At 32.8% G+C, this 72,089-nt stretch overlaps 5 protein-coding genes and 3 long non-coding RNA genes across 12 annotated transcripts; 3 read left to right on the top strand and 5 right to left on the bottom strand.

The window, feature by feature from the left end:
- The first annotated feature begins 19,980 nt into the window (after positions 1–19,980).
- Positions 19,981–22,326, top strand: LOC122586137. The gene is made up of 3 exons (XR_006321878.1): positions 19,981–20,150; positions 21,261–21,335; positions 22,107–22,326. It is a non-coding gene; the product is annotated as an uncharacterized LOC122586137 (long non-coding RNA).
- Positions 22,327–22,784: 458 nt separating this feature from the next.
- LOC122580085 lies at positions 22,785–24,815 on the bottom strand. The gene is made up of 4 exons (XR_006320742.1): positions 24,730–24,815; positions 24,121–24,189; positions 23,894–23,971; positions 22,785–23,566 (listed from the first exon to the last, which is right to left on the bottom strand). It is a non-coding gene; the product is annotated as an uncharacterized LOC122580085 (long non-coding RNA).
- A 79-nt stretch (positions 24,816–24,894) lies between these two features.
- On the bottom strand, positions 24,895–25,986 carry LOC122580152. Its single transcript, XR_006320755.1, has 4 exons — positions 25,927–25,986; positions 25,487–25,782; positions 25,055–25,241; positions 24,895–24,969 (listed from the first exon to the last, which is right to left on the bottom strand). It is a non-coding gene; the product is annotated as an uncharacterized LOC122580152 (long non-coding RNA).
- Positions 25,987–26,773: 787 nt separating this feature from the next.
- On the bottom strand, positions 26,774–37,034 carry LOC122593760 (kinesin-like protein KIN-12F). Its single transcript, XM_043766209.1, is given in 23 exon segments — positions 26,774–27,300; positions 28,057–28,206; positions 28,307–28,372; positions 31,775–31,814; positions 31,816–31,836; positions 31,945–32,003; positions 32,100–32,187; positions 32,507–32,581; positions 32,669–32,829; positions 32,917–33,000; positions 33,088–33,201; positions 33,311–33,430; positions 33,557–33,640; positions 33,722–33,877; positions 33,977–34,369; positions 34,566–34,730; positions 35,271–35,330; positions 35,405–35,468; positions 35,572–35,630; positions 35,701–35,784; positions 35,874–36,026; positions 36,111–36,306; positions 36,946–37,034. Coding segments are annotated over 23 exon segments (2,832 nt in total). The 3' UTR covers positions 26,774–26,949.
- Positions 37,035–43,365: 6,331 nt separating this feature from the next.
- On the top strand, positions 43,366–45,177 carry LOC122593770. Its single transcript, XM_043766220.1, has 3 exons — positions 43,366–43,792; positions 44,130–44,404; positions 44,605–45,177. The coding sequence occupies exons 1-3, from the start codon at positions 43,366–43,368 to the stop codon at positions 45,175–45,177; spliced, it is 1,275 nt and encodes a 424-aa protein (XP_043622155.1).
- A 4,816-nt stretch (positions 45,178–49,993) lies between these two features.
- LOC122579336 (putative E3 ubiquitin-protein ligase RF298) lies at positions 49,994–54,268 on the bottom strand. 4 transcript variants are annotated; one of them, XM_043751511.1, is made up of 5 exons: positions 54,169–54,268; positions 53,902–53,939; positions 52,372–53,733; positions 51,668–52,299; positions 49,994–50,599 (listed from the first exon to the last, which is right to left on the bottom strand). In XM_043751511.1, the coding sequence occupies exons 3-5, from the start codon at positions 53,708–53,710 to the stop codon at positions 50,063–50,065; spliced, it is 2,508 nt and encodes an 835-aa protein (XP_043607446.1). In that variant the 5' UTR covers positions 53,711–53,733; positions 53,902–53,939; positions 54,169–54,268; the 3' UTR covers positions 49,994–50,062. The 4 variants fall into 4 exon arrangements, with proteins under 4 accessions (XP_043607446.1, XP_043607454.1, XP_043607433.1 ...); XM_043751519.1 differs by having other exon boundaries at positions 51,668–52,518; positions 52,723–53,733; positions 54,169–54,267; XM_043751498.1 differs by having other exon boundaries at positions 51,668–53,733.
- A 5,914-nt stretch (positions 54,269–60,182) lies between these two features.
- On the top strand, positions 60,183–64,939 carry LOC122584124 (protein THYLAKOID ASSEMBLY 8-like, chloroplastic). 2 transcript variants are annotated; one of them, XM_043756408.1, is made up of 4 exons: positions 60,183–60,280; positions 60,584–61,021; positions 63,616–64,006; positions 64,699–64,939. In XM_043756408.1, exons 2-3 carry the CDS (start codon positions 60,605–60,607, stop codon positions 64,003–64,005), a joined length of 807 nt encoding a protein of 268 aa, XP_043612343.1. In that variant the 5' UTR covers positions 60,183–60,280; positions 60,584–60,604; the 3' UTR covers position 64,006; positions 64,699–64,939. The 2 variants fall into 2 exon arrangements, with proteins under 2 accessions (XP_043612343.1, XP_043612342.1); XM_043756407.1 differs by lacking the exon at positions 64,699–64,939 and having other exon boundaries at positions 63,616–64,251.
- Positions 64,940–67,653: 2,714 nt separating this feature from the next.
- On the bottom strand, positions 67,654–68,207 carry LOC122609814 (monothiol glutaredoxin-S4-like). The gene has a single exon (XM_043782758.1). The coding sequence runs from the start codon at positions 68,075–68,077 to the stop codon at positions 67,772–67,774; it is 306 nt and encodes a 101-aa protein (XP_043638693.1). The 5' UTR covers positions 68,078–68,207; the 3' UTR covers positions 67,654–67,771.
- Positions 68,208–72,089: the final 3,882 nt, after the last annotated feature.

Below are 72,089 nucleotides of genomic sequence, written 5' to 3' on the forward strand. Positions count from 1 at the left end.
TATGTCTGTTCGTGTTTCGAGACCTTGTGTCCTGGTGCTTCTATTGCCTCAACCTGTTGCTCACATTGTCGCCTTTTCTCCCGTAGGTAACCCAGAACCCCAGAGAGTTCAGTTTGAAGGAGGGTGTCCTTTTTGATATCGATCATGATTCGTGTTTTCATCTCATCTTCGGTCAGACGAGGTCGATGAACATTCTTTTTTGATGATGAGGACGCCATTTGGTTAGAAAGAGAGTGAGTTTGTAGAAGAATGAAATTTGGAATTGTGATGAATCTGAATTGTACTCTAGGTTGCTATTTATAGAGTGACAATCCAGGCAGCCGTTCAAGGACTTTAAGTGTAAATGTTTTTGTATTTTTGGTCGTTTGAGTGACTGAAAGTGTAAATATTTTGAATTTAAACGTTAGAGGGACTAGCTGTGTATATATTTTGAATTTTGAACGTTGGAGGAGCGTCTTTGTAGTCTACCTATAAATACTGGGATCTTAAAAAAGATTTCAGATCAAAACTCAAACTTATATATATCTGAAATGGCTTCTTCATCAAATGCCCCTAACCGGAAACCACCAATGACTGTCGATCAAGTGAATGACAGTATCATTGCTGATATCCTCGATCACCGAAGGTTCAAAGAGGAACTTGTTGCGGTTGGTCGAAAACTAAAGGCGAAGAAGCAATGGTGTTTCAAACAGATCGATTATATACAAATCGGACATTGTACTAATCTTGAGTGTCAATACTTTACATATTTGCAGGGGAAGATTGACAAAATTGAAATTGCTATGAAAGAACTTGCTTATGCGGTCATCACCTTGAACCATTTGATCATAACTGCCGAAACAGTTTATGAGATGAAGAAATGAGTGTTTTTATGTTTTTAAATTAAGTTGTAATGTTAAGTACTTTTAATTAGTTTATGATGGTTTAAGTAGTTTTAATTATGTTGTAATGTACTTTTTTAAAAAATAAAATGGCATTTTAGGAATTAATATGGAGTGTGTGTTGTGTTTTTGGAAGTTTAAATGGGTATATATATATATAAGAAAATAATAAAAAAAATAAGTTTCAGCATAATTGCAACTTTGGTCCCTTGCGCTTCCTTTCTTCCACCTTCGGTCCTCTAACAGTCAATAGATACTTTCCAAACTTGCCACTTCCGGTCCATGTCTTCTACCTCTCTCCTTCATCTCCCTACGAGCTATAAGCTCGCACCCCCCATCGCCCTCCGAGCTCGCGAGGCCAGCAACCGAATCCCTCTCATCCCCCCTTCTACTGCCTCCCCCTAACGAAATCCCAAAACATAGAGTCGTTAATGCTTCCTTCCTCACCCAATTAAAAAAAGAAATAAACAATGTGATACATCGTATAACGTCTACTTCACAGTTTGACATGTATTCACGACCATTTCTTTTAGAGAAAATTAAAAAGGTACTCGCATAATACGGTGACAACGGGTGACAGTGATGGTGATTAGTGAAATTATTTTAAAGGTTGAAAGATATATATTATAGGCGGTGGCTGGTGGTAATTATAGGCGGTGGTGGCCGGAGGTGGCAGTCTCGTGGTGGTTATAGACGGCGGTGGCTAGTGTTGGTTACAGACGGCGGTGGTTGGTAGCGGCGGCTGTTGTTGGTGGTTAGTAGGTGGTGGTGATTGGAGAGGCTTGGGGGTAAAGGGGAAATAAATGTTTAGTCAGAAAATTCCATCAGAAAAGATGATCAGAAAGATGATCAGAAAAGAAAGAATGGAAGAATAAATTTATTTGTATGATTTTCATTTTTCGTCCCTCAAGTAGCTATTTTTTCATTTGTCGTCCCTCAGGTAGCTATTTTTTCACTTTTCGTCCCTCGGTGTAAGGTGAAATGACTTTAATGTCCTCACGTGTCTAGCATGTGCATACGTTAATGGCCATTTTTTAACGCCGTAAGGCCAAAGGACAATTATTGAAAAAATTGGCCAACTTTATGGTCAAAATTATAATTTTTAAAGTTTAAGGATCAAAAGTGAAAAGCGTGTCAACTTCAGGGACAAAAAATGTAATTTACTCTTTACAATTTCATCTTTTTATTTTGATATTTATTTTTTTGAAAGTACCTTACCACTCATCCCATGTGTCCTTCGCTCCTTATTATACGTATAGAATGATTTATAAACACATTTTTAAGATGAAAAATTGTTTTTTCTAAAGAAGGAAAATAGGTTTAAACAGGTCTAAGTGTGTGTAGTGTGTAACTCAAATTGTACGACTATCATTGTATAATATATATGACCCTCCGATTATTCTTTCCATCCCACGTCACAACTAAAAAATTGCCTAACTGGCTAACTCGAATATTCTAGGAAGGGGCCTATGGTAATTGGCACCCTCTAATGACACGTGTCGATGAAATTCTATTTATTTATTTTGTCTTCCGGGACCAATCTACTACTCGTAAACAATAACTAGAGTGGTAGTGCATAAATCTTACAATAAGTATATAATTCTTTTTCTAAGATCCTATTGTTGATTTAAGAATAACTCTTAACGTTTCATCGAATCAAGAGAAAAAGAATCACTAACCATTAATCTATTTAATGAAAATATCATACTTTCTAGTTTTTCATAAAAAAAAATTTCACTGGATATTTAGTTTAAAGAAATTTCACTGGATATTTAGTTTAAGCTAGTATATTTTTCTAGACATTTATCATAACTAGATGGGTTCCCGTATAATAAAACGGCCATAGTATGCCGTGGTCTCATTGAATTAACCGGCTGTCACGTAAGAAAAATTCCACTCTTTTTGTTAAAATAATCCCTTTTAATTTGGAAATACATTTGTATTAAATAAGCAAACTATGGTCTAGTTGTAAAGTGTGTGCATTTAGAATTAAGGAGGTTTCAAGTTTATCTTTCCTTTAATAAATTTATTTTGTTTACAACGAGAAAAAGATACTCGTATGTTGCGGTGGTGATAATGATGTCATGGCGGCAGCGACAGTGGTGGCGATGAAGAGTGGTGGTAGCGGTGGTTGTGGCGGTGGCGCCAGTGAGTAGTGAAAGTTATTGATGTAATGTGGCTATGACGTATGGTACATCATGCATTAGAATGTGAACATTGTTGAAACTTAAAATCGATATTGAAATTTTAAGATCAATGTTGAAAATGAAAGATAAATATGCTTTATAATTAACGAGAGTAAGTACCCGCGCGTTGTGAAATAATTTATCGATATACGGTTTGTGAGATAAAGATTTTAAATGAATCGGAAGAATAAATTATTTATGGAGGAGATAGAAAAAAGATAATTGGTTGAGATTTGAGGAGAGAGAAAGGGTGTTTGATTATATATAATTGATAGAAAGAACATTTTGATAAAATAAATGTTGAAACTTAAAATATTAGACATGGGGAATCTGATTTATAATATAGTATAAATATAATATAAATTATAAATATTTAGAAAGTATTTTTGAGTTAATATCACTTTTTGAGAGGGAATATTAAGTCATATCAAAATTCTGAAACTATTTAGCCGTATTAATTATCAAATTTACACTAGCCGTTCTAAATAAAAAAAGAAAAAATTACACTATTTGTATATTGTTGGATGTTGTTAATTACAGCCCTAATGATTTTTAATATACAAAGTACTAGTTATAATATAAGGTCTTAAGTTGTAGTTATTTAACATGTTATAAAACATTTAATTCATACATGAATTTCATGACTATATAATAATACTAGATTAAACCCATGTGTTGCATGGTAATAGTTGTCGTAAAAATATATATGTTGAAAATAATTAATGCATCTTTGAAATTTAAAATATAAGATTACGATATTATAACAACGATGTATTTAAATATAAACTTACTTATTACATGCAGTGCATCCTAAAAAATAACAAATACTTTTAAAAAAATTACTAAACAAATATCCTATTTTATCAGGTAAATTAATATGTCACATATAATTTTTATATTTTCTCTTAATTATATATAAAAATATATTAAAAAAACCCAAATAATGTATTAAAGGTGCTACTTAAGTTGGCTCATTTTGGCTATCGATTGAAACTTCAAACACCCTCACAAATACATTCATATAATAAAAAAATAAAAATTCACATTCCTTTAAGTTTGTTGCTTTCTTGAATGTTAAGTTGATCGATATAATTTTTTATCCATATATAAAATAATATATATATAATATAAATAGATTTAATAAAGTAAAAGGTTTACAAAGAGATAAGTAGTAAATATTTTTTAGTTTTAATATAATTTTTAATCTATATGGCATAAAAAAATTACCAAATATTTTTAAAAAAATAACAACTAATCAAAAATCCTAGTTGTAATCTAAACAAATGTAACACATAGGATTTTTTCTATCCTCCCTATAGAATGCTTATACATGTGATGCTTTGTGTTTGTTCATACGTATATATTGGTTTAACAAGAATGAAAAGACTATATATAGATAAATCTAAAAATTTGTGTGAAAAATCAATTACTAATACTTATATATCAATAATTCATAATTATTCAATTACTTATACTTATATATCAATACATTGTGAAATGCTGATACGACTCATGTTTATTGTTCATCTAGTTGAGGCTGAGATAGTGCACATCTCGCTGATATCTAATGGTTGGTAATTGTTTCATATCGTTCTTCATAATTTTACGCTATAAACTCTTAACGTGAAGTTATGCCATTGACCGTTTGAAAGGATGATTTAAGTTACATGGAAAAATGTATGAGAGAAACCCTTTACCTTCATTCTAGCTAGCTAGTTTGACAGTGTTATTTTAAGCTTAAAAATGATAGATTGATAGGAACCGTTTGATCCCATGTACTGAATTGGTACCTATATAATCCCCAGTAAGAATAGTGTCAAGATAATTCAACCACTTAAATTCAATTCTGCCTCTGGTAAGATTCGAACCCAGGTTACTCCTAGAAAGTAACAGCCGGGGGCCAACTTTTTTTACGAAGAGTTGGTTTGTTTTTTTAAGCTTTTCACTCAATATAATAGTTTTTACGTAAGTAATTGATTGCACTGGGTGACCTTTTAACAACACTTTTATTGAATTCCGAAACCATATACAACGTACATATGAGTCATCGTCCAATTGATACTTGCAAGTAAAATCAACTAAAGAAAAGGGGCCCGCCATGACAAATCAAAAGAGAGAAACATATATAGATTTTGAGTTAATTGATGTTAGGTTATTTTCCACTACTGGTGTTTACTCTTTACTCACTTGTAATAGTCTAGTCTAGAAATAAGCAACAAAGTTAAAACACATATAGAAAGGGTTAACATAATAACAGGGGCGGTACCACATTGGGGTAAAAGGAGCAAATGCCCCCTCAAAATTTAGATTTTGTCATGCATTTTTAAATTTTTCATCGATTTAAAAATTTTTTTTATAGGTTTTTAACATTTTGACCCCTTTTATATTTATATTTTACAAATTTTTTAATTTTGCCCCTCGGTGATTTTTTTCTAGTACCGCTTCTGCATAATAACATCCACCTGTATACTAAATTACAAGAACCGCAAATTCCATCAAGTAAACAAACAGCTGAATCACAAACGTACATACTCATATATCCATCCAGTCATGAACTTTAGGGGGAGAGGTGGTCAGGTTGGGTCACTCGGTGATGCATGCTGTAGGCAAACACCGTCACTGCCTATTCAAGCTCAACACAACTTGCTTGGTAACGGTTTCAGAAATTATGTGAAAGAATAGAGATAGTAAACGTTGTGTTATTTATGTATCTAAAAATGAACAAAAACTACACTATAGCAACTAAATTAGTTTGCAAGGAAATTTAAATTTATTACCGCTTTCAAATAAAAATTGAATAAAGATTTGGCTCCTCTGATGAAACACTGCATGTTTTGGCCAAACTTGTTATGCATTTATAAATTTATTCAAGTTGATGGTTTGTAATAACGGAGTGTACGTAACTGGGACGATACTGCCACTAGAATAATTCGGAAGAATGAATTTGTCCTTACAACTTCAAATATCAACATGGATACAAGATACAAATGTTGTGCTACATACATATATTTCTTGTGATATGATAAGGTTATAGAATGCTTTAGTGCTTTACATACATGTAAAAATGTTTCAGCCTCGACACTGGTAACACCTAGAAATATTATACAGCATAACTACATATATAGCTATCGAGAGAAAATATGTTCCAAGGAGTTTTCATCGATCTAAAGTTGAAATAATGATCTACTGTTGGTTTGTTGGTTTTCATCAGAGACAACCGTCCTCGTTCATTTTTTGATTCTAATATGTTGAATTATTAAAATGTTGTTGAACAATCATTAGTCCAAACCAAAAAACTTGATTTTATGCATACGTTATACAACAGATCTTATAATTCTCTTTCGAAGCTAGGCACACAATTCTGGAACTATTGCAATGCTTCTTCAATTCATCCATGGATACACCGATGGCTCACTACAAGAAAAACTTATATTAGCGACAGATTTGCGACGGAAAAAAATATGTCCCAAATTATTGACGGATTTCCGACGACCAGCCAATTAAAATCATACAAAAACATATACGACGGATTAGGGACAGATTACCGACAGATATATAAACCGTCGGAAATCCGTCGGTATTAGAGACGGAATTACGACAGACTTCAACTGTCGTCCCTAATCCGTCGGTATTAGGGACGGACAAAATCTATTTTTTTTACGACGGATTTACGGCTGACTTAAATCTATCCGTCCCTAATCCGTCGCTATTATGGACAGAATTACGACGGACTTCAATTTTGTCGTCCCAAATCCGTCGATATTAGGGATGGATTTGGGACGGACCAAATCTAATTTATTTACGATGGATTTAGGATGGACTTACATCTTGCCGTCTCTAATCCGTCGCTATTAGGGACGGATTTGGGACGACCGAATGTAATTTTTTTTATTTTTTCGAGTATACGAGCAATGATTTGCATCAACAAGTAATGATAAAGTGTAATTATACAATTAGAGTTCTAATGATATGATCTACGCACCAATAAACGATTTGTTTGTGGCGTTTACACGTTCAACCGAGTCTGTGTATATGTAGTTTTATACTCGAATGTTACTGTTTGTACATAAAGTCGCAGAGTTGTATGAGTTTTTACATTTTTTAAATTTTAAATATGTTCATTTAGTTATATAATTGTATTTAGGAATGAATGTTCATTCGTTTTTGCAAAAATTGGATTTTTAAAAAATAAAAAACAATTGGTCGTCCCTAATCCGTCGCTATTAGGGACGGATTTGGGACGGAGCGGATGTAAATTTTTTTTTAATTTTTTCGAGTATATGAGCAATGATTTGCATATACAAGTAATGATAAAGTATATTTATACAATTAGAGTTCTAATGGTATGATTTACGCACCAATAGACGATTTGGTTGTGACGTTCACACGTTGAACCGAGTCGGTGTATATGTAGTTTTTTGATTTTTTATTCCTTCATTAAATATTTTTACTTTTAAATATTTTAATTTGCTACATGTGAATAGGTTACAGGCTTTCTTTTAAGTTTTATATATATACATTTTTTTACAAAAATTTTTCGGTAAATTAAAGTAAAAATTTTTTTATCTGCCCGCGTAATACGCGGGTTACTAAGCTAGTTTATGTTATTTTTGTTTTGTTGATAGATACGAGCACTAATAGACACGTTGGAGTTCTAATAAGTATTTAATTTGTAAACCATTTTGTTACTTGATATAAATAAATATTATTATTTTTATATGGATTTGGCCATCATCTACCCATATATATAATAAGATCCTAAATTCATTACTAAACAAATGAAAACCCTTGAATGAGTATCTTTGATTTAGAAACATTAGATCAAATTTAATTATTTTATCTTTTATAAATGACAGTATTAATAATTATACTTTATATGATTTGTCAAAATATACCCTTTTAATTATTTTAGTATAACATATACCATAAACAATATAATATAACATATATTGGTAGATTCAAACTCCTTGAAGATATATGTTGTTTTACGAAATCTACTAGAAGTAATTAAATAAAATTGTGATGGTATCACAAGATTGTCAAAATTATATTATATATTTAATTTTTATAATTAACCATTTAGTAATTCAATGAGGGTTTTTCGTCTTTTTTACTTTGGATTTTTTTTTAGTTTGGTTTAATTATCTTTTATCTTTTTTGTATCACTTGAAAAAAGGTTTTTATCGTAAATTGTGTTTATAAATCAAATCGGATTGTGTCTGTGTAGTGCACAGATAGATGGTCTTAAACATATGATTATTATCACTTGATAAATTAAATCTAAATAGGTATTAAATTAAAAGTTATGAAATTATGTAAAAGTCGATACTAAGTTTTGTTTATAGTATTAACATTTTAAACAAATATATTTTAATTAGTTAATAATTAGATAGGAAAATTATATTTTTTATTATATATAAAACTAAAAATATATTTACTTGGTGGTAGTAATCGTAGAAACATCGCAACAATGTATAGTTTCAGAATAACAATGCAACAAACAATGACCTGTTTTATATTGTATCTGTTTCGTTTATTTGGATTAGCAAACATTGTGACTACTTTTTTTCTTGGACTGTGTAGCAAATTAGCCTGATTCATTTGATGTAATTTTCTTTTCTTAGTGCCTTACCAGAATATTTAGTAAAAAATCAAGTCGTTTCAACAGAACTTATTTAAAATTGATACCCTTGTCATTTAAACATCTCTTATTTATATTTGTAAAAAATATTAATTTATCACATGTTAATACTTTAGTAGATTTATAAGTATTACTCGCGTATTACACGGGAAAATACTTGGATGGATTCCATCTTTGATTTAGAACCATTAGATCAAATTTAATTATTTTATCTCTATTAAATGACAATATTAATACTTATAGCTTATATGATATAAGTCCCAACTACGAATAGATGAGTGCTGAAGACACCTCTATGTCAATGGTAAGTGTACTTTGCAACACTTTCACTTAATCTGGACGTGACCAGTTTAGAGTGAACAATGTACTAGGTTAACTGGAGTTAGACTTATTAAGGTGACAAGTCGAATAAGTAAATACAATGCAATAATGTAAAGTATAATTAAAGTAAATTGGTGAGACAATATGTAATTTTTCAAGTGTATTTTATTTATTGATTGTTAAATAAAATACAAGGTTGTTGCGGAACCAAGATAATACATGAATGTAAATATCCTAACAACCTATGAAATACAATGATCTATACATGGAAATTCTCTTAACAATCAAAACACTTAGAGTTGTGAAATGTTCCTTTTTGCGATTAAAAGAATATTGCACAAGTTCACCAACAATATTGCAGAATGTATGTGTTTGCAAAGTTGTTGAAATGCTTGGGCAATGACCTCTATTTATAGTCGAAGGTTGAGCATTGGGATCTCAACTTCGACGTACAAATATGTTTGACAACACACAAAAGTATTAGTAAATAATTCTTTGTGTGTGTGTTAAATAAAGTAAGACAAAAGGTTACTTTATTCAACCACTCTACATCTTTGCACTTTTATCCACAGACAAGATTATTATTCGGGTAAAAGGATGTAGTGTAAAAAGGTCCTCCTCGTAATCAGTGTAAAGCTTTGTAAAGGCATTTACACTGAAGGATCTCCAGTTGATTAATCTGGTAGAAAGTCAACTGGGCTTCGTTGTCATTGCCTTTCTCTTTCTTCCACTTGTTGTCTTTGACTTCAACTGGAATGTCTTCAGATTGTTGTTCTTCAGATCTCAACTGGAGGAAATCGTCAGTTGCATAAACTGTACATTGCAATTGGACTTCAAATATTTCGGACAATTCTTCATGCTCTCCAGATGCAACCGGAGAGATCCAGTTTTCAGCAAAACTGAACCTAACATATGATTAGACAAAAAATACCCTTTAGATCATCGTAAATAATAATAATAATAATAATAATAATAATAATAATAATAACAAGAGTTAATTACTGAAATGGTACCTAACGTTTGCGTCATATTACTAGTTTCATACCTTTCCTTTTGAAATTACGCTGATCATACCCAACGTATGTAAATTTCCACTCGGACCATACTGGAGGCTAACGCCGTCACGTGGCCGTTAAAAACCCTCCCACGTGACTTGCACGTGAAGGGTAATGATGTAATATCGCGTTTATTAATTACTAAAATGGTACCTAACGTTTGCACGATATTGCTGATTTCATACCTAATGTTTTTCTTATTTATTTAAATGATACCTAATGTTTAGTTATTAATTTTTTTATTTTTTTTCCTTTTAAAAGGTGAATTCCGTTTTAAGCCAATGTCTTAAAAACTAGTATTTTAGTTATCCTAGTGTGGAAAATTTTTTGGTATTATCGGTATTACCGAAAATACTGGTTGGTTCGACTATGTTTAATTTGTTTTATATTTTTTTTATGAAAATTTTCCAAAACTTGTAACAATTTAACGAAAATAGCTAAAATGCACTTATAATCCAATAAAAAATAACACAAAATAGATTTTTCATAGCAAAATATAAGTTTAAAGCTCACAAATAACCAAAAATAACAATAAAGTATCATAAAAACAATTTTAAAAAAATTTCAAATTTTCTTTTTTGAAAATACTGGAAATACCGCAATGGTAATACCAGAATATTCCAGGAATACCAGAAATACCGGTCAGTATTTACTGCGACACGAAGCTTAAAGCAATGTTTTAAATACCGGTAAATATTGGCTGATATTTTTGGTATTCTTGGACATTTCTGGTATTACCATTGCGGTATTCCCAATATTTTCGAAAAACAAAATTTGATTTTTTTATAAAATTACTTTTATGATACTTTAATGCTATTTTTGGTTATTTGTGAACTTTAAACTTATATTTTGTTATAAAAAACTTATTTGGTATTAGTTTTGATTGGATTATAAGTGCATTTTGACTATTTTCGTTAAATTGTAACAAGTTTTGGAAAGTTTTCATAAAAGAAAAATAAAACAAATTAAAAATAGTTATACCGGCCAGTATTTTCAGTAATACCGATAATACCAAAAAATTTTCCACACCAGTATGACTAAAATACCGGTTTTTAAGACATTGACTTAAAACGGAATTCACCTTTCAAAAAAAAATATAAAAAATAAAAAAACTTAATAATTAAATATTAGGTACCATTTAAGTAATTAAGAAAAACATTAGGTATGAAATCAGAAATATCGTGCAAACGTTTGGTACTATTTAAGTAATTAAGAGACGTGAAATTACATTTTTACCCCTCACGTGTAAGTCACGTCGGGGAGTTTTTAACGGCCACGTGACGGCGTTAGCCTTCAGTATGGTCCGAGTAGAAATTTGCATACGTCGAGTATGATTAGCGTAATTTCGAAAGGAAAGATATGAAACCAGTAATGTGACGCAAATATTAGGTACCATTTCAGTAATTAACTCTAATAATAATAATAATAATAATAATAATAATAATCATTTATGTATACCTAAATAAAATTATTGTTATTTATTATTTTGAATACAATTAATAATATTGTTTCATGCGTAAGTTTTTATAAAGGTAATATGTGATTATTTACCTTAAAATACTCAAACTATTATTATCATTAGTCTATACACATTTATAATATCTTTTTTTTAATCTTTATATATACTAACAGACAGTTGCTCTGATAACTTATCGATCAATCATAACTCTCATTTTCCTCAAATTGACTTTTGTTTTCACTTTTAACTTTAATTTACACTTTTTGATCTTCCAACACAAATTTACATTTTTTTAACTAATAAATCCAATATAAGAAATAAAGAATAATAGGTAATATATATCCAATAGAATAATATTTATTATGATATATCCAATAGATATATAGCTAATATACTTTTACTTTTATTAGTTATTTTTAATTAAATTTCATAACAAAATAGAATGAAACCAAAAAATAAAAAATAGAAAAACTTAAAAAATAACATATACATAACATAATATTTTATCCACATATAGATCAAAATTTTATATAAGTTTTTATAATATTTGACACAATATTTTATTTTAGATCTTCAACCTAATTGGTGCAAACCTAAACTCTTTTATATATGTTAGAGTTTTCGGCATGATAGAAATTGGCACCCATAGTTCTACATATTTTAATTACCTCAGCTGGGGGATTTAATGGGGTATCAGATGGTATATGGATTAGGGAGTTTCCATACAATTACTTTTTTTTTCTCCCAATATATTACCATTTACGGGAAATCACCATAGAAGGCCATAACATGAGAAGTATAATATGAGGTGGTTTGACAAATTATGAATATTTCAACCAATTGGTTTCTTAGTATTTAATCTTTTTAAATTAAATGTTTAGATTTATTTAACAGTCGTTGTTTTTTCAATTGGTCTTAATATATAAACTAAAATACTAATATAGTACAATTTATAATTATTAAAAAATGCCAATTATATAAAATGGAAGGACCGATGTTGTGTTTCTTTAATAATAAATTTAAAATATCTTATAAACATAAATTCGTGAGGAGATAAATGTAAAAGTCGTTTATTACTTATACTTATCAGAGTCATATATATTTTTTTAATGAGTCCTGACTCGAAAAATATAAAAAATGGGCCTTAACGTCGGATTTAGTAAAATTATTATGGGTGTTGAGAAGGTTGAGTTTACCTTAGGTGAGTGTTGACTTTGAGAACGCCAACATTTAACATCGATCTATAATTTTGGAACATGTGGTGACGGATATGTTACGCTCTATTAAACAAAATAAATAATTTAGCTTGTACATATCTTAACTACATGATTATTGTGATTATTATTATAAAAAAAATATGAAAAAGTATAACGTTTTCACGTATAACTATATTATCAATGTACTGTATATCTACCCAAATAAAGAAAAACTCGTTCTTCAACCTTTTTTTCTATTCTATTAATATCAAAATAACTCACGATTTTTACACCAATGATGTACTTCCATAAAAGAGACCTATGACAACGAAAATGATATTTTTATGTATTATTTATTTATTAATATTTTTAGACACAAAATTATCCTTAAAAACATTTACATAGTACTAAAATTGGAGTGGGGGCTCCATTCATAAGTTTTGCACAATTATTATAGAAAGTTATCTAAACTCAATACTGATGAGTTGCTTATGGTGGATTAAGAAAAAATGTTCTAGATTAATGTTCGCTCTAAAATAAATAAATTCAATCCAATAAAACAAATGATAAATATAGGAATAGTTTTCTAATTTAATTTCATAACAATTAGAAAATTAGGATATATTATTTTTCTCTGTTTCGATTGATCAATATCACAATTTTATTTTATTTTTTTGGTGGAATGAGGGGGGTTCGAACTCGGAAATGGAATTGTAACAGATCAATTGGAAGATAATTGGCAGGTAAAAAAGTGAGTGGTTTAGGTTTTGGTTGTCTGGATGCTCTTAATTTAGCATTGATGTACAAATGAATATAACGTGTGGTTAAAAATCTAGATGTCATTATGGTTAAAATCATCAATGTGATCCATGATTCCGAGTTTGTGTTCTCTTGTAAATTAAATGGTAATAGTATTTGGAGAAATATATGTTCCTCATTCTCTAAGGCACTCCACTGCTAACCCCTTAAGTTGTTATTAAGAAACAGTTGGGAATGAAAATAAGACATGATTATGGAATGATCATTGGTTAGATGGTGACAATCTTACAACTTGGTTTAAAATGTTGTATGTCTTGGGACGGTCTAAAGAATGTGTCATGTGTGATATTTTTGATGATATGACATGGAAATCCGAATGACATCGAGATATTTGTGGTGGCATTTATAAGCAATAACTTTTGGCATTAGATAAATTGTCCAAAATAAATGGAAACGCTTAGATAGATTCTATATTTGATTTAGAACAATTAGATCAAATTTAAATATTTCATCTTTATTAAATGACAATATTAATAATTATACTTTATATGATTAGACACTTTGGCATCTAAAAATAGAGGGCATGGGTTCGATCCTCATCCCATGCAAATGTTGGAAAGCAACATGGTTCGGATCATTAGAAAATGGACACAATATCTCTAATTATGTAGAAGTAAGATCTGCCTACATCTTAACCTCCCTCGTACACCTTTGAGGTATTGAGGCTCCAAACCCGCATAAGGCACTGAGCAATATTTTCTTTCTTTCTCAAAAAATCTGCCCTTTAAATCATGAACGGTAAATAATAATGATAATATGAATTTCTAATATAGTGATGCTTTATAAATAATATTGATATTAATAATAGATAAAATTACATTTGCTCGCGTATTACGCGGGACAATAATTAACAAACACAAACCAAACCCCCTCTTTGCCTAAATCAATAAACAACTCATACCCACTGTCATCTACAACTACAGAGGTTTTTGCTTTTCTACTTCATCTCCATTCAAAACAAAAATATAACAATACCTATCAACATCGTAAAAATTACAAGCTTTATCCATCGATAATATAAGGAAAAGAAGAGGAAGGTAAAGGAAGGAGCAAAAACATATCGTAAGGTTCTCCGTTACAACATCTTGAAACGCCATTCGTGATGTTATTAACCATAAGGAGCCCGCTAAAAGGAAGATGGTAACAGCAATGCATATGGTTTAGAGCCTTGAAACACCCTAGCAGTTTTCTCTTTCGCCGGGAAATAGACAAGCATCTCTCGATCGGGAAGAACTCCTTCAGCTTTGGCCACAAATCATCTCCGGCCACCAGAAAAAAACCCAACAACCGCTTTTCTTCAAGCCGCCGAAATCATCTCCGGCCGCCGGAAAATCCCATCCACCATATGTAATGTTTATGGAATTATTTGTTAGATTTTTATATATGTGTTATTATATATTATTTATATTACATAATTATTGTTGGTTTATGAAAATTTCAGATTTTATTTTTATGGATATTGATTTTTGTAATATATGATTCTTGATGTTTGTTGTTAATTTATTTTAATTTTTTTCGAAAAAGTTGATATATACACATGAATACATTATACATACACTGTTATTGAAGTTATAGTGTATACACAAGAATGCAGGATACATAAATACATACATATATACTATATAGTATAAATACAGTATATATATACCTGCTGAATACATATACTGTATTTATTTTTTATTTTTTGGGAAAAATGTAACACCCACCAATTAAAAATATGGATTTCCAAAAATTTTCACCTAACGGTATCAAAGAAAGCGGAAAAACGTTTAAAAGTCCAAACTAGAAAAATTCAGTTTGGTTTATTCTTTCAAAAGATGTTACTCATCACATCATTGAATAAGTCTAATGGAAACCCATTGATTGCCCAACATAAAGCAACCAATCATCAAACATTCCAAATCTGAAAATTGCAAAAACATAAATCAAAGTCTAGATGGAGTAGCAACTATGGGTAAACTAATGTCATCATCACTTGCTATCTACCCATGCCTCTCCTTATTTCATCAACGACCTTTAGCTTGCTAAACCTGAGGGGACAACACATTTCAAGAAACAAGTGTTAGCTAACGAATTAGGTAAGTAAGAATACACAATGTTTAGAAAGCATTTGTCCAATTAAAACGTTATAAAGATCGTTTTGCGACATTAGAATACATATCATTACATATCATCACATATCATCTCATTCATCATCTTTCATACAAAATAGGTCACCTTAATTGTGCCTAAACATCTTTAACATCATCACATAACACATCATAACATCATTTAAGTGTAACTGAAGTCACACCCGACTAGATGAACTCACCTTACGGTTGTCCATCAATGTCGTTAAGGAATGACAAGCCAATTCTAGGAGTAATCCGTATGTTCAATGACAATGGGGCTGGTAAGACCTCCCGTATTACTCTTCACGTTATACCTCGTTGCAAGGAGCCACCCGAGCAACCACATCAACACACTTAACCGGGCTAGGGCAAGTACGGGTTAAGCTTAACACTTTCACGTTAAATTTACGAGCTCGATTTTACATCACATATAGTTTAGGTGTTTACACAACCTAAACAATCATCACATTTATACATCTTTACGTTTGGGCCCTTAAACGTGCACGTGACATGGCAACTTAAAGAGTCTAGTGAACTAGATGAACAAGCCATACAAACATGCACATTTCAATACTCATCAACAAGTGTCATAAATCAATTCATCATAAGACATTGCATTTCATTTCATAAGACAACATCACATATCGTTGGGACTGCATTTCAGGCCTCATTGGTCATTTGCATAGCCCATATAACCTCCCGTGTACTCCCGAATACTTATAAGTAACAAAATACCGTTAAAGAAGTTATAATACAAAAACCATGCTTTTGTTGAACCCTCAACGTGTTAAAATAGTGTATCTTACCTCGTAGAAGCGTACAACAAATGATAACGTAAGTTACCGAACTTTGCAAGTATTCTCGACTACCTATAATCAACATAGGACCGATTTATGAGTATAATGAAACTAAACTGACCTACAGTCTAAATACGTGTCACATACTCTATAATTATCATCACTCCAGATAATAGTCCCTTTTTGACTATTACCCCTGGTAAGTTGTCTCTTTTTGTCTACTTCGAGACTATTATCCTAGGTAGTTAGTCTCTTTTTGTCTATTCTCAATTTTTGTCTATTTCTAGACTATTACCCAAGGTAGTTAGTCTCTTTTTGTCATTTTTTTCACAAAAAAACAGGTTTTACACCAAAGAGAAGACTCTTTTAAGACCTAATTGATAATTTAGCCCCATCAATTACTCCATGAATGAGTTGTTAACAAAAATGGATCATTAGGTCACATTAAACAACCATTCTTACTATTGAAACTCGATTAATTAATCACAAATGATAATCAACAACCCCCATCCATACTCCAAACACTAAGAACTGAATTAAATCCATAAAGTTGAATCATATTATCACAAATCAAGAGAAATCATCTATATTACCTACACTTGATGTAGGGGACTCAAGATCTAAACAATCCTTGATCGAAACGGCACGAAATGAATGGATCTTTGCTTGGAAAGGGAAGGGGATTGGCTAGGGCTTTTCTCACACACACGTTACAGCAGATTTGTGGAAATTAGGGCTTCCTAATTTCCCTCTAATCCCTGGCCACCCATTACAAATCTTACATTTAGGACCCCTCAAGTTCTAAACTTAACTTTCTTAGCTTATCTTTCTACTGGGAGTCTTAACACACTAACAAGCACCTAATTACTTAACGTCTCTTTGATTACTTTCATTAAACATCACATTCACATTATTGCACATTAAACATATAAGCATTAAATCATTTAATCACATATAGGACATATAACCTAACGAACCTAACGTTAACTAACGGAAGGTCAAATAGTCAAACACGGAAAGTTTGAGATGTTACAAAAAACTTTTAGAAACGGATTAGGGACGACATTTTTCGTCGCAAATGTATCCGTCGGTAATCAACTCGTCCCAAATCCGTCGTTAAATTAGTCCGTCGCTAATCAACTCGTCCCAAATCCGTCGTTAATTTTGTCTGTCGTAAATCCGTCGGTAAAATTTATGTTCGTCCCAAAATCCGTCGTTAAATATTTTCGAGGCCGATTTTAGGATCGCCCTTAATCCATCGAAAATCCGTCGCTAAAGTCGTTTTAGGAAGGATTTGGGACGGATTGTGGCCGTCGGTAATTCCAGTTTTTCTTGTAGTGGTTGTGCTGATACTCCAGCTTCCTGTTGACGATAGAAAGATAGATTTTGAAGATGGATTTCATTTGTAGACAAAAAAGACATGGTACATTGCATTTTTTATGTCCAAACGACAAACTTTTGCACTATGTAGTGACTTTTCTTTTGGTTTTATACAAAACAATGGTTTTGTTGCCACGTATAATCAAATATGAGAGTAATGAAGGTCGGTCATTAGCTCTACAATAAGCAGTTTCAGGTCAAGTCTTTATTGAGAAAGAAACAAGATTTGTATGTCAGATTTTTAAGAATTATGTAACGTCGCCCAAAGTGTATCTTTAAAAAGCATAAAACCTCTGAAAATCATATACCTTGTACTCACATATGATCCGCTAAGAATTATATATTAAAAACTTAACCAAACAAATCTGTTCATGAGCAAAACCATTAACTGCGTTAATCCAGCCCAGATTGACCGGTTACCCAAGTCACATGACCTGGTATTTTTCCACCTCTTCAATACATATATACGAAAATTCAACACTAACCTTTAAAAATGCTGGTGCATAAGGCGGCCTACTTTTGTGCTAATTGATCCCTCTTGTCTTCGGTTACCTGTTACATTCAGCAGAAAATAAGTCAGTGTTTCCTAGATAGGTCTAAACTTGGAGAAACAATACGTTCATGATTTGAAATACGAACCCTATGTTTTTCGTCCAATTTTAGCCAGTCTCCACATTATAGAAGTTCTTCACACGGGCTACACGTATATATTCCTTATCACAACAAAGGATAGTACCAACTATTCCCAGTTTGTGACTCAGTTCTTCATTCTCATTTTCAACCGATTGTTCTCCTGTGTAAAAAATTCTATCTTTAGTAATAAACTTTCCAACCAAACTGAGAATCCATCTTACTATCTTACTTTTATTTTGGTATGATGATAAATTCTTTGTTGAAGATTTTTGTGGCCCGAAAATTTGGCTACTCGAGTCACAAGCTCGAAGACCCACATCTGTGATTAAAAATTTAAGTCTATGAAATGAAACTGTTAGCAATAGGGAAAATAAAACAAATAATGTATACATAGAGTATCTAGAGCTTCAAACCTCGAACATTTCATTTTCTGTTAAAAGTAAATGATCTCTTTGACAGAGTTGTTCTAATGCAACTTGCGCTGCAATCATCTCAGCCTATTTTCTTTCAATTTCCTCCAGCCATCTAGTATATTTAATAATAAAAAGTCTTCAAATACCGTTCATACCACCGTTACATGGGTCTCATCTACTTTATGGAGTTGTAGAGTATATGTTGGTTGTTGAGTTCTAGAGAGATTTCCAAGGGTCAACTTGTATAAAAAAAACTTATTCTTAATATTAGTTTTCAAAAGAACTACTTGCTCTATTGTACAAATATAGCAATGGACCATGACCAATCAATCTGTAGTTTCAGATCTTTTGCACCTTGTTCAGTTGACCTTTCGACATTCTGATGGTTTTCATCCTCCCCAAAAATTGCGAGTATTGTACTAAATCTTCATAGCAGATTGGTTGCAAGTAAGTAAGCAAAGTCCTTGCAGACGTTGGAGGTGATCGAACATGCATTTTAAAAGTGATTTCAATAAAGGATTGTTTGGTTGATCGAACATGCATTTTAAAAGTGATTTCAATAAAGGATTGTTTGGTTGGGACTCCATTAAGTCATATAGGGATGTTTGATTATAACTTAATAAGCAAACATCAACTTTTTATTGTTAGTCGATACACGAAGTTAACCTTTATTTATCAACCGTCCCTCAAGGCACACCGCACACCAACTTTTGTACTATTATTGTCAGCACTTGTCTCTGAGTATATTGGTGTAATTCTCTTGACTGGCTCTACTCTTGTAACATCCGTCATTTTGACCCGCTTGACTAATTATGTAATTTGACTAATAATTTTAATACATGAGGTGATTATGTGCATTTTATGATTAATGACTAGAGATATACTTGTCGGGTCGATTAATTGACGTATTATGTGAAATGATACAAGACAACTTGTGAATTTACTAGTTAAGTGTATGGGTCAACCCATGGATATGATCCATGACCCACAACCTACTAACTTGACGCAACCCTATCCACCCAAATTCTTCCACCCAATCCCTCTTCTCTCTTCTCTCTTCAATGCTTGCAAGAACACACACACACAAACTCTCTCCCTCTCATTAAATTCATCATCAATTTGGGTTGTTCAAGCTAATTTAATACAAGATTGAGCTTCATCATCATCTCATCTTAATTATATCATAAATTTGAAGTCACATTACAAGAAATAATCAATTCGGGTCAATTTTCGGATTCAAGAACTTTTGATGATTTTGGTAAGTTAAACTAGCCTTACCATCTCTCAGTTAATGTATATAATCATGGTTCTATGTAAAACTCTCGGGGTTATGGGTCAAAAACGGGTCAAAGTCAAAACTAGGGTTTTGCTTGGTTAATAAAGTCAAAATGGATTTAAATTGCAAAAATTAGTTTGGGACTAGATTTTGAGGTGGGTTTGGGGTAAAGTAAGTTTGTTTATGCTTAATATAGCCTAACAAGTTTCTGGGTCGGGTCAAATCCAAATGGGTCGGGTTTTAGGGTTTAGGAGCAATATTAGGGTTCTTGAGTTAATTTGAACCAAAACTGAATTTTTGATGATAACTTAAACATCCTGTAATGGAATTTCGAATTGGGGCTTGTGTAACTATGTTTGTAAACGTCTAAACTTACTTCCAAATCTGGTTCATCAACCTCTTGGGTCGATATAGGGTTTCTGGGTTAGAAGATAAATGTTTTTGGGCCATTTTCTGCACATAATCTGCAGCTGCTGTGTTCTTCCCCTGTTCGCCGTCCAACACGTTCCTGCCACCGTCTGGGACGGTGGCCTGCATCTTCAAAATAAGCTGGACGGTGCCTAGACGGCCAAACCTTCTGTTTTACGCTAAAAATTGTGCACCAAAACCCTTGAACGAGACCACCGTATGGGACGGCCTTCATGGCGTCTGGGACGCTCTGCCAAACCCAACCACCGTCTGGGACGGCGGTTACAACCGTCTGAGACGGTCACCCATTACTTATGGTCCAGGCCTTGGTCTAGACTATCTTGGGCCCTTTTTTTTTTTGATGTTCACGGGTCACCATGGGCTCCAAGATCGTGGGCTGCTTCTTTTCTTTTTTCTACAATAACATAGGACTCTAGTTAAATTATATACATATATGAATGCCCATATATACGTACAAAAGTTGCTAAGGACACATGACGGTTTCCGAAAGACCTTAACTCGAAATGAGATTATGTTTCGACATCCCGAGTGACCAAGTTATGTCACGAGGGTCGCCTTATGCCATAATAAAACACTTAAAACCTAATTAGAGTTCCCACTCAAACAAGTAACGTACATAACATATAAATACATGTATTAATAAATATGTATATTAAATTATAGGTGGTGGACGTGAAGTGAACGTAAGATGACATTGACTCGACTTTATATCATCTTAACTTTTTATTGCCAATCAAGGTGAGTTCCGTAGCTCCCTGCTCAATTGAGATTCGGGTTGAAAAGTGTACACTTATGTGTTTGATTGTTTGACTGCTTGATTGTGATATTGAATGTGCGACTTGAGCTTGGTTTACGCATATGGATGTGATTGGATGATTATTTAGGATAGTTGTACATACATAAAGGTTGGTTATGCCTTCAAAGGGTTTAAGATGTGGTGGGAAGGCTGCGGGTGACCCTAAATATAAGCATCGAGAACTCGTTGAAAGCAGAATCCTCCTAAGTATATGTACGTATCGGGTTGGGTTGGTTTGATGATTATGGACTCGTGTTTGAGACACACACGCATAAATAATGATATGATTGTTGATGAGACAAATGAGTACATCCGAGTGTATAGACGTATTCACTTGTGTTGATTGGATAAACGTACATGACTCCGGGTATATAGACGTATATACGCCGATGATTTTGAGATGCCACATTGTTCATTGTGATGACATGTGAGTATCGTTGCATTGGTGACTTGATGGTCACACGTATGATACACGTTATGACATTGACTTGCATACGACACATATCTTGATTTTGACACCACTTGTGTTATTCATTGCACGTTCTTACTTTTATCGTGTAATCTTATAGTATTGATTGTGTGACACGCAAAGACTACTTGTAAGCGTTGATTTGCCTTTACTTATACATCTTGTGATTATTGACAATGGTTCCTCGTGAACCATCACTACGAGCTCACCAACCTCGTGTTGACTTGTTTAGTACATTTTTCAGGTAATCAGGTGAACCCATGACGAGATGTTTGATTGATGACTAGATATGGACCGGGGTATGGACTTATAGGATCCCCGATTCATTGCCCATTTTTACATTATGCTTAGGATCATTTGCCATCTCTTAATGATTGTTTTGTAAACTGTGATATTCACTTGCTCCTTATGCATTTTGTACTTGAATTCATGTTATTTATGGATTCACCGAATTCACTTACTTTCATTTAGTTGCCTACGATAATTTCACCATGTGCTATGTAATTTCCGTAATATTTCGAGCCCTAGCTCAGGATGTTACAACTCTGCTTTTGGATAACAGTACTGATCAAAATAGCCACAATACAACTGATTGGCTTGCACGTTAAGGCTGATGTACTCCCTATTCAGACATGAGTTTCAAGACTATACTAGTATACTCCTCCAAAAGAAATGCTTTAAAGCCCATTAACTCAGCACCTCAAATAATCACTGAACAACCTTATGCGCTGAATGTTTGATGCTATCGCATCAGATTATTCAAAAGGGAATACTTGACCAGAAGTAATGAGATATATGTATAAACTGCATATTCAAGCAGTAATGAATTGATTATTACAGCTTTAGAGTCACTGTAATTAGTATTACATTAAGAAATTATATTGTCAGAACACTTTCTTCTAACTCGTGATCCGGCAAAAAATAAAACTAAAAGTCAGAACCAAAAATCATTTAATTGCTGCTCTAATAGTTTAATGGACTACCAAAGCACTGCATAGTGTATAGCCATGGATACTACAACAATAAGTTAAGTAGCACTCTACAAGTGCTACATTTCATAGAACTTCAAACTGCAAACTTCATTGTACAAATTTGTGTCCTTATCGTCGGAAACCAACACCAGCTTTTCTGTCCCTGATCCCATTAGGGTCAATATTCGAATTTTCTCTACTAAAGAATCCATAGGTGGTAAATGAGGGCTCGGTCCTTTCTTGTACCTATTTACTTGCTGGGGGCCACCTCTTTGAGAATCATTATTCAGTTTTGGTGCACCAAACATCCCGTAACTTACCACAGGTTTGACTTTGACTTTCAGGTTCAGATCTTCTCACAAGATGAGCAAAAGTTGGCCCCATGGCTGCATGCCTGTTTTCTGGTCCAGGAACCGTAACATTTGATTGTTTAGCAGCATACCTATTTGTTGTTTTTGGTGCAAACCTCACCATTCTTCATGGTCAATATCATCAGCCAAATCTGATTCAACTGTACCTACAGGACCAGTATTCTCCTAAGTTGCAGAATCAGATTCATCCAAGCTTTGATCTGGTCAGGGCTTTGTGCTGAGATATTACTATTTGACGGTTCTAGAAGCATCTTTTTGCCCGGTCCCTTCTTCAATGGCCAAAATTTCACATGCCGGACAACAATGTATGCTTGTTTTGCCTCTAATTTAGGCCCACTTTACACAATAGAAAATTCTTCAATCTGCAATACACGAGTTCTTTTTAAAGATCGAAGAAAACCAGAGGTAGCTATTGAGCTATTCAAACCTATTTACTAATCAAGAAGTCAGCTCAGACAGGTCAAATGGATAACACGAGTCGGAAGTTGCCAAAAGAGTATTCTTGTGGTGCATAAAACCTCCTAAACTATTTTATTCAAATTACTACTATAAATCTGATTAAAAAACTTCATAATCATTTACTAACTTTTGGGCAAAAAGCATCTCTGGTCAAACACAACCCAACCCTTTTTGACTTTTATCTCAAATGCAAAGAACCACATGAAATAATGAAATGCACATTATTGTACCAGTGCAAAGAGACGTGATAGCAGTTCTCCCAAGTCCTGATCTTCAACTTTAACACCCACTACCATCACTGACATGCACTGTTTAGCAGAAGAATGTTTCAAATCCAATTTTAGTAATATTTGTGATTGTGAATACTGGTGGATTAACATTAAACATACCACTCGTTAAGTTTTATTGGAAACAACCCCTATCAACAATGACAAAAGTAAATTAGCTATAAACATACCTTGACCCGGTAACCACGATCAGCTAAATGCTTAATGGTATCTGCTTTTGTTTGTAAATCATGCTTATCCTAGAAAAATAAGCATTTTGTGAATACGCATCAGCAGACAGCACAGATAAAGGAAGCCAACTACTTACTAAAAACCAAAGATAATTAAACTAAGTTAACAGCCTAAACTTGAAAAATGATGGTAATTTAATGCATGAATTTCTTATAAGTCTGTATTATGATTTACTTGGTAGATACGGGTATATCATGTTCTATTATCTCTTGTTCTCTACATTAGCTTCGCCATTCTTAATTAATGTTAAGTTGATGACATAACGTGACATAATTGCTTAGTCTCCATGTTTACACATTCTTGTTATAATTGAAAGCTAACTAGAATACTGAATGTTATCAGAGTTCTCTTTAGACTGAAGACTAATGGTATGTAAAAGCTCGGTTAGTGTTTGGATACTAATGTTTCAAAAGTTCCCCGATCTGGTGGCCAATGGCCATCCACTAAGGGCTGCCATTAAACACAATCAAACCATAATGAATAAAATCTCAAAACCTACAATCTTCAGAAAAGTATATGCCCAATAAAGAAAAAGTTTTTAGCTTTACCAAATGAGTCATCTCCAACTTAATGCCCAATAGATCACTCAACACATCATGCTCCCCGACAAAGCCAACTTTGCGTTCAGCACAAATATCTGAATACACAAATCCATATAAGACATAACAGCATAAATAAGCAGCAAAAACTTAGAGAAAAGATTTGGAAATTATGCCTCTTTTTGCCGACTTGCAGCCAAGGCTTCAAGCGTTCAGTTTAGGCTCGGTGATAGCTTTATGTTGAAATATCTGTGGAAAATATGTAAATAGAAAAGCAGTTATAAATCGCCAATGCAGTTGAAGAAAAAAGGAGGAAAAATGAAAGAAGTTGCACCTCTGCATCCCTGGATGATCTCTTTCTCAAGAACTTGAACACGTATGAGGACCTCTTGAAGACACTTCTCTTTCTTTGTATCGCTACTTATTCCGGTATTGATTTTCTGTTTAAAAGCTTCAAACTTTAGTTCTAGCTCTTCGCGTTGCAATCTTTGCTTTTCCGCCTCTGCTTTGACCATGTCAACCTTAAACACATCCAAAATAACAAATTGCTCACGTTATATTACAAATGCATGTCCGGATAAAAATTTATGATGTATAACATATTTATCAAATATCTAAAATACACATGGCAATGACAGGATAAAGCATTGATAAAACAAAAACAGTACCATTAAAATCACAAGCAAAAAGGTCATGCGAGATGAAAACATTCCCCATGGGGAAATGTTGAAAAAAACCCTCTTGTTTATGGGTTAAATAAGTTTACCTGGCTCTCGAGGAGATTTGTAATAAACTCCAGCTCTTCTATGGATTTCTCATAGTTTAACCTCTTCTTCCTTCTCTAGGCTCGTGTGAGAGGAAGTCAAGGATAATTAGGCATAGGAGGCGGCCGAATTTCAACAAGCAGTCAAGAAATGATTATAGTTTTGATGGAATGCACAATTCAAAGCTAAATGGGAAAAGAATTGATTATGCAGAGATTGCAGTTTTGAGACCAAATTTAGGGAGTGCTAAACGTGGGTCCTTACCTTCTTTTTTACTTGATTCTTGTACTGTTTTTGGCTGTGTAGTAAACGTGTGTTAAAAACATGCCCAAGGATCCGAGAGAAGTTTATAGTAATATTAGTTTTATGCGGAATGGAAGTAATATATCAAGTGTAATCAAACACCAAATAGAAATAAAGTAATAGAGACACGAGGATTTACTTGGAAAACCCAAAACGGGAAAAAACCACGGGTGGCGAAAGCCGAGAAACAATCCACTATAATTTTGCAGTGTTTACAGAGTTTGGAAAAATAGAAAATACATGCAGAGCTTTTGTATCTCTAGTACATGTGTTTTGTGATGTGTTGTGTTTTTCATGTTCTACGTTGCATGGTAATGCATCCTTTTATAGAGCAATAAGATCATATATTGTCAAAGTCTTCAACCTATAGTATAGGCCATAGCTTGATGTCTTTGAAAACACATTTCCATGTTCTTCTCCTCATGTTCCCTCTGTTCCTTTTTTACTAAGGCAAACATGTGCTAAATGAAAAACTCATGCATGCAACGACCAAAACAAATCACAATTGAATTGTGATTTCTTACTAGTAAGGAAAAGTCCATATCACTATTTAGCTTGAGATATTAGACTTTAACATATGAAGACAATATACTTCAATCTCCACCTTGACTTCAATATGCAACAAGTAACAAGCACCTCATCAAAAACTTCAAAACTCCATAAGAACCTGCAATCACTATATAGAGAAAAATTGTTTCCTAGAAATAAAATACTTCCTCCACCATGAGCCATGATGGCTCAATTGCGATTAGAAATACCCATCAAGTCCAAACATAGTTTGAACTTGGCTATTGGAAGACTTATGGTGAATATATCAGCGGGATTATAATCTGTATCAATCTTGTCTATGACACAATCACCTTTTTCAATGATATCTCGCACAAAATGATAACGAATATCAATGTGCTTTGTTCGGTCATGAAACATCTGATCTTTACTCAAAAAGATAACACTTTGGTTATCACAGAAAACTGTAGTAACCTTTATTCTATCATCGAGTTCTCTAAATAATCCTTTCAACCATATATCTTCCTTAACTGCTTCTGTAATTGCCATATATTCTGCCTCGGTAGAAGATAGTGCAACTGTAGAGTATAACTGGGCTTTCCAACTAATAGCACAACCATTTAAAGTAAACACATACCCTGTAATTGATCTTCGTTTATCCAACTCTAGTACAAGAATCAAGTAAAAATGAAGGTATGGACCCACGTCTAACACTTCCTAAATTTGGTCTCAAAACTGCAGTCTCTACATAATCAGTTCTTTTCCCATTTAGCTTAGAATTGTCCATCCCATCAAAACTATAATCATTTATTGACTGCTTGTTGAAATTCTGCAGCCTCCTACGCCTAATTATCCTTGACTTCCTCTCACACGAGCCTATAGAAGCAGATTTCTGTAAATATTTCTCAGAAAACACTTTTTTCTGCCTATAAACCGGATGTGGCACCGCTTCCAGATCCATCATCTTCCCAATGACACTTGACTTGTTTTGTTCAGCTACAATCACCTTCAAATATTTTCAAGGTGTAAGACAATGTTTATAATCAGTTTTTCGATTTCATGATCAAAATATATCATCTAAATAAGATCATAATTAAATTAGAAGACATTTACATATACACTACTATTATATATGCAGGCAGGCAGTAAATAACTAATTAAAAAGAGTAAAACTAATAACAACAAATCAAAACTTCACTAATCATCAAGGACTAAAACTTAAATAAATTCAAAACAGTAAAAGATGGGTGGGTTCACTAGCGAATACAACAGGTGCAGATTTTCAGGTACAGGTAGAAACAATCATTCTTTGTAAATGTGAATAGCTAATGTGCTAACTATGTTTAGAAATACTATTATCATAACAGTTAAGGGATTTTCAGCTAATGTTTTGGTTTACACCCGTTTAAGATCAACCAACCTAGATGGACTCATTATGAGCAAATGGGTCAATATGGCCACATCTACTTCATCCATCAAGCCTATAACTGGACATAGTTTGGTAACTGTTCGATTATTGGTAAAATTATCTGAAGGACCCTTAAATGAAGATGGGTAAAGGAATCTTTGAGGAAAAAAAACCAACTACATCAATATATTTCTATTAATGATAATGCACAAACAGGCAACTGTAACCTCTACTATTCCAAAACAAAAAGGTTGCGATGTCATAATTTCAATACTTAGTTGTAAATTAAACTTGTATTAAGCTACTTTTTTTTTTGGTAGTTTGCGTTGTTTATCAACTATGCTACAAACATACCTGTTTAGAGGAAACCCTCGGGATTTTGTTTTCGCCTACAGGCATATTATCATAATCATTTTGGTGTTCTTCTCTGGCCTCTTCGATGACTTTTGGACTAAATGTTAATGAATTGGATACATTCTGTCTCTTAAGGACAGCAACCTCCTCCTGATCAACAAGAAGATGATTAATTTACCATAAGAAACTAGATAACGTACATTGTTATGGTTATGGAATTAATCTTTTTGAAAACTACACAAAAAACAACCTTTAAAAGTTGGATCGGGCGTTGAAGAGCAATAACATCTCCCGAGGCATCTTCGTTAACCACAGCCTTTGTAATGACAAACATGAAAAGTTCCATGATAAGAGCATGATAAATGTGCAAATTTGACCATATCTTACCAAATATAGTAGCTTACGTTGTTTTGGATAGGTTTTTCACGTTGTGCAAACTTTAGAAGCATTAAAATGTTGTTGAACAATCATTAATTCAAACCAAAAGGCTTGATTATCTCTATACCTTATACTGCAGATCTTGTAATTCTCTTTCGAGGGTGGCTACACGAGTCTGAAACTGTTCCAAAGCTTGTTCAGCCATGGATACACTAACATCCGATGGTTGTGCTGTTGCTGTTACTCCAGTTGCCTGTTGACGAAAGAAAGATAAATTTATAAATAGAGAAGTTCATGATAAAAACCATTAACTGCATCAATCCAGCTCATATTGACCAGTTACCAAACTCACACGACCTGGCATATTGCCACCTCTTCGATACATACAGTCATATATACAAGACTTCAACACTAACCTTTAAAATGCTAGTGCATAAGGCAGCCAACTTTTGTGCTAATCGATCCTTCTCGTCTTCAGTTTCCTGTTACTTTCCGCAGAAGATAAGTTAGTGTTTACTAGTAAGGTCTAACCTTGGAGAAACAATACATTCATGATTTGAATACGAACCCTAAGTTTTTTGTCCATTTGTAGCTTAGTTTCCAGATTATAGGAGCTCTTCTGATGGGCTTCACGTTTATCTAGCAGGAGTGCTTCAAGCTCTTCAATTCTCTGTCTTGCAGTAGCAAGCTCCGAATCTCTCTCGGACTTCATTTCATGTGCCGAACCTATACCAATGCATTCAAAAGGGTGACCAGAACCCTTCCTTTTTAATTTCTTTGATGGAGAATTTGAGATGTGTGGAGTAGAAAAATCCAATTTAACTTGATCAGCAGCCATTGCCTCCAACGTCTTGAGCTGTTTCTCAGTGTTATAAATAATATATCAAAAACATGACAAAACTTGTGTAAATCAGAAGAAGGGTCAACTTTTTAAAAACATCAGCATTCTAACAAACATCGCTTTTTAAACTCTGACTGTAAAGAGAGTAGCAAGGATGTGTCTTACTGTTTGTTTATACTCTCTAGCATGAGCTTCAGCACGCAGATTAAGTTCGGTGATGTGAGCTTTATATTGGAATATCTATGGAAAATATGTAAATATAAAAGCAGTTATGACCAAAATCCCCAATGAAGTTGAAGAATAAAAGATGAAAAATGGAAGAACTTGCACCTCTGAATCCTTGGAGGCAATCTCTTTCTCAAGAACTTGAACACGTTCGAGGATCTCTTGAAGACGCTTCTCTTTCTCTATATAACTACTTACTTCGGTGCTGATTTTCTGTTTAAAGTCTTGGAACTCTAATTCTAGATCTTCGCGTTGCAATCGTTGCCTTTCCGCCTCTGCTTTGACCATGTCAACCTTAAACACATCCAAAGTACCCAATTGCTCATGTTACATTAAAAATGCATGTCCAGACAAAAAGTTAGCCTCTTCTATGGATTTCCCATACAATTTAACCTAACTTATGGCTTGATATGCCGATTCAGGGTGGTTTGGACCAGTTAGTAAGAGCTCAAAACAAGTTTGGTACAAACAGGTACTATTTTATGGCAGGTCGGGTGCCCCAATATATCCTTTATACAACAGATATAACCTATTTTTTATTATATATATGATTGATATAAGTGATTACCAAAGTCATATTATTTCAATAAAAAATTAGGTTTTCAACAAAATGGCTTGGAATATATTATTCATTAAAAATAAACTTTGCATAACTTTTGACCAGTTAGACATTAAACCTAACCCAAATAGACCTATTCATAAGTAAATGGGTCGAAGGTGTCACCTCTAGATTTCATCAATTAAAGTTAAAACAATAATAATTCATCTACCTGTTTGGCTTTGGATTCTGTTGCAAGTGCCTCCATTTCTTCAGCAAGGGATTGCGCCATCTTTATCTCCTTTCTTAGTCCAATAACCTCGGCATGAAGATCATCCCTCGTACTACTTACATTATTCAGATCACATGTTCTTGATTCAACCAAAGTTCTCATTTCGACAAGAGTAGATTCCAGTTTAGTTAACTCCAATTCCAAACTATCATTAGCTTTCTTTGCCTCAACCAACTCTACCTCAGTAGTCTCCTTTGCTTTCAAGGCATCTTTTGCACTTCCTGCCAGCATCTGGATCTCAGAAAATTGTGATTTTACCAACTCATCCTTTCTTGAAACCTCTGCCTTGAGCATGGCAATTGTGGTAACTTTCTCCTCAAGTTGAGATTCAAGACTTCGGTTTTTTACAATCTGTCCATCAAGCTCATTCTCTAAAGCCTCTAAACACGATTCTAATTCTTCCATTTCATATTTTTGATCCTGTTTATCGGAGGAGGATTCCTGCAATTAGCGTATATCAAATAATAATCCCTCACTAACTTCATCCTTTCTGGTCAACTCACTTTGAAGATTACAATGTTCAGCAATCACCTCTTTAGCAAGTTTTTCTAAACATTTAACATATTAATCTTATCAATGCTTCCACTTAAATCTATAACATGTAGTTTGTATATACTGTGTCAGATGATTAGGGAAGACATGACATTGTTATTGGAATTGTGTGTTAGTTTCTTCAATAAATAACTGCGTGTGTTTGGAAGTCTTTTCTAGCACTGTTTTACTATAATATATTCATTGTTTCTCTTCTAACTTACCCTTACATTGGGTATATACGACCACAAACCCTCACCTCGTATTGTACAAAACATGCAAGATGAATACATTAACTGCATAGTATAAGGTTATCATACCTTGAACTGTACTTTAACATTATGTACCCGAGCCTTTTCAACTATTTCCTCGATTTGGTGGCCATCCACTAAGTACTGCTATTAAACAATCAACCCATCAAATATAAAATCTCATCCTACAAGCTTTAGAAAACTATTTAGAAAATTGGAATCAACAAAGAACATGTGTTCATAATCTGTAGTAAATTGAACTTGTGTATTAAGCTACTTAATCTACCTGTTTCGAGGAAACCCTCAGGGTTTTATTCTCATCTCCGGGCATATCAACATAAGAATTTTCGTGTTCTTGTCTGGCCTCTTCGATGACTTTTGGACTAAATGTTAATGACCTGGATACATGCTTTCTCTTAAGGACAGCAACCTCCTCCTGATCAACATAAAAATATGGTTAATTTATCATGTGATAAATGGATACAGTACATGCCTATGGTTATGGATTTAATCTTCATGGACACTACACAAAAAAATACCTCTAAAAGTTTAATCTGGCGTTGAAGAGCACAGCCTTCGTAATGACAAACATGAAAAGTCCCATAATAAGAGCATGATAAACGCGCAAATTTGACCATATCTTACCAAATATAGTAGCTTACATTGTTTTGGATAAGTTTTGCACGTTGTGCAAATTTTAGAGTTTAACGTTTCTGTAGCAGAACTGACAAAAACAAAAGATCGTTAGTTCATCATTTTATCTGAACAAAGCTGTGATAAATGAAAAAGTTAGAGTAAGCATCTGAACACAATGAAGGACGTATGAGCATACCATATAGAGGGGCTAACATTAGCTATTATCATTGTTTTTGAATTACCGCCTAATGAGTCCTGCATAAAATTTGTTGTAATCAGTACAAACTATATAAAATGAAAAAAGAAAAACAAACCAAACAACAAGAGAATAAGGTGGTCTATTGAATTCACCCGTAGAAGAAATGTCAGTATTGAATCTCGATAAGGAATATAGCGTGTCCTTGCATTAGTACCATCTACTTGAACCATTATTACACGCCTAGACCAAAAATTTAACATTAAAGATGAGAACAGGGAGTAATAAACGTGGCAACTTGCCAACTTTTACCCATTTTAATGCATACCAACTCGTAAATGGTTTTATTCAAGATAATATATTGTTACCATAAAAAATATTTTGTTATAATCATATTAATCACAGTGACTGTTAATTTAAGAATAAATAAAATTGAACAGAATAGTGTTCCAGGTTATGCCCAATAGACCCAAATTGTTAAAGTGTTACCTGACCCGTCCATTTTGCCACCTCTACTAAACAAAAAGGAGAAAACAAGTGGCACCAAAATAGTTGTTCATACCCTAGTACAGATAACGATTTGTTTATGCTTGCAGCTTCCTTTAAGTGCTCACCATTGGCACCGGAATTTTTTTGGCTGTTAAAAGTAAGAGACAGACTTGACAAATCGGGGTCACAAAATGATATTAAAAACAGCATAAACAATACTGGTGGAATTTAGCACCTTTCAGAACCCGCAAGATCAACTAGGTTTAGCTTCGCAAATCGTAGGTTGGAATTTGAATCTTTCTCCCACCTACTTTCAATTGCACAGCTGAAAATACTGTGGGACCGACTGCTTTCTCTGTTCATATTAGTAGCAGCAACTCGTCTATTTCCAGAACCCTACAGAAATAACCAGTAAGCACAATAGACAGGGGAGAAGGTAAAAGAAACACATCAATGCAACCTTATCAAGATATTATAGAGTACCCGACTAAGAAGCCCAAGGATATCACCCACAGTATGAACTTCAAATTCAGTTAAACTTTCCACATACACACTCTTCTTAACATCCTCCCGAAGCTGAAAAATTATAAGAATTGGCACAAAAAACAGCAGATCATTGCAACTCTCTTAAGGTTGCTAAAGGGTGAAACTTACTTGCAAATTTGTAGAGGATGGCTCGAGCAGATCGGTAATTGTCTCATTGTATATCTCTAGAAATGAACACTTACAGCTGTAAGTTAATCTTTCATCTACTCGACTTTCCTCTTCCTGTACATGGATATGAAAATTCAAATATAAAGGTGGAACTACTTATCAAGTAGTGAAAGAGTGTTAGACCAAAAAACTAGTGACACATTTATATATGTGGCATGAGTACCTCAATGATTCTGGCAAATAAGTACTCAAATATTCTTGGAGTCATTCCCCGGTATGGGCTGGGGTTTGTTTCAATCTCGTTTATTTCGCCAAGCATTGTGTGAGTCTTTCCGCTTCCTGTCTACATAGGTGGGCAAATAAATCAGAATACATGTACAAAATTATGGATATCTATTGTGAACTTCCGAAATTTGTTAATGTTATTTCCACTGTCCAGAACATAATAACCAATTGCATATGAAATTACCTGTCCATACGCAAAGATACAACTATTATAACCCGACAAGCAATTTTTCACCATCGGTAGACCAACCATCATAAAAAGTGTTTCCTGCTCATATTCATAAATTTTGTTACATATTGCAACTCAAACAACCATGGCAACAAAACTAGGTAGTTGTTCTCATATTACCTGATCAATGGACTCGCATGCAACATGGTCAAAAGTAAACCGCGTTTCTGAATGCGCTACAAAGCTCAGACAGTGTGCACTCTCTTGTTTTAAACACCTGTTGTAACCTTGAGTACTCAACTCCATATCGTTTAGTGGACAAATTCTTATCAAAACCTTCAAAAACGTAAACCCTATAAGCTAAAACTTTTCCATATCAAATAAGCATGAATAAGCTATTACATATGTCAAATCAAAAAAGTGACTTACCTGCACATTATGATCCAACCAGAAAGATGGATCTTCTTTGAGCTCAAAGTGTGGTACCTCAACCGTATTAACAGTAGTAAAAGTGTTTTGTGAGCCTCTAGACAACATGCCGTAGTTTCCATTTCCGCATACATTTCCACCAACTGGGGGCCTAGAAATACCTCCAAAAAACATCCCTGGACACAGAGGCTTATTCACGCTTTTTGGAGGTGTCTTCTGAGAACATTCAGAATAACCCAAACTTCCAGCTCTCACTGTTCTACACGACCTCGGAGTATTCACATTTTTCACTTCATTTCTTGATTCCGAATCCCAACCAAATCGATTCTTACCCGAACCCCCTTGTTTCTCCGTTTTCCTCACAGGCCTTTTCCCAACTTTCAGTGAAGTGCATTTATCCTGGATTAAATTCAAATTATATAGTAGATAAATATTAAAGAAGCTGAATACTCATTCATCAATTTTTCCTACAAACAGACTCTCTTTCGACAAATGGGCATTTAACATTATAACTTTTGTTTTTAACAGGTAGAGCATAATAACCTAATCATGTATCGAGATTGTTTCCAGTAAATTTATAATAACTAAATGCTACCTTTATGACCTCACTACCATCATCACCAAGGTCATGCCTTGCAGATTTCTGATTATCTAGTAAAGCATTTAGATCAGCAATTTCCTTGCGGAGTTTCTCATTTGTCTCTAAGCAAGAATTTAGGTTATGCCTGCATTTCTCCAACTCTTGTTGGCTTCTTTCCAGCTGAGATCAAAAAGAAAATGTAACACTAAAATTTTGATGGATAATAACTTTTCAAATTTTATCAAGCCTCCAATCGAAGAAAACTTATTTCTTTCTTGTCATGAACAGCTTCCTGTAGCCATTTGAGAAAACATTTTAAGCATCTAAGATGATGTGGTGGAACTGGAAGGTTGAAATACAGGTAGTTTTATTGCGTTATTGAATGGGGTGGGTCAGAATGGGCTGACACAAATGCTTAAATATCCATTTTTAATATTGTTAATGAGCATAATATGATTGTTAAACTATCTTATTACAAAAATAAAAAATAAAAAATAAATCCAACTTCCTTTGATTTACTGATTTAATAGGTCTTTATGCATTTGAATACACTACGGATGACCTTTAACCCATTTGACCCATTTCCTTTTCAATTATCTTATTACATAAAAAGATGATTAACTTATAATTAATATATGTAGATAATGTACATGTTCATGGTTATGGATCTAATCTTTTTGGAAACTACAAAAAGGAAAAAAAAAAAGAAACAAAAATAACCTTAGAAAGTTGGATCTGGTGTTGAGAAGCCATGACATCTCCTGAGGCATCTTCATTAACCTTTTAAAGTTCCATGATAAGAGCATGATAAAATGTGCAATTGTGACCAAATCTTACCATATATAGTAGCTTACATTGTTTTGGATAAGTTTTGAATGCTGTGCAAACTTTAGAGTGTTTAATGTGTCTGTTGCGAAACTGACGAAAACAGAAGATTGTTAGTTCATCATAAATCAGGACAAAGCTGTGATAAACAAAAAAGTTAAGGAAAGCATCTGCACACAAGGACATATGAGCATACCATATGAAGGGGCTAACATTAGCTATTATCATTGTTTTTGAGATACTGCCTAACGAGTCCTGCATAATTTTTGTGAATATTGTTATTTCCTCTTTCCAGGAAATAATAACCAATTGCATGTGAAATTACCTGTCCATACGTAAAGATACAACTATTATAACCCGGCAAGCAATTTTCCACCACTGATAGACCAATCATCCTAAAAAGTGTTTCCTGCTCATATTCAAAAATTTTGTAACATATTGCAACTAAAAGTACCATTTCTATATACAAACAAAACAGGGCAACTGTTCTCATATTACCTGATCAATTGTCTCGCATGCAACATGGTCAAAAGTAAACCGCACTTCTGAATGCGCTACAATGCTCAGACATTGTGCACTCTCTTGTTCTAAACACCTTTTGTAATAACTACTTAGCTCCATATCGTTTAGTGGACTATTTCTTATCAAAACCTTCAAAAACATAAACCCCATAAGCGAAAACTTTTCCATATCAAATAAGTGTATTACAAATGTCATCAAAAAAAGTGAACTTACCTGCACATAATGATCCATCCAGAAAGATAGATTTTCATCAAGATTAAAATGCACAGGCTCCCGAATCGTATTCAACGATGACCTAGCCAAAGCATCCGTACTAATACCACTTGATACTGTCTGTTCATTAACGTTACGCACATTTTCAACTTCATCTAAATTAGGGGTCTTAACCGCATTTCGGCACATCAAATTTCTGTTTGCAAAAGTAAACAAAATCAGATTCTAAAACAACAATACATACAAACAATGGAAATGTATTTGATTGTTTCAAAAACTTAATATTCCACTATGCATATACACTATAGATATAATTATACCATATACATATACAGTGGCGGCTAAATCAAATCGGAAGCCTAAAGCAAGGTCTTATTAACGGGCCTTTTCGAGTAAGAAAACTATATATTGATATTCTAAATAAAGTTCATTTTTTTCAATTTGATTAAATGCAAAGATTTTAACAAATTTTAAGCACTAGTTTGAAATGATAAACCATTCCTAATTGATAGATTTGTTATTTCATTTAATCTTTTATGTGATATTTAACCATATAAATATTTTCACATAACTTAAGCTTTGAAAAACTTGTATCTGTTGAAACAACTGTCACCCAGTTGATAAAATTTATGTTATTTAATTCTCGTTTTTACATAATCGTATGCATGACTAGAAAAATATGAGGCCTTCGGGTATTTGGGGCTTAAAGCCCTTGCTTCCCTTGCTTTACCCTTGAGCCACTACCGTACATATATATACACATATAGATATAGGTGAAATCACATATTAATGTACAAATATATATATATATATATATACAGATTGAAATGGAAACCTGAAATTTGAAGCGAGAAAGATAATTCCAAGTACAGGATCGATAGCTGAAAGATGAACTGAGATTGATAATTTCATCGAATAACTCATTTTCATTTTCATTATCTTCTAAAAAAAATATATATAAATAAATATTGTTTAATGAAAATATAAGGTTTTCAATTGAATGTTTTTCATTCATCGCCATCGAATCGTGTATATATATATATACACAGAAGGAGCAACCTATGTATGGTTAATTGAAATTTTTTTATAAATATGTAAACTACTAATTTCAACTGTTAAATATGTGAAGTGTATTTTCTAACAATTTTCTGAATTGACAGGACCTATATGAAGAAGAAGAAGAAGATAGGGAATAGCGCCAAAAAAATTGGAGGGAAAAGATATATTGCTATATTATGTATGTATTGACTACTATTGACGGCAAAGATTTCCCTAGGAAGCAGGGATTTCTCTATGACTTGCAAAAATAAAAAATAAAAAAAATATAGGTGATGACTAAATGATTATTATTATATATTCTAAAAACCATGAATTGTTTTGAATGTCAACTTTTTTATTTTTTTTCTTTTGTACGATGGCATGAATGTAATTACAATCCAATCCTGATGGCAAAAATGAAAAAGGTATCATGACCGACTTATATTATACATACTTTATACATACTAATAAGACTGGCGGGAGGGTGTGCACTCTCACGTAAGTTCATTTTCTGCCCATTTTTTAATCTCCAATGGCAAATTTATAATTACAACGAAACTTTTAGGTCATTTTTCATCATTTATTATACTAAAACAACTATATAAAAAAAAAAAATTGAAGGTAAAAAGGGCCCGATTTTTATCCACCTCCACCACCACCGGCTACCAAGAGCGACCAACATTGCATCTTACCGTCGTCGGCATCAACAGAGGTCTGTTTCCGCCAAGCCAAAACCACAGGGGTCTTTATCCAATTGCCAAAAGCAAAAAATGTCTGTCTTCTTCATCGGCGTATGTCGGTAGTGGTCAGCGGTGTTTGCTAACTTACGGAAATGGAAGTGCCTAAGTGGTTGCCGGAAGTATAAGATGGTACCAGCTATAGCGAGTAAAAATTCGAACTGAATAATAAAAAAAGATTAGACGGAGGAAAGCTATTGGATTGGGGCGTGCACCATCACCATTTCACATAATCACCGATGGGTTATTGTTTAGTTTAATTTCCCTATTTCAACCTTAATGAGTGAATGAAGCAGGAGCAAGTATTTCATGTACACAAATGGAAAGAAAAACGATATTGAGGAAAATGGAAACGGTTTTAAGAATACAAATAGATGGAAAATAATACAAGCCCACAGTTTGTAGATTACTAGGCAGTTTTACTTTTTCAATTGAAAAGATATACGCAACACGTGTAGCATTGGGAAAATATTTATAAACTTTTCAATTAAATTACTATTAAATATAAAATAGATGTATCTGCTTTAGTTTAATTAAACTATAAATTTAACTTACAATAATTTAAGTATACCAACTACGAGTATATGTTTTACATAGTTATTATTTTACTATTATTCCATACTCATGTTTTTATTGTATATGTCATTGCAAGTGCCTTTGTACAATCCGCAACAATTATATTTGGTCAAAGAGAAACATAACTAAAAAGTTGAGGTTTGGTTTTGTTGAAAAATAACTTATATTCATTGTATGTAGTTTGGCGTGTCGGTAAATAAATTAGAAGTTACAATTTCATATCTAAACACGAAATGCACTTATACGATGTTCGATCACTATTTGCTAATACATCAAGACCCGCGGCGAAGCGCGGGTTCAAAAAACTAGTTCTATCCATTTATACGTATATTCTTAATGAAAAAGAAAATAACAATAACTTCATTAGTATAAGATAAGCATAAATCTGTTTTACACGAGTAATTAAAAGAGAAACATAAAATTACATTTTTATCATCTCTATCATTTTGAATATTATTTTTGCAAAAGGACATATTTGGTATTTTCGCTCTTTGTCTTTAGGATGTCTTTAAGATGGGAAGTGGAAAGGTATATTATGTCACGAGCATACTGTTTGCGCGTTGCGGCGGTGAGATGTTGGAGGTGATAGGTCAAGTCATAGAGTGTGATGGCTAAATGTTTAGCCGTACGAGCTCCGTCATCAGATTTAAAAATTCGTCGAAAGTATATCGAATGACATCTCTAATGAAAGAGCATGAAATTTTAATAACACCCATACAATTTATCGACATACGGTTTTTGACGTAAAAGATTTTGAATGAGTCAGAGGAATAAAATGATTTATGAGGGAGAGAGAAAAAAATTAGTGGTTGAGATTTAAGGGTATATTATGTATATTAGGTAGATATGTTTAAATTAGTAAATAAAGAAAAAAGGTAATTTAGGTAATTCAAATCATTTTTTCTTAAAAAAAATGATTTATAAGACTGTATAGACATAGATATGCTAGTTATAAATCCGTACGATGTATGTATCCGTTATCTATACTATAATTAAAGAGTATGTTAGGGGTATACTATAATCTCCCTATCCGTTAGAATTTTTTTCTTTTTTCTTATTAAATAAATAATTATATTTAAAATCTATCATAAATCTTTTCTTATTAAAACAAATCTTTTTTAAATTTTAAAGGTATATACTATCTTTAAAACTCTCACAAGTTATTATATATACAACCTAAATAAATTTTTATCCATCATTTTTCATCATTTCCCTCATTTCTATCTTTAAAAAAAAATCATGGTCATATAACTTCTTAACAAAAAAAACATACGACATACGTTTTTTTATATCACTTTAATTTATAAATCCGTACGATGTATGTATCCGTTATCTATACTATAATTAAAGAGTATGTTAGGGATACACTTATCACACCTAATAATCTCCCTTCTTAGACTTAATTATTCCTCCTAATTAAGCTAGCTCTCTCATTCTATTTAGAATTTTTTCTTTTTTCTTATTAAATAAATAATTATATTTAAAATCTATCATAAATTTTTTCTTATTAAAACAAATCTTTTTTAAATTTTAAAGGTATATACTATCCTTAAAACTCTCACAAGTTATTATATATACAACCTAAATAAATTTTTATCAATCATTTTTCATCATTTCCCTCATTTCTATCTTTAAAAAAAAAATCATGGTCATATAACTTCTTAACATAAAAAACATACGACATACGCTTTTTTTATATCACTTTAATTTAATTTTTTGGTATTTTGTTCATGTTTGTTCATTATTTGATATTAAATTGTTATGTTACTTTTATTTTTCAATTCTTTTAATTTATTTTGTTGTCAATTGGAGGTTGATCATGACTTATTATTGTACAAAAGGTTTTATTCTTTTAAATTCATTTTGCTAGCTATTTACATCTTTCTTTTTTAAACTTAGAATATGAAATATATATTTTTTTTTGTTAGAATGAAAATAAGACAATGGTCGTTCACGTTGAAGATTTAAACCCAACACATGTTAATTATCATCAAACACATGTTATTATTTTGATTCCCTTTCATGTATATATATATACATGTTAAAATAACTTTTTCATATATATATATATATATATTGAGATCGTGAATGTTGCTTTCTTGTATAAAAATTGATATTATAACAAAATTTTAAAAAAATAATGAATCTTTAGTCTTATTAAATAAAGATAAAATCTCTTAATATTATGGTTTATAATCCCTTACTACATAATTAAACAAGTTTGCAAATTTTGCAATCCGTTATCAATCTAATTCCGTTGCAAACGAAGAAATAAGAGAAATTTTATTAGATCACCATATGGTTTGTTGTTTTATCAGTTTTCGTCCTTATCGTTTGAATTTATTATTAGTTCACCATGTGGTGATTTTTTGTATCATTAGAAACCCCTCCTTCTAACGTCCGTTTATTGTCATCCGTTAACCCCCTCATGTGCAGCGCACATGAGGGTGTTTTAGTCCTTTTCACCTTTGAAACACCTTCTCCTACTTTCTCATTCACTTTTTCAGATCAAATGCACAAAAGACCTATATTCATCTTTATTATATACATACACATATAGCCACCAAAGACCAAATGCAGCAAATCCATATAAATCTCATTCACTTATACATATATATAAATCCACTTGTATACACAAAAGACCAAATGCAGCAAATCTCTCTCCCTCTTCTTCATGTATATATCCCACCAAACCCATATCTATCTTTATTATATACATACACATAACTAGGATTAGAGTAGAGGATTAGGGTAGGGTTTGACTTTTGCGGGACTTTGATCGACATCTTTTTCCCATATTGCCTTGCCTAAGGTGGTTTGTGTTGGTTTGACCGGGTGAAGTAGGCCCAACATTGGTGACTCAATGCCAAAGAAGGCTTTGACCTCACAGGAGGAGAGGTAGGTCGACGGAGGTGGAAGGACAGAATACCGAAGGTTACGATGGAGTTTCTTGATGGAGGAGGTGGTTAGTGAGTGTAAGGCATATGGGAATAGGTTTTTGTAGACTTTTTTTTTCGTAGACTTTGGTTCTCAGTAACCTCCGTAGTGGTTTTGGCCTGAGTAGAGGGAAGCCAAAATCGAGGGGGAGGTTACTCTTGGCTGCCCCAAAATGCTATGTCTGTTGGAGGACATGACCGATGAGTGTTTATTAGAGGACTAGGACTAGTGTAGGGGTTTTGGGAGCTTGGGAGAGGACTATGATTAATGTAGCTAGGTGGCTAAATTAGTGTGTTTCATAGGTTGCGCACCACCCGTTATTTTTCCTTGGATCTATCGGGCACTAGGATTTCTTAGTTAATTCCTTATATGTAGGTAGGTTTGGGCTTTATTCTGAAACACTTGTAAATTTGTCTACGTTCTATTTGGCTATTATTATATGTGTTTTGTTAAACTTGTGTTTTTAGTTATCTAGGTTGCTTGTTACTACTTTTCCTTATTCTTTTGTTGTCGGGTGTACTCATCAGACAGTTATAGAGGACTAGGTTTGTAAGTTACCTTTGTCGTTTTGTGAGCAGACTAAGATTTAGTTTACCTTAGCGGCCTAAAGTACTTTGCTCTGTAGGTTGTTTAGAAACAATTTAATCCCCTTAGTTTTTTAAAAACCAACTGGGTTAGATCAGTGGTTGGAGCCCATGCCTCTGAAAACAGAGGTCATAGGTTCGATCCTCATGCCCAGCAAGGCTGGAGGTCCTTTTCTACCTATGGTAGAACCTGGAAGCAGCCTCTCTACCTTTGGTAGGGGTAAGGCTGTCTACATATCAACCTCCCCATACACCATCGAAGACGGTATTGGGACCCAAAACCCGTGAAAGACAGCATTGGGAGTTACTTTTCATATGTATAGGTTTGGTTGTCCTTGCTGAAGGCTTTTGTTTATTATGCTTCTACATTTTATGTTGTTATTTGCATACTATGGTTGCTAGAGTTTATGTATTGTGCTAAGGTTTTGTTGCCGCACATTTGCTATCCTTCCCTACTCGTAAGGTGGCATACCCGGCGGACCCAGCTGACAAGTATACCGTCTTATCATGGTCTCGACAGACAGGTATAAACACTTTACCCTTTTACGGCTTTTACATCTTCCTGGCCGGAGGTCCTTATGAAAGCAGTATCTCTACCTTTGGGTAGAGGTAAGACTGTCTACAGCTCACCTCCCCCATACCCCGCTCAGGGATTGGGTACAGCTGTTGTTGATATAGCCTGATAGTTGTATAGATACATATATAGAGATAAAAGAAAGGGATAAAACAAAGTTAATTAGATATATATATATATATATATATATATACAGATCTCAAGACATATATATACATCGGTCTTGACACCATCTCTGTTAATGGTGGTCGTAGCTCCGCCACCATGTTTTCCGATCACCGAAGATGGTGCGTGTTTGTGTGATAACAATCTCCACCGGCAAACAACTTGAAGTAAGGATCTTTATTATCACAAGAGACACTAACGTGATGCTAGAAATAAACCAAATTTGAAGCAGCAAGTTCACCTCATTTTAATATTATTATTGTAATTATTAAAGTGATTTGGATGAAATCTTTGGATGTTTGATTAGGGGGAAGGGAGTGGTGGACGGCATGGGGCGCGGCATGCCATGCTGCCGAGGGAACATCGGCGCCAACCCTCCGGCATGGCAGCGGCATGATGAGTAGCGGCATATAAGCCCGACGAGGTATGAACGTTGGGAGGTGGGGACACGAGGCAATATTCGACCGTTGCTCTAATAAAAAATTTTTTTTTGTCCTTTGACCAAATAATGTAGCCGTTAGGTGCTAAAAAACAAAAAACCCTCTTTTTCTCTATAAATACATCCTCATTCTATTTAACAAACACACAAAAAAACTATATCCCTTCTTACACCAAACACATTTTCTACTTTCACAAAATCATCCATGGAACCAAGGAGGGGGGAAAATGTTCGAGGTCCACCGGCACCGACACGAGGCAATTTTCGTGTACCACGAAGAGTAGACACGGCTCAATATCAACCTCAACAAGTCGACCGCTCACAATACTATATTCCCGACCCACCACCGACTACTCAACCTCAATATCATTACGCCTCACAATCTCATACGTCGTATTTTCCCCCTCCTCCACGCGCAATGCATCCCCCTCCCCCGCGCGCAATGATTCCTCCTCCAAGTACCCGCGTCCAAGATTACGAGGGGTACCAAACGGCCGAGATTGATTTGGAGTCGTTCGATCCATTTGATTGCTCAACGAATCCTCCTCCCCCTACCCGCTCGCGTCCACCGAATTCCCTCCCCACCGATGATGAGGATGACGCCATTCCCGATACACAAGAAGTTCAAATAGGTATTAAACTATATATATTTATTTACGGTTAATATTTATATATATATATATATATATGTTAATATTTATTTGTATGTATATATAAATATACTATATATTTATGGTTCATATATATATATGTTAATATAATATTTATTTGTAAGTATATATAATATTTACGGTTAATATGTATATATATATGTTAAGATTTATTTGTATGTATATATAAATATACTATATATTTATGGTTTATATATATATATATGTTAATATAATATTAAATTGTAAGTATATATAATATTTACGGTTAATATGTATATATATATATATGTTAATATTTATTTGTATGTATATATAGTGGAAGAAGTTGCACCGAAAAGGAAGTATACAAGACGGGCTGACAAAAAGAAATGGATGCAAGAAGAAGAGGTGGCGTTGGCACAAGTGTGGATTCATATTTCCACATGTAGAGTAGTCGGTAATGAACAAGGACGGGATAAGTTTTGGGAGCGAATTTTGGAGCATTTCTTGAAGGAGTTAGATGGTACAACTCGAACAAAGGATAGCCTCAACACCAAGTGGAGCAACATGTGTACGACAATATCAACGTTCAATGGATACTTCATCCAAGCGGTATTTATAAATTTATATATTTTATTTACATTTATTTATATATTTAATATATATATCGTTTATTTAATTGTTAGTATTTAATATTATAAGTTTATTGTTAGTATTTGTTAATTGTTAATATTTAGTATATATATGCGTTATTTAAGTTTAAGTTTATTTTGTTAATTTAGTAATATTTGTGTTTATGTTGTTAATGGTAGGATGGTGTAAGGAATAGTGGATGTGATAATATAAATGTGATGACTGAGGCGTTGAAGGACTACAAAACAAGAACCGGGAAGGAGTTCACGAGTATTGCAGCTTGGAAGGTTGTGAAAGATGAAGCAAAGTGGAAGGAAACAGTTCAAGTTGGGCAAACATCTTCGGCCCATTCGGATAAGCGAAGAAAGTCGTCAGAAGGAGGCAATTATGAGTCGTCTAGTAACAATGACGATGCCACTGTGTTGCCGGATTTGAATGAGTCAAGCACTCCTAGTAGTCGGCCAAGAAAGGGCCGAAAGAATGTGGGGTCGTCGTCGTCAAAGGGGGGAGGTTATTTTTCAGCTTTTACGGAGGAGTACGCGGAGAAGAAAAGGCAAAATATGGAGGAAGCGAACATGAAGAAGCAAGCATTGTTGGACTTACAACTCGAGCATCAAACTACCAAGACCAAGAGGAGTGACTACAAGTTTTTCAACACCCCACACGCGACATCCAATCCAAGAAGCAGAGAGTGGGCGATTGAGCAAAAGCGGGAGATTGCGGCAAAGTATGGATGGGAGTTTAATGAGTGATTATTATGTTGTTTAATCTATCGTTTATGTTATTTATGTGTCGAACATTTTAATTTTTATTTGTCTAAATTTGTAATGAACTTTGTTTAATTATAATATGTATGGTTTATGTTTTAATTTTAATGAAATATTGAAAATATGTTTTTATTAAAAAAGAGAAAGTTTGATTAAATTAAATGAAAAAGAAAAAAAAATTGGGAGGGATGGGGAAGTCATGAATGCCATTAAAAATAGTTGGGAGGGATGGTTGGGAGGGATGAAAAGGAAAATTGAGTTGGATAAAAATGATTGGTGGAATTTGGGAGGGATGGAGATTTCAACCACACCACTCCCTTCCCCCTTAATAAGCCATCACAGTGGTTGATCTAAAGAGCTCATGCGATTTGGTTAATTTAGATGATAAGTTTTTTTTTATTCTTATTCCTGTGCGTGTATATATCTATATGTATGAGTGTGTGTATATATATTGCAGAACCTATTAGTATATACAAGTGGATTTATAGATATGTATATATATTATATTCTGTAAGTGAAAGACAAATTTTTTGTGATTAGATTTAAGGTTGTGAGAAGATCTCGTTGGTGTTTTGGTTGTTAATTTGGGTTTTGTTTATTAAATTTTTTAGATTTTATTGTTATTGTATGTTTAGATTTAGAAAAAAAAAAGTTTTGATCTGAAAAAATGAATGAGAAAGGAGGAGAAAGTGTTTTAGAGATGAGAAGGACTAAAATACCCTCATGTGCTGCACATGAGGGGGTTAACGGATGGCAATAAACAGACTTTGGAAGGAGGGGTTTCTAATGATACAAAAAATCACCACAGGGTGAAGTAATAATAAATTCAAACGACAAGGGTGAAAATTGATAAAACAGCAAACCACAAGGTGATCTAATTAAATTTTCTTAAGAAATAATCTAACTCCACATTTTAGTTTAAAACAATCACTTTTCGAGTACAATGACGCCATACATGATTCATGTGTCGAATTCTTTTTGTTAAACCTTATTCAATTATAAGTCATGTGATGGTCGTTGACGGTGGTTAAAGAATACGACCTGATTTGCAGCAAATTTTGTGACTACACTTAAAAGCCGCTAAAGTTTTTTATTGCTTTTGCTTTATCTAAACAATATATAGTTGTACCTCAAACTATGAAACTTATATATAGTGTTGTGGTTGACTGTGCAGGGGAAATTGATGACTAAAGATAGAATTGCAAAATGGAAGCATAGTAGTCTGCAATGTGTTTTTTGTAATGTTGGAAATGAGAGTCATGAACACCTCTTTTTCAACTGCAAGTACACTAAAGACATTTAGAGTAGGCTAAGGAGTTATAGCTGAAATATGAGAGATCACAATACTCTGCAGAATATTCTGCATGATAATGTCATGTTAAAAGGGAAGAATATTGGAGTTGTTGTCAACAAACTTCTCATTGATGTTGCTGTGTATTTCATCTGGCAAGAAAGGAACCTCAGGATTTTTCAAGATAAGGAAAGGAATGAGGAGATTATTTGTAACAACATCAAAGAAAGAGTTAGAAATCAGCTCTTATTTATTAGAGTAAGGCAGACTAAAAATGTGCTAAAAATAGGAGCCCAATGGAAGTTGAAATGGGAGAAGTGCAGACGGGTGGCTGATTGATTGTTTGATAGTTGTCCAAATTTGAAATATGTGTGCGAATTGGAATAGTGAGTTGTGCAAGATGAAGCTACTTGGTCTAATTCTAGCATATTTCGAGTTTGTGTTGTTTCTGTGCGTATGGTGTTTTGGGGTATCTTGATTTAGTTTGCATATTTTTTTGGTATAGTTCGTATGTTTCTACAAGCTTCTACTAGTTTTGGGGTATCTTGATTTAGTTTGCATATTTTTTTGGTATAGTTCGTATGTTTCTACAAGCTTGCAGTAGAGTTCTTGTTGCTTTTGTTTGAATGAGTTTTAGGCCTGTCCAAACTCTTTTGATTTTATTGTACATATTTTGGATTGCAATATAATTCACAAGTTTAATTAATGAAACTTATATTATTAACTAGAGTTAAATTTGTCTCGGATAATGTCTTGGCCGTCAACGATCGTTAGAAAAAATGACTTGATTTGAGCAGATTTTGTGCTATATGTAATGGCTGTTAAACTATATATTGTTTTTGTAGTGTATCTATATGTATATGTAAAAAGATTTTGCCACAGGTTTATTTGTGATTGGGCAATCAATTAAATCTCATTGGGTTAGTGAGGTCTCGTCATTTATGATGTTAATTGAAAGAAATTTGAGATGTTATCACACTTGTAATTTATGTATCTAATTGAATACTAGCTAGTTAACTCTGGTTCAATTCAGGTCGCATAATAAAAAAACTTAAAACCAAAAAATATATAGAATTATGTATGTAATTTAGGAGAGTTATATATATGTCTGGTCCAACCCTATTTGCTTTTTTGGCTTGCTGGTAGGGGATTTAGGGAAGTTCTTGCACATACTGCTCGTAATTGTTGGATTCGTGCTTGGTTGTACGCACATGGACATGTTTATTACATTTGTAGGTTGATGTTTAATAGGTTTAAATACCCTTTATACTATGTATTGTCCATTTTACGCTAAAGTGTGTTATGTGATGTATGTTATTCTTCTTTAATTGTAATGTAGTCAGACGACTCGACTGACATGTATAGTTACTAAACTTTTTACACTCTCTGTCTTTTGCCTCTTTTTGACCGGAGATCCTTCTGGAAACAGCCTCTCAACCTTCGTGTAGGGATAAGACTGTCTACAACCTAACTTCCCTAAACCCGATTTTTGCTGGATTGGATACCGTTGTTATTGTTGTTGTATGTAATTTGTTGTCGATACATTATAATTTTTGATATGAAGATAGCAAAATATTTATAAAAATAAACATTAATATATAAAACCGATTAGGTAATAAAAAAAATGAAAACTAATTACCATAAATCAATGATTTGAGCAGATTTTGTGCTACACGTAATGGTTGTCAAATCTATTTATTGTTTTTATTTAGTGTATGTATATGTATGTTATTTATATTAGTGGCTTTAAAACAAAGATTTTGCCACATGTTTATTTGTGATTGGTCAATCAATTAAATCTCATTGGGTTAGTGAGATCCCCTCATTTATGATGTTAATTGAAAGAAATTTGAGATGTTATCACACTTGTAATTTGTGCAATTGAATATCATTACCATTTTTTTAAAATTCTAACAGCTATTATCAAAAAAAAAATAAAATAAATTAACATACTTGCAAGACTTGTAAATTTAGTATGTAGGAATATAAACAAACCGAGCTTAAGTTACCTCAATCCTGGAATCCGGTTATCAATTGAACATGATGTCTGAAGAGGCAGAGCTATAAAGGACCAAATTTTAAGGACTCGTTAATTTATATATTTATATTTATATATTTAGAGATTGGGTATTGTAAAACAAATATTAATCTAAAACAAAAAATACAAGATCTTGACCTTTGGATTATGGTTAAATTGATGCACGAAGATTCACGAAATAAATGATACACAATGATTTTAATGATGCACGATGATTTTCAATGAAGAGAAACATATTGTTTTATTTGTTTTACTTTAATACTTGTTTTATTTTACCTAAAACCTATATATTTAATATCTAATACTATCTTATAAAGCATTTTGCCTTCTTTTTTATAAGAAAATATGATTTGAACAACCAAAAATACTCATATTCTTTATTCACTAATTTAAACATTTCTACCTAATATAATAACCTTAAATCTCAACCACTCATTTTTTTTCTCTCCCCTCAAATTTCAACCACTCATTTTTTCTCTTTCATCCATAAATCATTTTATTTCTCTAATTTATTCAAAATCTTTTATCTGAAAAACCGTATATCGATAAATTATAAAAATTGTATGGGTATTCTTAAAATTTCATGCTCTTTCATTAAAGATGTCATTCGATATACTTTCGACGAATTTTTAAATCCGAGGGCGGAAGCCCGTACGGCTAAGGCATTTGGCTATCATACTATGTGACTTGACCTATCACCCCACCATCTCACCAACACAACACGCGGGCACTATCTCGTATAGATATACATATAGATAGATATAGTCCAGTCCAAACTGACGGCTTTTTTAGGCCCAAAAATATTAGGCTTTGTAAAAGGTTTTCTTCTGAAATCTTTACTTTATTTTTTTTTTAGAATTTATCTGTTTATGATTTTTTTTGGAAAATGATAATGACAGCCCTAAGGGCTGTTACTAACAAGATATTACATGTTTAAAAACTTGTACATTATATATTAAAAACCGCTCTTTTGTCTTTCTAACAGCAAGGTACAAGTTTTAATGCACTCAATTAGTTTTTACTGACAACCCTAAAGGTTATCACTAACAAAACCCTTCTTTTTTATCTATATTTTCAAACTTTTCAAATAAGCAATCATTTGGTTTCAAATAAGCAATCATTTGGTTTGGAACCTCTTTGACAAGTGGTTACAGATGAACACGGGTCAAAACCCAGCGTCGGCCTTCGGGCTCCGGCTCAATAAGCACTTTGTTTCTAGAGTTTTTTTAACTCAGAAGCCTGGTGCAGTTCAGCTTTGAAAGTTAATTGCACATATAAATCGTACTACACATCTAAAAGCCAAGTCGTTTTTATCAAGGAAAGAGAAGCTATCAAATGAAACACCACAATTATAGACGACCATCTCTTTGCTTCTAATTACTCTTTACTTCTTTCAAGCTTATAATAGCAAAGCTCAAACTTTAAACATTTGTATATTTTAAACAAGCTAACCACACCAGAAACACCAAGAAGAAACAAAATCCGCAGCTCAATTATTAATATATAGAAACAAGTATTCTGTTGATTTCATCACAAATATATCAAGAACAAGCATAACGAACACAAACACGACGCTGGATTGGTCCTCTACATGAAGGGCAGTCCTTCATTCCCTGTTTTTCATGAAGCTCGTTACATTTCGTACAAACAACTTGATGTGCACATGGGAGGAAAACGACAGACTTTTCTTCTGATAAACACATAACACATTCCCGTTCACGTTTCACTCCTCCATTACCAGGAATCAGGTTGGGCGCATAATGTGTTGGAGTTTGTGGGGAAGTTGAAATTTTGACGTCTGTAAATTTACTTGGATAGCTTCCATCAACGCCTCTTTTTAAAGCAGCTATTTTTGAGGAGCCGGCTTTTAGTCTAAATATGGAGATTTCTTTCTTGAGCTTTTCTATATCTTCTTTGTACTTTTGGAGATTTTTATCGGCTTTTAGTCTTGCTAAATCTTCTCTTGATTTAGCCTTAACATCACCTTCTTGCCTTTCTATTCTAATCTTAGTGGCTTGATTAATCAATTCTTGTTTGGCTTTCTCTTCTTGTTTCCATTTTGTCTGCACATAGAACACCTACGATGAGATATTCAGAAAGCAAATAGTAAAAGACCATAAGTAACTAGAAGGTCCGCTTAATCAAACGTATTTGTCTTATAAATTTGGTATTATATGGACAGTTACACACATTCATACATTATTCACTCCTCATGGATTTTTGATAGCTCCTAAACATACATGTGGAACTTATTTCCTTAAACCTCAGTTTGCTTTTAAAACAAAATGATCAACAGATAAACTTATCAAGTGCATATTGAAGATCTCATAATCATATCAATTACATTTCAGTCCTATCAGATGCATCTCACTAACCTAAGAGTTCACTAGTAGATGTCTATTTTATAGTCCACAATCTAGGGAGACGTTCAAGATAAAAGTCCACTTATAATAGAATGTGATTAAGTGAATAGAGGATTTTGGAAGTGTCGCTTTTGAAGTGTCTAATGGACAGATGTTACATCTTGATGTTCCTTTTTTACAATGCACCTAACACTATTACCACATTATGGTGTAAAAAGGTGTTCAGTATCATGTCTGCACCAGAATTCTTCCTACACTCTCTACCATAAGAAGACTTTTCTCATGATCCCCCACCGTCACACTCGGTTACCTACTTTCAGTTTATTAATTCATTGAACTCCGTTATTTTGAATTGAAATTGTTAAATTAGATAACACATGAAAAGATATTAAGAGCATAAGCATGGTGACTATATATTTTTATGTAAACATGTACTATTGAAAAATCCAAGAATTTAGCTCTTTGGCCCTTCTAAATTACTAGCACATTGTTTGGCAATAGCAGCTGAATGACAAATTGTTGCATAGTAACAGTTTTCTCCATCCCGTAATTAACATTCGAACATTCTCGAAGCAACATAAAACACCATTGTCTCAGTAATTTTAATGTAAATGTCAAAAATGATGGGTAGTATCACAAAATTTTAAAAGATGGCACTGTTGTAGACCACATCAGAGTTTACTCACGAAAACTGTCATATACTTGAATATAGAAGAAAATCACATCACATGTCATAATGCACCGTCTATAAGATAAATAAAGTCCAATATAGTATGAACATACCTCGAGTTCATCTCTTCGTTCTTTAGCCCGCTTCAGATCTTCTTGCAGCTGACCCAACTTACGCTTCTCGGCTATTAGCTCCTCTTGCAACGTTGATTTCTGCTTCTCCCCCAACTGCAGTTGCATCAGTGTGTGTTTCTCTCTCTCCGATACCTCTACACAGCTAGCAGCTGACTGGGCTGCCTGTAAATGTGCAGCCTCCATCTCTAGCCTCAGATTAGCATTCTCCTTTTTCAATCTACAAACGGTGCCATCAGCTCGTCCAACCTGACTACTAGCCTTTAACAAAGCTTTCTCTATATCAGTAAGCTTCTTTAAGGTGTTCTGTTCCAATGTATGCTTCTCTTTCTTTAACCTCTCTACTTCTTCTTTCTCTTTTCTTAGTGTTTTAAGCTCGGCTTTATCTTTACCAAGCCTGCAAGCAGCTTGCATAACCTTCTGGTTAGCCCATTCATTCCATTCCTTCAACTTACTTTGGAGCTCAACTACACGTGGTACAAGCGTTGCAATTGTATCATCTTTTTTATCTTGTGGGATCCACTTCACACTCACAGGGGACTTTTCATTGGGCACGGTAGAAAAATCAATATTTGGAACCTCAGGTAGTGTAATATCTTCGAATTTTTCGAGAACTGAAAGAGAAAACTCGGTTTCAGCCACTGATAATGCTGGAGGGCCCTTTGAAATTGTTTCATCTTTTTTACCTTGTGGGATCCGGTGCTGAAAGGACGTTTCATTGGGCATGGAAGGAAAACTAAGATTTGGAACCTTGGGTAGTGAAAGATCGCTGAATTTTTCAAGAAGTGAAAGGGAGAACTCGGCTTCAGCTACTGATAATGCTGTAGAGTTATCTGTAGAGGAGGACAAAGATGTGATATTGGTATTAGCGTCTCTATTAGATAGTGAAGGGGAAGTGAGGCGGATTTGTGTGGTGCCATTATTGTTTATATCACTAATCATCAAGGAACTACTTTTAAAACTGATACTTGTAGAATGTGACACAGACTTTAGTTTCTTATCAAAAATTAAGCCGCCAAAGTTACCAAGTTTTGCACCTCTAGAAGCCCCTTTGGATCCACGTGAACGGTAGCTTTTCTCCACACGGACTGATTTCTGTCTTGGTACATAATCTCTCTTACCAACGCCGTTGATCTTTTTACTCCCGACAGGTTTATCTTCATGGTTTTGGGAGGAAAGGCTGACGGATTTACTCATGGTCCAAGGATTGGAACTCTTGTTTCCTTTCTGTGACACCAAACTGCAGTAAGCGGCGGGCTTTGGTTTTGTACGAGTAACTGCTGGCTTTGACAATGGCTCTGAAATAATATAATACTCCGCCTCCGCGTTAGATGGACTCAGAAGACTGTCAACACTCTTAACTTCCTTCCTCGACTGGGTTTCAACCGACTTAGAAAAAACACCATTTGAAACCCCATCACCTAACGCATCAACATCCAACGCACACGCATGAGACACATCCATATCCGATATCAACAACAACCACATTGCATCCCCAGTACTAGATCCCGGCCTAGCTTCACGAATAACAGAAACCAATTTCGCAAGTATACACTTCTCCATTTCCTCTAGATTCTCAAACTCATACTCCCTCCGCGGACCAACCACTGATCCGTTTTCAAGAATACCCCTAGTAGTGTCCTCTACATTCGCCACAACGTCTTTACCACCATAACAAAAACCACACCTAAGAACCGCCTTAGTAACATCTTCTTCACTATAACCATACAAAACAAGTTTCTTAACAACATTTTTCAATATAGCATCCAAATTATCCAACAAAAGTCCTTCTAGCTCAAATTCCGTTAAATCACTCCAATCGATATTATCATCACTCCTTTTTAGTTCAACCTTATTCCCTATCTCTAAACACGACTTTCCTAACTCGAGTTTCACCGTATCCACATGTAACTCATCACTCTCACTCGAGCATTCGCTCTCCAAACCCGATGGTAGTGACTGTGATGAATCACCTATAAATTTTCTCTTATTCCTAATTTTCTTTTCTTCACTAACAGAAGCCATCTTTTTTGTATTATATCACACACCTATAAGTATATATATATTTCATAAATCAAACAATAATAATTTCAATATAATAACTGATTGTTAATATAAATTACAAAAAACCTAAAACATTAATTAATATAATACTCCGTATAATATAAGCAAATAATAAATTAATTAAAATCAATACAAAAAAATAATATTCATACCAGAAGCTGTACAGACTTGATTAATTAATTAATTGTATCTGCAACAGGAAAAAAGGAAAACACAAATTTTAATTGTTAACTAATTAATTATACTTTCACAATAATAAAATAGGGTAAATGGTAATACATTATGGATACATTATTCACAATCAATAGATGAGAAAAATAAAAGGGAATTAAATTAAATTGTATAAAAGAAAAATGAAATTAGATATGTTATTGTTGGAATGGAATGTTTTGTACTAGTAGTGGTAGTAACGAAGATACCGAAATGAGAGAATCAACTGTGTGTGTGTGTGTGTGTATGTAGCAGAAAGCATCGGATGAGAATCGAAAATGTGAGAATCAAAATTTTTTGATTGTGTTTGGTTGGATTATATATTTTTTGGGTGTCTCTTTCTCTGCCTCTTTATATATATGCCAAGAAGAAGAAGTTGTTCTTAGGGCATCGTTAATGGTTAATTTATAGAAAAATAATGAAAAATGGTTTTATAACTAGATTTATATCCGCGCAATGGTACTGATGGAGGAGGTGACGGGGGAGTGTGGAGATGGTAGTGAAGACGGTGATGAGGGTGATGGTGATGATGAATGTTAAAGTTGTTATTGTAATTATTTTAAATGTTGGAGATCTATAATATAAGTTATTTCATTAAATGTATAATAGGTATATTAGATGGAAATGTTTAAATTAATAAACGAAGATGAAGGGTATTTTTGGTTTTTCAAAGGCAGAAAGTTTAAATAAAAAAATGGATGGTTTGTTTTATTAGATAGTATAAAAAAGCTTTAAAAACATTTTTTTATATATAAGGAATTATTATATTACAATTAAATATGAGTGATGATTTCTACACTACATATTTTTAACCGTACACCATTAAATGTGGTTTAGAGTGTTAACTGTACAATACTGTGAAACACGTTTAGTGTTGAAAAGCTAAAAGTAGGTAGTGTGTAAATCACTACCCATTAAGTATAGATATAGGATGTTTATTTTCATTAATAGAATAAATAATAACCTTTTTAATAAAAAAAATCAAATTTTTTAGTGATACAAAGTTTTTTGAAAGATTTTTTTAACAATTTTTTTTTATCAAATTGTTATGCTTATAATTATAGGATATTTTCAATAGAGCTTTTTGAAAAGCTTCTTATAAAGTTTTTACTATTTTATAAAAGAAGATGATATATGCACCATGACTTTTTATTAAATTACCACATTGTATAAGTATTATAATAAACTATACGAGTAGATGATGCATAAATGTGGTACCTTAATAAAAACTCATGATACGAATATCATATCTTTTTCATAAAGCTTTATTACAAACTTTTTATCATTAGAGTGAATTTTTTTTTAACAATGGTTAAGAAAATTCAAATGACACACACACTCTCTCATTTGTTTTGTATATAAAGAATAATTAAAATACTTTTTTTGAGGTTTGATCATTGGTGTAATATCTTGGTAAAAGAAAATTTAAAAAACTTCTAATCAATAACTTGATCAATAGAGATTCTTTTGCAAAATGGAACAATTCTTTTTAGAATTTATTTCCTGATTTTTTTTCCATATAACTACACCCGATTATTTTCGCTCTTTATAAAATCCATCACAACAAATATTTTTAACTAATATTTTATTTTTCGTTATAGATTAATTAATCGATTATCTGGCTGATAGTGATTTTAAATTGAAAATTTATTTTGCGAGAAAATTTTTCTATTATAGACCCGATTAAGATAGCATATGATAGACCTTCCGATTCGTATATAATTCACATTTTTCAAAATAAAAACCTCTTTTAACAATGTGAAAAATAAATGATTTGGGTAGACTTGATATTAGGATTGCGAAATTGACAAACAATTTTGAACTACTAAATTATATTTACTGAAATATTCAAATGTCTCACGTTTTTATCTGTTTGTATATAAAGAAAAAATAAACTAAACTAAACTCCTCGTGTAATACATTGTTACTAAACTCACGTATATGATCTTTACTATCACTGTTAATCTGTAATTGCATTTCTTTTCATCACACCACCGTCAAATTATGTCATCTTTAAATAAAGTACTCAAGTAATGATGTGGATACATTAGTCAAGCGGACAAGCGGTGATCTTAGGTGGCGGATGTAAACTCATGACCTATCTATAAATAAAAAGTTTAGACTTTTGACACACTAATCACAACATGAAACGCAGTAGTGGCTCAATGGTAATCAATAATAAAACAAGTGAAACAAGGGCTTTAAGCCTCAAATATTCGAATGCCTTATATTTTTCTAGTTATGCATATGATTATGTAAAAATGAGAATTAGAGAACTTAAGTTTTATTAATTGGGTGATAGTTGCTTCAACAAATACAAGTTTTTCAAAACTTAACTTATGCGAAAAATTGTATTTGGTTAAACATCACATAAAAGATTAGATGAAATAACATTTCTAATCTTTTAGGAGTTATTTTATCATTTCCATTTAGTGTTTAAAATTTTTGCATTTAATCAGTTTGAAAAATTATACTCTATTTAGAATATCATTAGTTTCTTACCTGAAAAGGCCCTGATAATAAGAATTTGCTTTAGGCCTCCGATTTGATTGAGCCGCCACTGATGAAACGCCCCGTAAATAGTATCCGCTGCAACACGCGGATACCATGCTCATTGTTTACTTAAAAAAGCCAAATATTACATAGTAATATTTTGTAAAAAAATGTTATATAATATTAATATCATGACGATACATTTACATCAAATTTAAAGTTTGTAAGAAAAAATTCATATAATTATACTTTATAATGTTAACATTATATAAGTTATATAATATATTGTTAATATTATATAAGTTATTCCATCATTTTTTTTGAATGTCGGTTGGTCAGAGCATGTTCACCCCATATGTGATCTATACACCCACCGGACAGGATGTCATCGTGGTAATTCACAGGGAAAACCCCTGATAGATCACCAAACGGCACGATATCTACGACATTAAATGCCATTTGGTGTAAAACCTGCGTCCTCTTGAATTCGAACCATGGTTGCCCAAGAAACAAACCTTCATTGGAGGTCTAGGATGCCAGTGAACTATCAACCAATTATGTAAAGATGAAAAGTTACTCAACTTGATTTTCATGTGATATTAACTATCACACCATCGTATTTATTTTCATCACGCCATCTTCAAATTATCTATAAATAAAAGTAGTAGAGTAATGACATAGGTCTAGCATTATTTAAACGGTGATCTTTCGTGATGAATGTAAAGTCGTGTTCGACTGTCAAGTTAACAAGCTCTCAAATAAAAAGTTACTAATTAAACTGAATTTTCATATGATATCAACTACTAATCGAATCATTTACCCTTTTTAACATTGTTTGACAAAAACTCATGACCCACCGTCTACTATATATAATTTTTGGAAAAATATCCGTACTGCAAACTTTACTTAAGCTTAGGTATTGACATATTGAAAAAAGATACATATTACACCTTTGAATTTAATAAAAATACATCACCCCCCTGAATTTTACATAAACCTCCTCTTAATTTTACATAATCCCCCTCTGCTTTACCTAAGATAGGTACTGCATGTTTTACCTAATCTTTCTCCTTTCAAAATACCTCATTTTTTTATTCACTAATTTAAACATATTCACCAAAGATACCTATAATACCCTTAATGAAATATTTACAACATAAATCCCTCAGCCTTTAAAATAAATATATTATTTCTTTTTACATCAATCACTTTTACATTAATACCCGCACCACTACCACCACCAACACTGTTGCCGCCATCACCACCCGTTGCTGCCGTCACCACACCGCCGCAACGCGCGGACATTTGTATAGTATATAGCAAATCTCATTTTTCACTTTAAGTTTCAACATTTAACATTCAACAATTTATCAAAACCACATTATATCAATAATTAATTAAGCTATCCTTTTAAGAGGGTATATAATTTTCTAATTTTTACTTAGCTTTAAATATACATTTAATATACCTATAATATCTCTTTTTAGTTTACAAAATTTATCTTTTAACCTAAAAAAATAATCAAATTATCACTTTTATGATAATTAGATACACTACTCACACTCTTCTTTGCCACCTCCCGTCGCCGCTACTATTACATCATTGCCCAGTTAACATCATAGTCCCATTGCACAATTACCTTTTTAGCAATACTAGCTTATTAACCCGGGTTCAACCCGGGAATATTGATAAAAGTTTTATAAAAACGTATCTTCGTCATTGAAGTTGCATCAGTCCAACGGTACTCATAACCTCGAAATAATATACCTTATAATTAACTTATTAACCCGCATAATATGCGAATAATTTAAAATTCTATTATGGCAAAACTATTGAAATGATTACCATGTATATATTATTAAAGTTTTTAAAAGAAAATAAAAATATATTTTTAAAGAAAAACATTCTTAAATAACAAAAATAGAAATGCAATAAATTTTAAAAGGAAAGTTTTTATGACATCATAAATAAATAAAGTTAAAAAGAATAAAACTTTAAGAATAAATTTGAAAATGACAAATAAGCTATTTATATAAATTAGCGATGTCATAACAATTTTCTTTTATTTAGTATAGAGATAGTTAGTATTTATTAACCGATTTTGCAAATATTATTTTGTATTTTGAAGATTATTACAAGCACTCAAGCAGCTTATTTTTGCCCAAATTAACTCTTATTACTCTCAACGCATTTAATACTCTTTTTATATTTAAAAAAATATTTTGATAGGCTATTATCTATACTCTATATTAAAAAGAATAAACCTAGTATTGAAAGTTACATGGGAAAATATTAGAAATACTCTCTATTAAAATAACACACCCTAAATACAATATACCCCCACCCTAAATGAAATATATACATCATCAGTCATTCAACTTTTAAAATAACATATTAAATACAGTTACATCAATAATCTACGCTATTCGTTGTCACAACCATCAGTCACTGCCGCATTTACGCAGACACCATGCTAGTTGTAGATTTACGATGATTTTCAATGCTAGCTCGATTGCAGCTAGATTGCTCAGTAGGGACTACTAATGGACTATCAGAAACGAAGTGGGGAGTTTTCCAAAACAGAAATAAAATCGTACACTTGACTGAGAAATAGCATAATACTTCTTCGTGAATGCGGCGTTGTATTATTGTCCGCTCATCCCCTTCGTCAGCTCTTTGATCGGGATACTATTACCTAGGTTCCCCTTTTTCTTCGCTCTTTCGGAACCGGTACAGAAATGGGTGCTTTTTCTACGTTGTTTACCTTAGTTACTGGGGGTTTCGGGGAAGACCTATGTGGGGCACCTTTTGGGTGTGGGATGCCCGTGTGTTACTCGTAAAAGTTTATTACTTACCCAAATCAAGTTTATTAGTTACAAAATTTGTTAACTATACTATACTGTAGTTTTTTTTTTTTTTGAAATGTGTGAATCATTTACTCGCAACAGAAGATTTAGTTTATGTTGTCTTAACCGGGTTCGCGTTAGAGAGCCCCCTCATCTTCAATACCTAGCAGGAGAAGAAACCCTCAACTAAACCGTCCGAAAGCACGACATTTAATTGAGATAAAACTTTGCCCCCTCTGCAGAACTCAAACATGCTTCAGTAGAGGACTTTATTTGTGAAATTCCTTAAAATGTCTTTTCCATGTCTCTAACTCGAGACCTCCTATATGTAAAGCTGATGCTCAACCATTAAGCTATAATGAGAAGTACACCGTATTGTAGTACATATGTAGGTAAACGCGACAATTTATGATTTTGTTTTTTATAAAGTATAATTGTAGAAAAACTTTGCTTCTTACCTTACCTTTTTATAAGCTATAGAATAATGATCAAAATATTTTAGAGCTTATAAAGTTTTTGTTAGAAAACTATTAGACAGATGCTCGCGCGATGCAGCGGCAATGACGGTAGCGACGACAGTGTGACGAAGGCGGCAGTGGCGATGTGCAATGGTGGTGGTGGCATGGCAGTGAATGTAATTTATTTGATGTAAGAGGGTTGATATGATTATTTAAGGGTTGAAAGATATATGGTGTAAGTTATTTCATTAAGGGTAATGAATAAATAATAAGGTAATATGGTAATTTTAAAATCTTAATTACTTAAAAGGGATAACAGTTTGTTTTATATAGAAAAAAAAGATTTAAATATATAAATATAGATAATATTTCTAATAAATTTAAATTACAAAATAAACCGATAAAGAAAAACATTTGGAGGTTATAACCCAAGTGAATAGCACATAACTGTAAAACATTTAATTAAACCCTAAACCCCAATACACTCCCTCTGATTTTCTTGTTTCTTGCTGTTCCCGTTGGAGGTAAATGAATAAATCTTCATATCAAATTAATTTTTTTTTATAGCAACAGAGATAAATACACTATATATATATATATATATGTTATAAGTATGTTAGAATTTGCCTTTCTATTAATCTATATGATGAAATTGTTCTCAGTGAGCTATTTAGATTGTCGAAATCAAATGCCTCTGACACATTCAATAATGGAATATATGTTTTATTGATTAATAATTGCTGCTGTTGTTGTTGTTGTTATTTGTCTTCGGTTATTAAATATATTTTTTTTCTTGTTTACTTGCACTAATATCTTTTAATTAATAGTAATAGGAGTTGGCCTCTGCAATGTGGGTCAGATTGAGGTCAAGGCTATTCTTATCTACATCGTCGATGTTGATTCAACGCGACATAACAAGAATTCCGATATTTTCAAGTGACTACATTTCTTCGTGCTCAACATCGTCTACGAGGCCATTTGTGTTTAATTACGCAACTCAGAGTCTTAAAGATGTGTGCCAGCTGTATAGATATATAAAGCCCCGAGATTACCATGATGGCAGGCCGAGAGGTTCGCTTTGGAGGGGAAAGAAGTTGCTGGGTAAAGAAGCTCTGTCTGTTATTTTGGGGTTAAAGAGAGTTAAAGATGATGAAGAGAAACTCGATAAGTTTGTTAAAATACACGTCTCGAGGCTCTTAAAGATGGATATGGTTGCTGTTCTCAATGAGCTTGAACGCCAAGAAGAAGTGCATTTAGCCGTCAAGGTTTTACTCATCCTTATTCCCTTTAATCTATTTAAGGTTTTGGACTTAGTATTTAGCAGTTGATATGTGTCTTTTAGTCGTTATAGTGATTGAATTATTTAATCATATGGTTAAAAACTGGATCAAGCTGCTGTATTGGTAATATTAAATTGAACTTTTTGAAAAATCAGAGAGTAAAACATTTATTGAACTTTAGGATCAAGCTGACGGCGGGTAGTTATGACAAGCAATTATTTACCAGCTAAAGTAGGCCGGATAAGTAGATTTTCTCAACCTAAACTGGTTTTTGTAGATTTGAAGCTAGAATTACTCATATAATTCCTGTTCTTCTATAGGTTTCAAGTGAAATATCTGCTTTTCTATGGTCGTTCTAATATCTACTTTAGGATGACTCCCTTACCAGCTTATGGAACTTTATTTAGCTTTTCGAGATTATCTGCGACATGTGTTCTGCTGCGATACTAGTAACATGAGTATTAAGAAACCATAATCACTCATGTTACGTAGGAGATAATATTAGGTGAAAGACATGATTAGGTTAAAAGTGGACCTGACTGCATATGTGCTGTATCCAGTTATTTATGTTTTAGCGTAGTGTACAGGAATTTTGTTGTTGATAAAGGAGCAGAATAGTCTTGTAACCGCAAATATCATTCACTCTCCGAACTGTGATATAGAGTTCTTGTGTAACTCTGTTATGGGAATGTAATATTTTGGCACCAGTAATTCTACAACAGTCTTTATGTGCTTGCCTTTTTATACAGCAATGACCCGCAAAGCAACCCATAGTTCTGTTTTTTAGTGAGTTAAACACTTGGAGCAAACTATCTGATGTGTAAGCTAACAAAAGTCAGAGTCAATATTTAGGCATGATAACCACGGGCCTTTGGCCTTAGTGGCGTCATCCCTCAGGTGCAAATGCTTTGTGGCCACTGTGGAGGACTTTCCTAGAAATTGGTCATGGGTTCAAATCCGTTCCCATCACTAAACATTGTCTAGAGCTAGTCCTTGGGGAACGGTCAGTTGGGTCCAAAGAACCTCGTTGTCAGGGTTTGTCCGCCGTTCTAAATCTTGTGCTATAATATTTAGACATGATAGACATCTTTTTTGTAGGGTTATATTCTTTTTTTACTCTCTGCATATGGAATGTCATGATTCTCATGACCATCTTTTCTTCAAGTGCAAGTTCTTAAAGAATGTGTGGGAGGAAATGATGAAGAGAGGAGAGTTAACTGGTTTGCCAGGCAATTGGGATGATATTGTTTTGTTCATGTCTATGTCTAACAGGTATATAAACAATGCAGTCACTTGTGTCGTAGGGAGATTAGTTATTAGTGCCTCCGTGTATTGCATTTGGCAAGAAAGAAATCAGAAGTTGTTTGGAAATGGTAGCAGAAGTGTTAAAGATGTCATTGAATGTATTAGTTAAACTATTAAGCCGAGATTTATGAGCTTAAAGATTAGAAGAACTAAATCTGTGATTAGGGTGTATAAGAATTGGGATGTTCAACCTAACTTTGCTGTAAGTAAATGATTTGGTGAGATGAATCTGAATTGGATAGCATGTGCAAATAGGAATACGAGGAGTGAAAGATAACACTGCTTGGTCCTGTGCTAGTGCAAACCTGATGGTTTGTTGACTACTGGTGGGCTGTATTCCTGGATAAGAGCTACTTCTTTCTGAGTTTATTGTCTTTGGTCTAGAATGGGCTTTCTTTATTCAGTTTGCTTGAATGTTATATAACATTAGTTCTTTGAAAAATTTGTGTATTTACTTTGTTGAGCAGATTGGGCATGTCTAATGCTGCTACTTAGTAGATTGTTTATGTATTGCATTTGGTTTTAATATGCAGTTTACGTTTTGTTAAAAAAATATATATTTTGTTCTTTTTTACCTTTATCATTCCACATCAACTCTGTATAAAAGGGCTTCCTCCTTTCTGTGAAATAGTCTTTATGCTGCTTTCTTAGATCACCACTATCATATGCTGATATGCATTGCTAGAAGTTTCCTTCACACATGGCCATCTATGTAGTCTTTTAGACTGTCTTGTATATATTGTAAGCATTAAAGCTAATTGGCTTTGCTAAACAGTGGCTAGTTGTATAGCACACTATCTTTAGCCATGTTTGTATTCCCAGACATTTATATATGATTTATATGAGCATGTATTGCTGTTCCAAAGGCCATGAAAAAAATGAATAACACTTATAGCCTTATAAGTGGCAGTTATTTAGTTACAGATGGGTTGAATTGGGTCATGCCCTAACGAGTCTAATGGGTTGAAAGTTATCCAAAGTGTATTCCACATCCTTCCAAAGTGTTATATTATGTAGAATTTTGTAGCTATTTTGCACTATTATAGCTTGTGAAATCATATATAATACCAATATTCACTAAAATTTGTTCAGTAAAGTTATTGTGGGCATGAACCTATACTAAATATAACCCATTTCAGTGTCAACCATTAAACATGTACTATGCTGCAAGGTTATATGTATGGAAATGTGACATATTATTCATGTTAGCCACTGGCGAATCATATAACTTTTATTAGTTGTTTTAGCTCACACCTATTCAATTGAAATTTCAGATGTTTTGGGTGATTCAAAAGCAAGACTGGTATACCCCAGATGTATACTTGTACAAAGACCTGATTATTGCATTATCTAAATCTAAAAAGATGGATGAGGCAATGCAGTTGTGGGAAAGCATGAAAAAGGAGAATTTGTACCCTGATTCTCAAACATACACTGAAGTAATTCGCGGGTTTTTGAGGTTTGGATCTCCTGGCGATGCTATGAACATCTACGAGGACATGAAACAGTCTCCAGATCCACCAGATGAATTGCCATTTAGAGTTTTATTGAAGGGGCTTCTGCCACATCCCTTGTTGAGGAACAAAGTGAAGCAAGACTTTGAAGAGATTTTCCCTGATCAAAGTATTTACGACCCACCGGAAGAGATTTTTGGATTGCGTTAAGGTGTTGTTTTTTATTTGGAAATTATATGATACATATCATTTGTCTAGAGATAGTATCCCGAGTCCCGACAGTTTCTGCTGTTTGCAACTTTTGGGCATACTATTTGAACCTTTATTAGCCACTTTAGAAAAATGTTTGTAAGTCTACATTTCTCGGTAGGAAACGAGTCAAGGTCAAAAAAGTGTTTCAGGTCAACAGAATCCGGACTTCATAGTCGTGTCAGTGTTAAATGTGTGCTTTGGAAACCCGGTGTTATTTAAAGGTGGGAAACCCGGACTCAGCGTTTTGCAAATGACACTGTTTTACTAATCCTTTTCAATGATCCACCACTTTTCCAAAAAGATTAATTCCTTGATTGGGCTAAGCCCGTATAGTTTTGTCTCCAGAAACCAAGTTGATGACATCTTTTCTTGGTGCGGTAGACTGGAAGCGACCATGATGGACTAGGATCTTCCTATGTTGGTTCGACAGAAACAATCATTGTGTATTATAAACTTTGTATTGAAATCGAATAGTAGTAAAATAAATAGTTTAACTATGGATTAAGTGGATATCGATGTGTCCAATCATGTCAATTCTATGGTTCTTTTCTTTCTCATGCAACTTTGTGTGTTGCTAGGATTTGAGTGATGGATACCAAACTAACACTCACAGTAATTAACGTTATTGTTGAATATATGATTGGATGGCAGTCATACGACTTCTGACACTGTCACAGAGAAGATGGAGTACGTGATGGGCTTCTGAATGGGACCTAGACTCTAAGGTTGGGCCTGTCAAGTATATGGGCTTAAATGAAGATATTAGCTATGGCCTATGGGTAATACTCCAACGTCTCAATGCTGCTTCTTACCCTCTCTCAATTTTCAATCAATTTTGAAATGTATGTATTTATACATTTAGTAGTAATAATTTATATTCATATTTCTGACTTTAGGCTTTTATTGTATTAACTAAAAAGTATCTTAGTATTCCTTATTTCATTTCGTGTATTGCTCTACATTATTCTCTTAAATATAAATACTTAGGGCAAGCCTGTCCCGTGAATTTTAAGTACCCTGCACGATAACATAATTTGGGTCCTCTGAACACTAAAAAAAAATTCATAAATAATACTTAACTAGCTCATTATCCCGGGTAATACCCGGGTATATCATAGGTATTTAGGTAATGAGCATACAAAATATATATACAAAAATGCAACATTACTTGCATCTTTATAAAAGTTGACAATAAAAATAAAGAACCATAGAATCGTTATCATGCCACAATTGAAAATTCTAAAATAGGTGACTAACACTCAGGCTAAAATGTTTTTACGTAGGACATAAACGTAAATGTGTTGATCAAATAGATAGTAATTATACATCTTACTTGCACTTCTTTTACTATACGATAATACGAATGTCTAACTATCATTATTGAACTCATACTAATAAACAGAAAACATAATTAAGAAAACAAAACTAAATTAAGTACGTAACACGTGTTTTTTGAAATCAAATTAAATTGCAAAAAATGATAATGATCAAGTTAAAAGGAGAATGAAAATAAAAATAATGAGATGTTATTCTTAAAAATTGATATTAGATCTTCAAAAATATGTTATTTTACATTAAGTTTGATTATTTTTGAGAAACTTCTTAATGATGGATTAAAAATGAAAATTTGATATGATGTCATAAATATATTTATATAAAAAAGTTAATTGATATAAAAAAAGTCTAGATATCCCTAGTAAGATTTTCCCTAAACATAATGATGTAATAAAATCTTGTTTTATTTATATATAAGATAAGAAAGTAATTAAATGTAAATGTTTCAAATAATATTCTAAAATAGTATATTAACAAAATTTATCTTTAAGAAACTAAAAATATATATATATATAAGTTGTTTTAACTAATAATTTATACAATGATTTGAAATTAACAGACCTAAAAATGAAAAACTTAATTAAAGTTAACAAATGATATGAAAGTAACAGAGTTAATGGTATAATTACCTGAAAGTGAAACCAATCACAAAAAAAAATATTTGATCAACTTTGAATTACATAAATCTAATACTATCTTATAAAGTATTTGTCATTTTCTTAAATGTCAATTAAGTAATTGAACTATCTAACTTACCCTTTTTTTTATTCACAAATTTAAACATCTCTATCTAATATACCTATAATACCATTAAATCTTAACAATTCATTTTTCTCTCTTCTTAAATCTCAACAACTCATTTTTTTTATCTCCTCCATAAATCATTTTATTCTTCTAATTCATTCAAAAAATTTTATCTCAAAAACCGTATATCGATAAATTATAAAAATTGTATGAATGTACTTAAAATTTCATAATCTTTCATTAGAGATGTCATTCGATATACTTTCGATGAATTTTTAAATCGCAGGGAAAAGCCCGTACGGTTAAGACATTTGGTTATCATACTCTATGACTTGACCTATCACCCCCATCATTTCACCGCTGCAACGCGCGGACACTATTTCTCGTAAATTAATATGTCGCATACGGTTATCAATTGTAAAAGTACCAATTAATATTCCTATCGTGTGGAGGCATGGAGCCGTAGAAGAAAGATGGACTAGGACTATAAATTACTCGGTCATAAACTAAATTATAATATGAAACTACACGTTGTATAATTGGTGCTCCTATATTTTGTGTGTCCTTATATTGAGCCGGGTGCACATGTCAAGGGACGGGTCTGCATAATTGTAAAACAAGTATTAAAGATTTAAAGTAAAACAAATATAACAAGATCTTGACCTTTAGATCATGGTTAAATTGATGCACGAAGATTCACGAGTCAATTGATGCACGATGATATTCATTAAATGAGTATTTTCGGTAAAGCTTGTCTGAATTAATGATGAGTGTTCACCAAGATCAAATTCATGTATTTCGTATTTTCTTATCAATCAGTTATGGAGTTTAGTGTTTGTTTTCTCAAATAGTATGTAATTTAGGTGTTGAAATTGCATGGGTATGTGAGAGAAAGTGTTCAAGACTAATTGAAATTACATCTTCTGTGTTGTTTGCTTTTACTATTGTGGTGATGGATCCCTAACAACTTTTACTGGATAACGTGTTCGAAATCCATGTTTTTATTTTTTTCCAACTTATAAGTCAACTTACCTTTTACATATATGTAAATACTTGAGTTCATTTGAATTTCGAAAAATCTTTCATTATTGCCATTTTAATTGAAATTCAAAGACAATGAGATACTTCCTATCACAACCATTGATGGTGCCAATTTAGGGATCAACGAATGTTGCTTTTAGGACTCCGTTGAGACATTATGAAAGATTTAAGTCTTTGGATTCCAGTGGGAGAATGATTGGAAGATTGAAACGTAAGAGAATTGACAAAAGGACATTACCAGGAGTGGAGCATGCGGCTTAATTTGACTCAACAAGGGAAACCATATAGAACATTGTGCATTTAAGAGCTAGTAAACACTACAAGATCAAAGTGATGTTAATTAACGTAGAAGTTTGTTTATTTATTAGTAGATATATGGTAGATCACACACCCTTAACAGAAAACAGGACGATAGACATATACTCGTATAATGTAGTACTAGCAGTCTCATGTATATATAGTATAGATACACAACATCCCCTATGATTTGATCAAATGATTTTCATTATTCATAAGTTATCTGCACTTATAATGTGCATTAATTAACGTTATTACATACATACTAGCTAGTACTTTATTGCCAACGTTTTTTATATATATGAAATCAAACCCATAAAGCTCCAGCACTAATGAGCATTGGCCTCAAAACCCTCTTAAGTTGAAGACTCATAATCTCATTAGTTCCGCCAACCAATTCACCCCCAATGAACACAACGGGGACTGTACCGCACCCTAGTCCAGACAATGCCTGCTCTATGTCTTGGCCTCTTGCTATCTCATCCAGCTCATACACCGTAGGATTCACACCAAAATCATTGAACAGAGACTTTATTGTGTGCGACAATATGCAAGAACTCTTGCTGAATATCACCACTGGCCTCTCGGACACCATTCTATTCACTCTATCCATGTGTAAACCGGACGGACCTTATAACGTTTCAATTAGTATCGATGATCGATATTATGTTGATTAATATTGTGATTGAAGTGTGTATATATAACGTATTAGTTACATTAGCTTGTTATGTGTAATGTGGGTGATTATGGGATCGGAGTATATATAGAGCGAGGTACGTTGTACGTAGAATAGGATAATATATGTGGAGAAAAGAGAATGTTTTTAGTTGGCAATGGATAGTGATATTCGGTTGTTCTAGCTAGCTATCTAGAAATGGAATTTGCATAAAAAGTTGACAATAATAATACGTTAGAAAAAGTAGTAGGCCGGTAGAGAATCTATTTTTCTACGGAAGCATATATATAGATATAAGATATAGATCACATTTATATGTTCAAGTGTCTATGAGTACGGCTTTATATTCTATTCCTTTACGTACGTGCTCCAAGTTTTTATTTTCTGGTCTTTTCATCAATAACAAGGCTGCACTTAATTACGAGTACTATCAAAGTTTCTCGACTGAAGCTCCTTGGTAGTTAGCTTAGAATGCCTTTTTTTATTCTTTCTACTTTTTAGTATAGGGACAAGCTAGCTATATGTGTAAAAAAAATATTGTTTGTTTTTGTTATTGCATGTATAATAAACTTTGAAAATCTTTACAAAAAACTTGCTGGTATACCAAACTTAATTTGAATAATAAGTCTATTCTCGCTTTGACTTTTCTTCCTCTAATTTGTTTACAAGAACATCATCTCACATGCCAATACATTTTCAATTAAAGTTCTATGTTTGTAGGTGTTAAATGTAAGTATCCGATCCAGGTCGAGTATGTATGTATATATATTTCGATCCTGCTGTTTTCAATTACATTCTAACAAGTCGCGAGTAATAAAAAGACGACGTGTGATACTCTATATATGTAGATATGTATAAGATTTCTAATACGTATTCACGACCACTATATTTTTTTGGTCGTGAAAAGTTGTCCCTAACATTTAAAAAGATCATATTAATTTCCTTATTCATTTACCGTACACCTAAATCAAACTATCACAAAATAAAAAAAATAAAAAAAAGTTTTTATAATATTTATGAGAATACGAGAGATGAAATCAGGATTGTTGCTTAATGCCTTAATTTGTCACGTATATTGACTAACTAGATTATGAACCTGCGTAATACGTGAGATAATATATATATTTATAAAAAAAAAATTAAAACTTATAATAAATGATAAGACATTTAGTTTAAAATTAAATTTTATATAAAATTAATTTGTTATCACTACAAACAATGTTGCATTTATGCAAAATTTTAGTTAGCGTGAACAAGTTAAAAATTTTATTACGTTTTTATGTGTGTAAAAATATTTAAAAATAAAAGTGTGTAGAAATTTCTCTACACTAAAAAGTGTGTAAAACTAAACATTCACACTTTTTAGTTACATACTTTTTAGTGTGGACTTTCATAATTATTTTGTATCACCTCATTTGTCCACGCTAACTTTTTTGTTATCGTAGACAAATGAGGTGTTACAAAATAATTGTCAAAGTACACACTAAAAAGTGTGAACTTTTAGTCATATACACTTTTTAGTGTGGAGAAAATTCTACATATTTTTACACACAAAAAAACGTGACAAATATTTTAATATGTTCTAACTAAAAGTGTGGACAAATACAACATTATTTGTAGTGTATATACACTTATTTAATCTATATTGATAATATCAAGATAAACTTAGTTTATAATATGGGTTTAACGGATGAACTAAATAAATATGTGGTATCATTTTATGACTTATTGTAAGTTGTATAGTTTATGAAAAACAAAAAAAAGTTATTAACATCTTGTATGTACGTTGTATAATTTATAATAAAAATAAAATTAGATTCGATATCGATTCATTAAAACGATTTGTATATTATTAGTATGCGTCTTGCAAAAAGGTTTTAACATTTTTTTATTATACTAAAGTACAATTCATCTAATAACTTATCGACCAATCATAGTTTTCGATTTTTTAAAGTTGACTTTATTTTAATTTTGACTTTAATTTATAGGTTTTTGGTTTTCGTCACAAATTTACACTTTTTACCCAATGATTTCAATAAAATAAATAAAGAATAATAGCTAACATATATCCAATAAAATAATAGCTACGATATATTCAATAAAATAATAGTTAATGTATATCTTAATAATACGTTCTATCATATAAATAAATAAAATTTAGGTAAATATATTAAGATTTTTAAAAGTAATTGTACTTTTATCTTCTTTTGAAACTTTTAGTAATTATCATGACACATAAAAAAACAAAACATGTAAAAATATAATATTTATAGAAAACATATATAAAATTGTCATATTCTATCTGAAATACTTAGCTAAGTATGTCACAATTTTATAACTTTCATGGACATATTATGATTTTGTAATATTCAAATATCATAAACATGTCTCAGTAAACAACTTCAATGGATATATTTTTTTAAAAAATATACTTAAAATTTTTTAATTAATAAGAATAGTAAACTAAATTTAAACCACAATAAAATAATATCTAATATTGATAATATCGTAAGCCCATGTATTGGACACATGTCTAATATCCAGTGATACACTATATAAATTCTAAATTAAAGTCATTACAAAATCAATTTTTGACAAAAATTATTCTTGAGTCTAAATCATAGACACATTAATTTTTACTCTACATTATCAATGTACATATTAGGAATGAGCAAAAATCCCAAAAAACCGAAACCGAACCGGTACCGAATATCGGTACCGATGATATTCGGGATCGGTATCAGTATTTGAGATTTGGGTAAAACGGGATCGGTACCAACCGGTACGGTACCGGTTCGATACCAGAAAAACCGAATAAGAGTACCGATTAAGCTAATGAAGTTTATATAAATAATTTATATATTCTGCAAGTACGCATGTATACTACTATGTATTCTGTTGCTGCTACTACAACACAATATTTATAAGAACATTTCCAAAATGTTTTAAGTCATTAGTTTTATTTTGAATAAACAAGAATACAGCTCCTGCAACTTGGATTCATGTAAACGAAATTAAAACTAAGAAAGCAAAATCCAGTGGCAATGAGCTTTAAATTAAAGGGTTGTTTCTTTGAAGACGTATCAATGTATCATATGTTAAACAATGGTAACAAGGAGCTGAGTAAGCGAAAAGTTTATGTAACTTTATCTTCGTCCAAATAGAAACCGTAATACATATATATATATATATATATATATATATATATATGAAAACACCACCATTGAATTAACTAGCTATGAAAATTCGGTACCAATAAGGTATAGTGCCGAAAATCGCGGTACTGATACCGGTACCGAACCGGTACCGATATAAGGGATTCGGTTCGGTATCGGTATTTGGTTTTAGGTATATTTGGTTTTGGTATTTCTCGATTTTGGTACGGTTCGATACCGGTACCATCCCGAAACCATCCCTAGTACATACGTTAAAAATATGGTATTTAGATTGTACTTTTCTAACAAAAACGTTAAGAGCTGTTAAAACCATGAAATGACTTTTCATATAAAAAACCCACAATGTAAATTTTATAATGTGAGTCCCAACTACGAATAGATGAGTATTGAAGACACCTCTATGTTAATGGCGAGTGTACTTTGCAACACCTTTACTTAATCTGGACGTGACCAGTTTAGAGTGAACAGTGTACCAGGTTAACTGGAGGTATACTTATTAAGGTGACAAGTCAAATAAGTAAATACGATGCAATAATGTAAAATACAAGTAAAGTAAATTGGTGAGACAATATGTAATTTTTCAAATGTATTTTATTTATTAATGTTAAATAAGATACAAGGTTGTTGCGGAACCAAGATAATACACGAATGTAAATATCCTAACAACCTATAAAATACAATTAATCTATACTTGGAAATTATCTTAACAATCGAAACACTTAGAGTTGTGAAATGTTCCTTTTTGCGATTGAGAGAATATTGCACAAGTTCAC

Source organism: Erigeron canadensis, chromosome 1, assembly GCF_010389155.1.
Source record: "Erigeron canadensis isolate Cc75 chromosome 1, C_canadensis_v1, whole genome shotgun sequence".
NCBI lineage: Eukaryota > Viridiplantae > Streptophyta > Magnoliopsida > Asterales > Asteraceae > Erigeron > Erigeron canadensis.

Bases quoted from the DNA above. Each gene is read 5' to 3' on its own strand.
- LOC122593770 (XM_043766220.1), top strand. From the start codon at position 43,366: ATGGAACCAAGGAGGGGGGAAAATGTTCGAGGTCCACCGGCACCGACA. The intron at 43,793-44,129 runs GTATTAAACTAT...ATGTATATATAG, and splicing joins TACACAAGAAGTTCAAATAG to TGGAAGAAGTTGCACCGAAA. The intron at 44,405-44,604 runs GTATTTATAAAT...TGTTAATGGTAG, and splicing joins ATGGATACTTCATCCAAGCG to GATGGTGTAAGGAATAGTGG.
- LOC122579336 (XM_043751498.1), bottom strand. From the start codon at position 53,710: ATGGCTTCTGTTAGTGAAGAAAAGAAAATTAGGAATAAGAGAAAATTT. The intron at 50,600-51,667 runs GTATGTTCATAC...ATCTCATCGTAG, and splicing joins AACGAAGAGATGAACTCGAG to GTGTTCTATGTGCAGACAAA.
- LOC122584124 (XM_043756408.1), top strand. From the start codon at position 60,605: ATGTGGGTCAGATTGAGGTCAAGGCTATTCTTATCTACATCGTCGATG. The intron at 61,022-63,615 runs GTTTTACTCATC...TTGAAATTTCAG, and splicing joins AAGTGCATTTAGCCGTCAAG to ATGTTTTGGGTGATTCAAAA.
- LOC122609814 (XM_043782758.1), bottom strand. From the start codon at position 68,077: ATGGATAGAGTGAATAGAATGGTGTCCGAGAGGCCAGTGGTGATATTC.